The 69,283-nt window shown below is 43.5% G+C and overlaps 1 protein-coding gene across 1 annotated transcript; it reads left to right on the top strand.

Annotated features, from left to right (window-relative positions):
* Nucleotides 1-8,944: 8,944 nt before the first annotated feature.
* LOC308394477 (anosmin-1-like) lies at nucleotides 8,945-41,821 on the top strand (the record flags this gene model as incomplete). The annotated part of the gene is made up of 15 exons (XM_080878834.1): nucleotides 8,945-8,957; nucleotides 18,149-18,351; nucleotides 21,010-21,069; nucleotides 28,615-28,680; nucleotides 29,064-29,286; nucleotides 30,162-30,346; nucleotides 31,021-31,150; nucleotides 32,490-32,695; nucleotides 32,924-33,050; nucleotides 34,614-34,718; nucleotides 36,332-36,420; nucleotides 36,702-36,873; nucleotides 38,158-38,384; nucleotides 40,601-40,742; nucleotides 41,712-41,821. The coding sequence occupies 15 exons, from the start codon at nucleotides 8,945-8,947 to the stop codon at nucleotides 41,759-41,761; spliced, it is 1,998 nt and encodes a 665-aa protein (XP_080734960.1). The 3' UTR covers nucleotides 41,762-41,821.
* Nucleotides 41,822-69,283: the final 27,462 nt, after the last annotated feature.

The following is a 69,283-nucleotide window of genomic DNA, read 5'->3' as shown; positions in this document are numbered from 1 at the left end:
AAACCCGGCTGCTATTTGGTCAACAAGTTTAAATTCATTTGGAACCCCCCTGGGCACTCCAATGGAGTCGATCCAGGTGGGGGAATTCATTCTAGGGTCATAAACATTTATGTCATGTATTCCTCTCTTCCTCAAAATGTGTCTTTTGCGCCTGGCTGCCAAAGTGCGCGTATTGTGTGAGGGAATTGATTTTACCTTATTTCCGATTAGCATAAGTGGCGCTCCTAGTCTCACCATCGCGCATGTCCCCACGCTCCCGAGAGGAACTCTGACCAATAGAGTCCTGTGCCCGCAATAGTAATACAGCCCGCTCCTAGCCCAAGTCCCAATTAGGGTGGCTGCATCACTCACATTGTTGGTGGTCCTCCCAATCTGGGTGACCGAACACCAACTGGGGTCAATTTCCCCCAACCGATATTTAACTTTATCTGTGGTACACTTAAAGCACGTATAATTATCTTTCCGGGGCATAAACGGCCCTACTTGCGTGAGCTTGCCAATAGGGGGAAATAGACTGGACAACACAGTGCAGTTCCCCGTATTCACAGCTCCTCTAGTTATTTGCAACATACAATTATAGCCCCACTGATCCTCTGGATGCAGAGGTGCAGGCTCTATAAATAAACGCGGCCTTGCCGAAGCGCAGGCTACACAATCAGCCACTTTTTGTTCTCTAGCATTTTGGGCTATCCAGTCCAGCCAGATGTTACTGTCACTGAACCCGGTAGCGCGTTCAATCAAATCCTGAGGTTTCAGGGTGGTGTAGTCCACCGACACTACTCGCCTCTCCCTTGGTTCGTGCTCCTCTGGTGTAGCTTCCGACGACCCGCTCCCCTCCTGCCCTGTAAAAGATGCAACAGAGCTGGTGGGGCTGGCAATCACACGAGTTGTCATTTCTTCTCTACCTGACGGTACACGATTAGTTTTTTCTAGGAAATTAACTTTAATTAACCCTTTTGGATCAACCCCCGCTGTTTCCACCCCCAGAACCAAATACATAGATTGTTTGCGATGCCAATTCCCCAATGATAAAGTTAACGTGTTTCCAGAGGGGCTAAAATCCCTCTGTAGTTTAAGCCCGTTTTCTGATCCTGATTCTAACGGTTCCCAATTTTGCCCAGTGTAACCCCTTACCTGGTCCCAATTACGGCACCAGCTGTCATAAGGACGATTTCCCCTCTCGCAGTGCGTACTCACTGAATAATCCCAACAGACCCACACATTGTATCCCCTCCAAGCACTGCCGACGTCCCTGCAATTAACAACATCACACAGATCAAACGTAAAGGAAGTTGTGGCGCCAATAACATAATCTAATTCTAAACCACCATATGTGCTGAGACACTCATCCTTTTTACCAGAGACCTCGCGCTTCACTCTTGCCCGCAACCTTAAATCACTATGGACCACGCGTGATGTACTTGGTGTATCAAACAACGCCGGACTGGCATGGCCTCCGTGCTCAGACTGGTTTCCCGGGTCGGTCTGCAACAAACAAATCAAAAAACAAATAGCCATGATTAGCAACATAGTTAACATCAAACTCATAATAATTTTGAACATTGTGATGGCTTTTGAAACTCTTCTTTCATCACCAGTGTCTAATTGTTGTGATGGCATGGTGGTATGTGAATGTTATGGTGTAGTAAAAAGTTCAAAGCCCTTTATCAGAGCCTCTCTCTTGTTTTAGGTGTTCAGTGTGGTACCGCTCCTTTTCGTTGGCGCGGCAATCTCCTCCTTGACTGCTCTTCTTTCTTCGACCTTCCGGGTAGACCACCGGTCGGCCCGTTGCACAGGTGTGAGGGTTTATTCTGCCGCTCAATTTCACCTGTGTTGGGTGGAGATTGATCCTTCCCCACCAAGCCCTCGTGCGCGGCCGCGCACTGCGTCCAGTGATACCAGGTGTCGCCTTTCCCCTTCAGTTGGACCGCTGTCGCCGTCCGAGCCGATACCTCATATGGACCAGTCCAGCGGGGCTCCTTCCACTTTCGTTTGATGACTCTCAGCCACACTGTTTTCGCGTCGGGGACCTCTCCTTCTCCTGTGGGCCCTTTACAAGCCGCCTGTTTCGTGAAACTGGACACTAGCGCCTTTAGCTCGTTCCAGTAGTCTGCGTGGGACCGGTTCCCCTTTTTGTGCCGTTCAACCGAGCCCACCGTCGAAGGTGCCGGAAACAGCTCGTATGGTGTAAAACCTGTGGATTGATTAACAGAACATCTTATGGTCATCAACGCAACCGGCAGGGCTGCGACCCAATTTAGCCCTGTTTGCGCGCAGATTTTTGCCAATTTGTTTTTCAAATTTAGGTTCATTCTTTCTACTTTCCCCTGAGACTGAGGATGATAGACCGTTCCAAATTTATGCTGGACGCCCAACATTTTTTCTACTTTTTCCAAATCTTGATTTTTAAAATGGGTTCCATTATCTGATCTAATTCTTTTCGGGAACCCATGACGGGGAATGTAATGATTGATTAAACACTTAACGACAGTCTTAGCATCCTCCTTTTTTGTAGCCCAGGCCTCTGGCCAGCCGGTCAGAGCGTCAACACACACCAACAAATATCTTACACCGCCAGGCCCGGAATCAATCATATCAGTGAAATCAATAACAATCTCCTCTCCCGGCCTCTCAGGGGGCCGAAACTTACCCACTTCCGGTTTTACTGCTGGCTTAGGATTGTGTGCCCCACAGATTAAGCACATCCTGGCCTTCTCCCTTATCATTCCTCGCAGCTCAGGATGCCACCAATGACACAAATTTCTTTCCATCTGGGCTCTCCCCACGTGGGCAAGTCCGTGGGCTTCATCCACCTTCTGTTCTGCCATTTTGGCTGTCAGCACGGGGCGCCCGTCTGGCCCCCTCCACAAATGTCCATCCTGCCAGGCTCCTTTGTTTTTCCACACCCCCTTTTCCTCTGGGGATGCCTCCTCCTGGGCCTGTTTGACTTCCTCAATCAAGTCAACAGATCTCTCCTCTTCTGGAGTTACCTGTATCATTTGTCTCCGTCCTTTGTAGCCTGCGGCCTCCTTTGCGGCTTCGTCTGCTCTCTGGTTTCCTTTTTCCACCATGCTGGTTCCTTGGGAGTGAGCTTTGCATTTTATAATGCTCACCTCCTTTTTGTGACGTTATACGGCTCCTCCTTCTGGATCACTCCGCAATGTCTGCCTGTTAGCTTTCAGAATTACTTTCGCTCCTCCAAGGGTCACTGTCTCCTTGTGATCTGCTTGGTAAGACACACAGCCAACGCAGTGTGTCAAAACTTAACCAAGCCTCTTTCAATATTCACTTTTAATGACCACTTTTTACTCTGTAATATAAATGTTATAAACTCATACACACTGCACATTCACTTTGGGGCACAAAACAATAACACAGCTCGAATGCATTCACACAGCCTTAAATTTTTCACAGAAAATTGCTCCAAAGCAATATCATGTTTGCTCACAAACTGACAAATTCACCGTGTTATTTACCGAGCGAGGGAGCAATGGACCAATTAAATCCAAACTCCTCAATAATTAGCTGTATCGCTCGCTCTACTTCAATGTCAAACCATAATACTGTGATTAGCTTTATTCAAATCAAACCAATGTTTCAAAGCCTTTCAAACACACACCCACACACACAATTTCAACCACGCACTTTCAAGCACACATTTGTCTCCTTTAAATCTACTAATCGCTTGGAGACCTAATTGGGAAATAATTACATTATTTCCCAAGCAAGCATATCAAAATCAAAACCGTCTACTACCGACTCTACCATAGCCTGAGCAAAGTGGGCGGCCTCTGTGGGCTCCCAATTTGGATCATTTTCATTCTCAGTTATCTCCTTTAAGCCTCGAAATAGAAATAGGCAACGTTGTATATAGGCATTTAGCTCATACAGCTCAAGCTCGGACCACACTGTCATCTCATAAGGTGAAACACCTTCCTCAGTCACTATGTGACATTTACAGGTCACCTCCAGCCGACCCTCTTCCTCTGCAATTTGTATGTTACAGGTTGCAAAATAGAGCACAGGCATGTTTGCTTGTATTCTATTTAAACACGATTTAACAGTATTAAATGGGACTGTTTAGTGCATGGGACACAATATAATCATTTATTGTTGAAGGGACAAATGTCAAAGGGGTTCTAACAGGTCCACTTTATTGCGTGCTCATAAATTATTGTTATCTGGGTCACTCACCCAATGTGCTTTATTATTTGAAATTATTAATTATGTCACGCTTATTAGTGGCTCATATTTATTTACGGCCTATGTTTGAACTTGACAACAAAGGCAGAGCATCATTTCATCCTTTCAGGGTAAAACACTCCACTTTCTCTGTGTCATGGCAGCTCAGAAAACTTCATGAACTTTACTTATTTAAAGGTATGGCTTAAGATCAGTTGTGTTATCAGTGTAAAATATTTAAGATTTAATTAAATTGTTTTCGATTGACTTACAGCAGCTCACTCTGATCTAGGAACGCTCTCTTATCCTCCTCAAAAACTGAGGTTACTCAGTCTTAAATGCTTTTTACATTACATAAATCAACAAACAAGTGAGTTCATAAAGCACATATTCACAACAATAAATCAAAAGCCATTTATATTGTTATAACATCAAAACCAGCAGCTTATTTACAGGCTTTCAGCAATAAAAAGCCTTCTGCTTCTAAGGCTCACACACACTCTGGGCAGGAAGTGAAAAGCTCCGTTCTCCTCCCAGCCACCCGCTCATTTGCATGTTCACACCGTCTAAAAATAGCTCGCAGCGCTGCAGCTGCGCTCTCATCACACACAGGGTCACACAAAGCTCAGATAGAATTCTATTATTTTATATTACAAAAGACGTCTTATATTTACAATCACTGCAAGGCCAGACAGATTTAGCACCTAACAAATTTCGACAAATTTAAAATAACGGGTCTCACCGAAGAAAGATAACTTTTTTACGACCAATTAAACAGTATCTGTTACTTCTGGAACAGTTTCTGGTCTAATTTTCTAAAATATACCTAGCCAATTCCCTACCAAACTACCTGAGCCTTTAACTCAATATCCAGGGACTCAAACCCAACATTATTACGTTCCTATTTCTTCAACTTCATTAAATACTCTTAAGCAACTTTAACTGCATAACACACGGTGATTCTCATCAAAATCAAAACAGACACCCACCAGCAACGTCAGTGAGTAAACTTTTAATTTAATGCAGCCCAATTTGGCACAATTTGGGAATCAACTCAACAGGCAGTGCCTTACCTTTAGAAGCACCCGCGGAGCTCACTCACATCAGATCCCTGGTCCGTGCCTGTCCGCTCGACCACCTCAGACCGTCCACACCTCGCACGTCCACCCCAATACCACAGGACGAGCCCCCAAAATGTTAAGGTTCAAAAATATTGGGGATGGACACCAGAGGAAAAACCCACAATAACAACACTGGTCCGGTCGGGTTGAGTCAAACGATGATTTAATGATCACACACGTGGGAGATGGACACTGTATGCAGACAGTCTCAGATCTCATCTCAAAAAACACATCACCATAGTTTTATGAAATCAGGGTATTAGAACGCCCCCTCATGCGTAGTGACAGGTGTAATACAATCAATGTTGACAATTTTATTTAACACAAAGAATAACATTGTCTCCTTCCCGAGGGCAGACGCTGACTGCCCCCGTCTCCTGGAACCGTCTGTACCCTGCTAAGACACAACATGGCAGCTACAAGGACTCTTTCATTTGTTAAGACCATCAGTGTGTATTGCTCTAAATCAAGTCTATAATATTAAATGAATATTGCTGGATCAGCTACTTCTACTTAAAACATATTAAAACATGACTAAGCACAAAATCACCAAGAATAACATCTTATAAGTGCTGTGTAAGCGCGTGCGGCCTTCCAAGCTCAAAGCCTTTGCCCTCCATAGATCAGCCAGACTCGCGCTGGCTGTAGCTTTTAACCTTTAATTACCTTGAGCACAACTCTAGAATAAGCAACAAACTGCAATGTGTATGGAATGATCAGGGTTACATCTGCAATGGAAAATCATGTTATTATTCTGGTACCTGTAAGAAAAGATCAAACTAAAGTTATCACCATCACTGTAATGCAAAGAATAATGTAAGGTCAAAAACTTCAATTTATGCTTAATGCAAAGCTGGTTATATACTTCTAATGAACTAATAATGCCATATTAAAATATTAAATGATAATGAGAAAAACATCCCCTCCTTATTCTACAGCATCCACTTTGGCTTGGAGGTGGACAATATCATCCGTGCATGTGGAGAGAGACTGTTCCATCTCCGTAACTGTGCTCCTGAGGCCAGCGAATTCCTGCCGCATGGTAGTTATATCTGAGGAAAGGTCCGTTTTTAGTTGCTGTATGTCGGACCTGATAGACGTGAGATTCTCCGCAAACGCTGTCGTCAGTTCCTTTTTAAACAGTGCTGAAATTTCTTCACGAAGTTCAGAGAGGAGTTCAGCCTTCGTGAATTTTTCCGTATCGACGAGCGGCGTGTCGGGTGACCCAGGCAGTGGCGAAGTTTTACCACGAGGCGGGGATGCAGTGTTAGCAGCAGGCCGCAAGTTCGGCTGAGAGGTGCTTGCGCTCTTATTAACCTTACGCGACATTGTAAACACAAAAAGCAAAAACAGTCTTGTCTCGGAACTAAACAAAAAGAAAAAACCCGTCAAAATGTGCCTGGAAATGCTAGATAATAACTAGACTCTGCAGGAGCTACGCTCGGTGCGACCTACGCCATAGTCACCTAAACCGGAAGTCCGCCATATTATTTTTAATTCTACCAAAGTACTCTATTTAGATTCACAAAAGTTTATATAACTAATTAGCCTTGTTGTGCAAATAAGTTTGCATAACTTAATAAATATAGAATTTGAAAAATAACAAACCTAAAAAGATACACTAGGTACGAGATACATGTTCTGATGTTTTGGCAAACAACCATTTGACTAACATGTCTGTCTCACCTGGTTCTTGTTCCATTTCTCTTCTGTCCTCATTCTCCTCTCCATCTCCCTCTCTCACCCTCTCTCTCCCTCTTTGTGCTGAGAATCAAACCAAACACCAACATCATCAAATATACAGTTGAAACCAGATATTTACATGCTCTTCAGATAAAAACACAAACACTTATTTAAGGTAAAACCTCAAATTAGACTAAATGTTTAATTTATATTTGTTAACTTTAAGAGTAAAGAGAGAAACTGTCTGTATTTCTTAATTGTAAATGGCACCAAATTGTATTCAAACTGAGCCACACTTATGGAGCTCCACAGTTCTGTTCCTGCTGTTTTGTTGACATCTCCTGATGTTCCCATGTCACAGAAACAGGCTCTGTGTTTTGCCTTATATGCATCCACAGCTGTGCCACCAGTTTACTCACATGGACTCTACGAACCAATCAGAAGCTTCTTCAGCTCAGAATGGAATCGTCTGGAGTTTCTTATTATTTAACAATAAACTTAGTGTACATGTACTCCTAAATTTGATGAAAGAGATAATAAATAGACCGATCTCTCTCTCTTTATTCTGACATTTAACTAATTCAAAAGATATTTCAATATTTGTCTAAAATAAAAGTTTACTCTAAATTGATGTTGTACAGTAAAAATGTTTTCTCCCTAAAGTGTAAATATCTGGTTACAAATGTGAATATCCTGCTGTGTACTGAAATCCCTCTTGTTTTGCATAGAAATATACTGAACAACATACAAAGCATAATATATAAAATAACATTTACCTGAGTTTTTTCTTTGAAAGAAGCCTCTAATGTCCATTCTTATATTTCAGTACATAACTGAAACCGATTTAGTCGGGGAGGGTAAGAACTGAAAATATGAAATAAACACACGTAAGCTAAAACTCGCTAAAGAAACAGCATTTGTTCGGCTTTTCATTTCGCCATTTGTTGAGTCACTTGAAGAGCAAGTAAGGTAATATTGGTCAAGTGATCAGTTTGATATCTTTCGTGATGCACCGTCATATTTACATTATTTGTACGGTACGAATGATTTGCTTTGGTACCTGGTCAAACTTAAGCTCTCCTTAGTATGGCTAGCTCTGTCTCTCCAACCTCCAACAGCGCACTCACAGGCAGCAGCTGCCCCGCCCTCTCGCTCAGTCGCTTAGTGCCTGAGCTCGGATCATACCAATATCAGGGGGGATTCACGCACAGTCGTAAATTCCCACAGTGTGCACTATGTGCTTCGAATATTGTGTGTACTTTTTGTTTTATACAGTTGTCAGCCAGACATCTAACTATGAAAAAATTACACTCCAAAAGACCCCGGGCCTCTGACAAAACAACCCGGGCTTAAGCCCAGTAAGCCACCCCCACGCTCCGCCCCTGGTGGACACTCAAAAATGACAGACAGCTGCTGGGGTTTGGAAGAGAACTGAAAAAAATATTTAAAAGAATCTGATCATTTTTGAAGCAGCCTTCAGAATCTCCATGTACTAAGATGCTGTTTTTGTTCCCGGTGAAAATGTTTCCTGAATTAAAATATTTTTAATGTTAGATTTAATCCAGAGTCAGCTAATCTCAGCCAAACCGATTTACTCAGAACAAATAAACACTGAAACTAACCAAACATTAACATTTCGAAGTTATCTAAGTGGCTTATACATCATGTTTAACCTGAGTAGTGAAAGACCGTGGGGGGTTTGAAAACGATGTGCGGGAGTCTGCTGTTCTCGCCGGGCTCCTTGACCTCCCGGTCTGCTATCGAGCTGGTGAACACAATACACATGAGACAAGGGACTGTCAAAATAAAACAGGAAGTGGCTGAAACCCAGACAAGGACATGTACGCTTGACAACTGAACAGAGGAAAGACAGTGTATGACAGACTGAGGAGACAAAGGATGAACCACAGGGAGGAGAACATGGGTACCAGTAAGGGAGACACAGACATGACTAAGGCATGGAGCGAGAGGGTGAGGAACACAGAGAAACATAGAGGAACATGGAGGGAGAGAGAAAGAGGAAGACACGGAAGGAAAGAGACATAAGAGACACAGGCAACACAAGTGCAACCTAAAGGACAAGAAACAAAGGGAACTCAGGAACATGGAAAGAATAAACTCAAGATTAACTAGTGGAAAATGTCATCAGCAACATACAAAACAAACTCAGAACCATGACAGTCACTATACGTTGGATCCGTCAGATCAGTCCAAAAAAGAGTCAGACTTGTGTTGAACTAAGTATTCCTTTAAACTCAACTAGTAATAGAATTTTTACCATTAGAGAAAAAAATAATTCATAATATCCCACAGATATGTCTTTATAAACAGCCACTTTCTTCCTGTTAAAAGGGAGGTTTTCCTTCCCAATGTCGCCAAGCTCTTGAGGGGTCGTATGATTGTTGGGTTTCTCTCTGCATGTATTATTGTAGGGTCTAAAGAAACGGTTTACATAAAAAAGAAATGGCAGCGAACCCCTACAACTTCAAAATACCATGACTACATAGCAACACAAACTAGGTCTCACATATTTCCCACCTTTGGCTTCCAGTAACCAAAGCAAAACAGCGATAGCAGGCAGGCACACACTTCCAAGCGCCAAAAGAAAGAGCAAAGTATTTGTTGCTGGAGCTCTATATGCGGTTCCACAGACGATCTTGATGCTGCTCAGCTGTAGCAATCAGGTGTGGTAATCTGGAACGGGAGAGAGAGCAGCTCTCTTTTAGGACGAGGCCAAAAGGTTAGTGGACAAAGCAAGGCTTAAAACTTTTCTTTTTGATAAAGATTATAGGGATCGCAGTGGTGACCCTGAACCCTCCCTTAGTTGCACTTTAACCCTGTGTAAAAAGCATCTGCAGCAACAAACATATTATATTCCAGAAAAACGCTTTCTGATCTGATGAGCTGTTCATAACACTTCCTACTAAACGTCAGCACAATCTATCTGATGTCCGCCATTACCTGACCAAAACTGGACGTTTTTTTTCCTATAGGGCAATTACAAAGATATATAGCTTATTTAGATGCACATGCTGTTTTTTGGGGGTTTTTTGCAAATATGCATTATAATATTTACTTTTGTTTTTCCTGCAGTATATAAAAATTGGTGTATCTCAAAAATAAAACTATGAAGACACTCAAAATAAATTTATGTGGTTGGAAATTATTTTGTGCAACTTTTTTACCTCTGAAATTTCTCTAACTAGAAATATGTGTAAAAAAAACAAAGATGATTTTCAATTTTTTTGCAATTTATTGCACTTTTTTTTGCAATTTATGTAGTTACTATGGACTTAATGCATGCATATTATTAAAATTGGGGATATAACGATTGTATTGATGTATAGAAACTTGAAATACTCCCAAATTGGCACTACAGCATCTAAAAATATAAAGAAAAGCTGTGGTGGACTTGGTTCTATGGTAGGTCTTAAAGGGTTAATTGACCCTGTGCACGAGAAAATGCTAACTTCCTGGTTTGAGACGGGATGTGGGGTTGTACATTTCCGGTAGCTTTACTTTGCGGTCAATCGCTACTGCGAAGATATCCTCCAAAATCATGTCCAAAACTCGAAAACGGAAAGAAAGGGTATGTTGTGACTTACCTTCAAAATTACAGCGGTCCCTCGCTATAACGCGGTTCACCTTTCACCTCGCTGTTTCGCAGATTTTTTAGTGCAAGCATGCTTATTTTTTTACATCACATTGTGTCCTGCGTCCTGATCGCTGCAGACGATCTCCTCCGTCTCTCCTGTACAGTACAGAATCGCTGCATCGATGCTAGCAGTGTAACTGAAGTGCAGTGCTGTATGTCCACGATGTCCACCAAACGCTTTGCACCGTCAAAAAATAAAATTGGCTCCTTGATTTCACCTCTCGCTGGTTATTTTTAGAACATAACACCCGCGATAAACGAGGGACCGCTGTTTACAGATACTGAGAAACATTTGAATCCCTTTTCTCTTTTGCTCTGAGGTGCAGGGGAAAAATATCGACAAGTCGATGAACATCATTTACAGATATATTGGGTAAATGCCCGAGACATCTATAGAAATGTAAATCGCCGCTTGATTCAATCATTTGCTAAACTTGTTTTGGACCGTAAACCAGGCGTGACTAGGACACTGGAAACAAAGCTCCCCACAGGAGTTTCCGCACCGGAAGTAGCATATGCTAACGTGCACATAGTCTATTGGCCTAGGCTGCCAGGGGGCTTCCCATGATGCACTGAGCATCTTCCTCGCTCACTTGTTCTCTCTGTGTTTATACACCACTCTGCATCTAATCATTAGTTATTATTAATCTCTGGATCTCTTCCACAGTGTGTCTTTTGGCCTGTCTCCCTCCCCTCACCCACACCCATCATGGCAGATGTGTGCGTGATTCTGCTGGAGGTTTCATTCTGTTTTTCCTGCCCACTGTTACCAAGTGCTTATGATTGAGGTTCTTTCTGTATTGTTGTAGGGTGCCTTTTACAATATACAGCTCCAGTAGGTGACTGTTGTTGTGATTTGATACTGCAGCATATAAATAACATTGAAATGAATCTAAGTTTGTATGCAGGCCCTAGTCTATCTGCCTCTGAGGTAGAACTGGAGGAAGTGCAGAATAATAAGCCATTTGGGCTGCAGACGCCTCAGGGTTAATAAGGACCAGCAGGATGGATTGTGTGCTGTTTTACCTTGTTTTTACCGTCTACTCGTGGCTTCGGTCGGAGCCTTCTGCTTTCTCTCTCACGCCCTCTCATCCATATATCTTGTGCACATGGATTCTTGGAGGAACTGATACTGTTTGCATTCAGATACCTGGTTGGCATCAACTAATCACTGACCTTCACTTCCTTTCACTCCAGTAGCAGCTGATATGTTCAGGATTCTCTCAATTTGCTATTTCTTGCGAACTCTACAACTCTAACAATTTGTTTCCCACTTGGTCTGATGTCTGATTGTAATGTGGTAGCCACTCTTCATCTCCAAGCAGCTTTGAAGCCCCCCCATTGTAGACAAACACTATCAGACTTAAGAAATAACGTACTGGTCATGTGTTTATTCAACAAGAAGGAGTAATAACGTTATAGAGCAGGCTTGAAAAAGTGACCATTGAACACTCTTTACTAACAGCTGTTTCCTGTTACAAATCATAAGATGGGGAGAAATTCTGGTAATCCCATAAGGTTTTCTTGAACATGAAATAAAAAGTCACATTTTGCAAAGGTATTTTGCTGCTTCCCCAATACTGGCCTCAAGCATTGTTCAACCATGTGTTCACTGAAGCTACCATTTCAGGTCGGCTTGGGTTCTGTTGACAGTGTCTATGAGAAAAAAACAACACATTTCAAATGCAGCTTACATGGACCACACAGGGATCTTCTGTGGACAAGCCAGCTCTTATCAGAAATCCCAAATAACGACCAGAAAAGGCAAAACTGCCGTGTGTGGGCACACCCACTTGGGACATCCATGGGATTAATGTGGGTTTGCCCAGCCCACACAGCCCCACATCTCACCTACACCTGCCCACTGTGGACTCACTTGCTGGAAAAACCACAAAGTGATACAGTCAGAGAAGTTGTTTGGAGGAAAAACAAAAAATGAGTGATTATAAATTATTAGTGTCATCTCAGTTGTTTTTTCAGTGTTTAATCTAAATCCATTTAGATAAGTTCAATGAATTGGTTGCTTTGTTTACAACCTAAACATCCTGTCACTATGTTCCAAAATGTCAGCCATTAAAAATGAGGTTCTTTAGTTGACAGTAAATCTTCACCATCACCAACACTCATATCATATCGTACCAGAGGGTATCTGCTTTTTTTTCAAGGTTTTCCCAAATGCAGAAACGAATAAATAAATAGAATAAAAAAATACCATACTGTAAGTCTGTTTTAGATTTACAACAGTGTGTGTGTCTTCCTCTCTGTATGTGTCCTGGTGGAATCTCATTTTCCAGTGTGGGGTCCTTCAGGCTCCTTGCAGCTGTGAGGAGAGCTCCACACTGCTTCAGGCACTTGTTACTGAAGGGAAACCCCACTCAATGGGGGTACACCTCATAAAGGAGGTCTACAAGTTTCCTGAGTGTGTAATGGGCAGGGAATGTTGTTCTCTCTAGCAACAGTCATGATGGAAGTTTATATACTGAACAATTACAAGAGTACGTTGCGATGGTTCCACATGAGGAAACAGCTTTGGGTTATTGGAATGTAAGCTTTCCAAACTTCTTCAGCTTAAGTACTTTTTTGCTTTGCTTTGTTGTTCGGCTGCAGTTTTTCCCCCCAAAATGTGAGTGGTGGAGGAAGTGTGCAATCTTTTTAGTTAAGCAAAAATAACATCATTTGTCCAAACTGATGAGGTTCAAGCTGTTAGTGTGAAGAGTGAGTGGTAAGCTGTTCCAAAGCCTTGGAAGGCACAGTGCTTGTATGAATGGGTGCTGGTGAATGAGGCACGTTGTATAAAGCGCTTTGAGTGCTCAGACAGGGTAGAAAACCACCATTTAAGAACCAGTCCATTTACCAACAACACCATGGCCAATTTAGAGTCACCTATTACCCCAATATGTCTTTGGAGGCACACACACAGAACATGCAAACTCCAGACTGAAAGGCCCCAGTCGGTCAGCAGGTTCAAACCCACAATCCCCTTAATGTGAAGCAGTAAGGAGTCTGTTCATTAACCTGTGGAGGAATTTGCTGATCTGAGTCTGGAGTCTTGATCATTATTTGTCCCTGGAGGGGCTTTTGGTAGAGTACGAGTGAACACCTATTGTCATAGAGATTAATGTGCTGCAGTGGTTTGAGTCATATCAGTCAGAATCAACAGTTTCCAGTTTGTTCATGTAAATAGTGAATTATATTCACACACTAAAGGTAATTATGGAGTTCCACAGAGGTCTGTGCCAGGACCAATATCATTTTTTATATTACACGTGCTGGTAGTATTATTAGAAAACATATCATACATTTTCATTGCTATGCAAAGGATACCCAGCTTTATGTATCCATGCCTCCAGATGACACACACCAATTAGTTAAACTGCAGGGATGTATTAGACAGACATAAGGGCCGAGGAAAATATAAATCCCTTCCTGTAACTTCAGATAAAACTGAGCTTTTTGTACTCTGCCCCAAGATTAGGCTTGTTAGGTAGACTGCTTGCAGATTTCTATGATGCACGTCCTGTCTTCCTTCTCTCACCCCAACCGGTCGCAGCAGATGGCCCCGCCCCTCCCTGACCTTTGTTCTGCCGGAGGTTTCTTCCTGTTGAAAGGGAGTTTTTCCTTCCTACTGTCGCCAAAGTGCTCTTTCAGAGAGTGTCATCAGATTTTTACGGGTTGTTCTGATTTCTTTGCATTATTCTACTATTTTTACATTACAGTATAAAGCACCTTGAGGTAATTGTTGTTGTGATTTGGCGCTATATGAATAAAATTGAATTGAACTGAACCATTTCTGCTCTAATATCAACAGAAGGAGGCTACTATTAGTGCTGGAGATCAGAGGCTGCAATCAAACTCCAAAAATGCGTAGCTGTGCCTGTCAGAAGATACATTTACTGAGCAGAAGATGGGGATTGGGACTAATGGGACCAACATTAACACAGCTCCACTTACTATTCCCACTTGGTTATAGATTAAGAATCAGGGACCTCCATAGAAAAGATAGTTGGATGCAAGATCAAGAACCATCAAGGGATGTTAGTTGTGTTTAATGAGAGGCAGGATGCAAGAGAGTTACTGCAATTTGTTCAGAGGTGAGCTGAAGTGAAAACTCGTTCAACATCACAAAAGTGGACATCCAGTGAGTTATGACATGTTTGAGTCCTACTAGCAACACATATGCACGTATGCTTATATTTAGTTGTTACTGTTATGTAGTAATACAGCCAGGGATTGAATCAGGCAGGACTCAGAGAGCAGACTCAGGCCTGAGTTTGCAGTAGGGTTCATCAGAGAAGGAGAAACGGTTATCAAGCAGGGAACTGGGAGTAAAGGAGAGCCTCAATGAGAATTGGATCACAGGAGCTCTGCCACAGAAGAGAGCAGCACTTAGCGAGATCCAACAGGTAAGTGTTGTAGTGGTGAGTTGTGTAAGTGTCTGACTCTGTCTTACTTGTTATGGTGAGCGAGGAGAGCAAGAAGGAGGAACTGAGTAGGCAGGAGAGTTGCAGACCATCAGCAGGTGGAGAGCAGGCAGACACGTTGTGAATAGGCAGGTGGGAGCTGTTGCTGTTATTCTAGCAGGTGGAAAGCATCAATCATAGCACGACAGCTCATGTAGCATTTGCTGGTATACTGTAGAATGCAGTTTGTTATATTCCCAAAGAAGAATGAGTCGCGGAGCAGCAGCAGCACAGATTGTTCACAAAGAAACAAACAGAAACAAATCAATTTGGAAGTTATTTAAAGACAAACCTCCTCGTTCACCCACCGGCCCAATTCAACATTAACCTCTGATTGGAATCCCCAGTTTCACGGTGCTTCGAATGATCGCAGGTAAGGACGTGCTAAAACGCATCCAAAACCTCTCGTTATTGTCTGGGAATGTTTGCAATGTTTCACAATGAAATTGTAATAATTTGATGAAGACTCAGTATTGCATTACTTCTAAATCTCCCATGAATGATGAACTTTGTGAGTAAAGGTCAAAGCACGTAGTTCTTTTTGTTCTCCAAGACTCCACCAGCATTAAGGCCAAAATAATGGCTTTCGTGTGGGGAAATAGAACTGATAAGGCTCTGTCCATATGCACTGGATCACAGGCTCTATCAAAAGTCTGCTTTCATGCTGTTGTTCTTCCCAGTCGAAGTGTAGAGGACATTTTGGGAAAAGAGGGAAAAAAGCCCCAGAACACTGGCAGACACAACACACACATAGTGAGTCTACGCTGTCATAGTATGTTGTTTTTATTTGTGAGTAAGCCAAACCCCTCACCGGGGGGCTCAGAGGGATTTTCTCCATCCTGTAGTGGGTGGGCCACCACAGCAGCAGCAGCTCACCACTTCTTTGGAGACACTCACTTCATTAACAGCCTATTTTAGGACTATCCCTGGCAGATGCAAAACAAATCGGAAAACAATTCAGAGGATTGCTTGTAGGCTTCATGTCATTTTCTCCAGTGAGTACACTGAGGAGCCACTGTTAGTTAAAACACTCGGAGCATTTCATCGCCTTGTGTTTGAATGTATATGTAGAGGCGTAATGAACCTGCTCTGCCTCTCGTTTTGAACCTCTGAGAGGTAAAAAATCTCAGCTGTAAAGGCTCATTAGGTCAAAGACAGTACTATAAAACCTGAGAGGGAGCGGGGAGGCATGAGTGACTGTTTGGAAATCTAGTGCAGCGGAGAAAAAAGCGCCTATTAACACTGCAGGATGCTCTAGCAGTGCAAGGGGGGCCCTTACGCCAGGCATGAGGGAACTGACAATCCAAGGAGGATCTCTTCAGAATTTCCAAAACGTCATTTTTCTCCTTTCCTTGGGCAAGGAAACCAGCAGTGAACCGCTTACTTATGAGAGATATGCTTGTGGTTACTTTAATAGAGGAGTCTATAAAAATGGTGTTTGCAGCTACCACTAAACATACCAGCTAGAATTCCCTGACAAATACATTCCCTGCTATGCCCTGGTCATGTTGAGGAAAAAGCTCTCATCCTCGGAAAAAACGTCTCCAGTGTGTAAAATCACTGATTCAGGAACATAAATGTTTCCTTTCTACTAATGGAGTAGCAACCTGTGCTGGCATCAAGCAGCACATACAAGCACAGAGTAGGTAGACTCCTTTTTCATTCACTCAGAAAACACACCAAGGAAACACAAGCTAGAGTAACAGTAAAATATTTCATTGACTAAAATTCTGTGAAATAAAGGCCCGATTTACATGAAAAAAAATTCAAAATAGGATGGTGTGGTGGTCAGCAAAGCAAGAGGGCCCTGAGTTCAAATCCAGCCTGGGCCGTTTCTGCGTGGGGTTCTCCCCGAGTACCCTGGCTTCCTCCCACAGACGTTAATGGGGTTAGGTTAGCTGGTCATTGTTTATATATGGACAGAAATTTGCCTCAAAAAAGGTCACAATTGCTTATGATATGATCCACGAGCATAAAGTAAGATTTACAATCGTGTACAGTGATTTGTGCGTAACTTTAAAGGGCTCACAAATGCATACTCCAGTCCACACAAAAATACAAAGCAATCTGACTGCATGTAAAACTATTTTACAAATGTGCACATCCAAACCTGAATTAACAGCGCCACACATGCAAAACCTTTTAAGTTCAGCTCCACGAAAGTCTGAAAATAGACGTAAAATCCCCCTGGCTCATAAAACAGGAAGTCTTCACAGGAGTGCAGCCCGTGATTCAGAAGCAGATCAATAAAATACAGAAACAACGAACATCAATGAAGCTGGTATCAGACACACAAACCACGATGGTGTAATTAGATGTTCGAGCTTGACATTTATCACGACCAGTGCTCATGAAAGCAAATTTAAGTTTGTATTTTGGTTCTGTGGCAGGGCGTGGGTCGGTGGCGCGGCTGCGGGAGCGCGGGGGCGGACGCACCGGAGCTGCATCGGCTCAACAAGCCTCTTTAAAGGACTGAAGTGGGCCGTGACTGTTGGTGTTGGTGGTGTGTGTTCGGCTGGGAGCTGGAAGGCTGCAGCCGTGAGAGGGTAAAATAGGAACCGGTAATAAAGAGTGTGAAGAATGTGGTCATTCATTAATACATTCATAGCTAGCCTTCAATTTGCCTGACTACTGTACCTTACTGCAAATCAGCCATTGAACTAGTCACGATCAATTATGACGCCACTGCTCATTTATTCGTCATTGTTCGTCTCCGTGCGTTTTTGTGAGCATCATATTATTCTGGCTACATCTAATGACAAGTAAATAACTGTCTTGTGGCTTTTTATCATTGTTTTGTTTGTTCTTAATGTTGCCCTTGCTGCTAAACTAATCCCCCCTTGTGGGACAATAAAGTATTGAATTGTTGACCCAATACTCCTGGCTGTGCGCACATTGACCGACTGGAATGAAAACACCGGCTCATGAGCATCCCTCAGCCTCATGACCCGAGCTGTGTACGCCTAGATCTCATAGCTCCACCCTTGGCTATATAATAGCTAGTAAAGCTGGGCTTCCATCACATTACTCCGCATCTTTTGTTTCAGCATCCCACCTCGGAACGGAGATGCTGACCACAAACAGCGCTGTCAGGACCAGCCTGTGGATTATTTTCCTCTGCAGCTCAGGTGTCTGTGCCAGGAGGCAGCGCGCCGATGCTGATGAGTCCTGGTCGGAGAGCGTTTCCAGGGCCAGGTGTGCGTCGCGATGCCTCAGCTTGCACAGTGTAGCGGCGCTCTCGATTCTGCAGGTCAGGACACCTTTGACAACGGCTGTTTATACATAACCAGTCCTTAAATTTCACTTATTTAACTTTTTTTAATCAGCAAATGCTTTTTTTATTGGTTTGAAAGAAAATATCCATGACCCTTACATGAGTTCTGAAAAAGAGTTTCAAACAATAGATCTGTGCAATAATGTTTATGTAAAGTTACATTACGTTAATAAAATAACTTTTAATATAAGTAAATATATTTCTTATTATATATACTGCTATAAAATGAAACATATGCAGTCAGATATGGGCACTTTAGGGAAAGCTGAGGGAAACCAGTGCACAAGGTAATGGAAAGTCACGTTTACACTACAAAACAAGGTCTCAGGATGATGGTGAGTATACTCCAGAGACACTGACTCAACAAGAAAAACAAAAAAAACTTTACTTTAGAAATGATATCTAAATATCATAAAATTCTAAGAGTCTGAAACGATCTAAAACAGTGACATCATGGAGTTGACAACATGATAAAAATAAGTTCAGTCATGCTTGATGTTCACTGTTCAACTGAAAGGCCAGAATAGACCATACGGCTCATTATAGGGATTCAAACGGATTCTTCCTCTGCCATTCTCTCTCTCTCTCTCTCACACACACACACACACACACTGACACGTGCACACGCACACTGACACGTGCACACACACACTGACACGTGCACACACACACTGACACGTGCACACACTTGCAGTGTGACTCTTTGGTTCAGGCTTTCGAGTGTGCCTCACTTAGTCCAATGAAACTGCACAGAATGACGGTCCAGCCTGTAATGTGTGCTGTGGTGCTCGTCAAACATGCCAAGAAGCAGACTACTGTACTGTGTCCCTGCTTCAGTTCCAGCTCTCCAAAGCTGCCCCTCAGACATGTATCACTGATACATCATTTGCCATTCCTAGTTTTGCAGTAGCCAGTATTCCCACAGCACTCACGTCAATTCATTAACTATTGAAGTGTGAAACATGCTCACATTGACTTTGTGAATCTGCGTGTCACTTTATTTTAGGGCTATTCTTTGTACCCTGTTTTAGATTTAGACTATAGTTAACGTCCATCCTCAGGTTTTTCACACTAATTATTCTTGGGCTCCATTCCTCACAAAGCTCCTGTGAAAGTCACAATTAGAAGCACGACTTGTCCTGTAGGGCCATAGTATACGTTTTATGTTTCACCACTGTCTAATCCAGCACCTCTGTTATGATTTATTATTATTTCTACTTTCACAAAATTTAGAAATGATTCATTTGTTAACGCTGGTGATGTTTCCAGTTATCGACCTGATGCAGTAGTTCCCCACTGCACTGCAAACAGACTGGTTCTTATATAACGCTTCTCTGCTCTTCTGAGCACTACACAACTTGTGCATTCACCCATTGACACAAGCACATTTTCTAACTAACATTCACACACATCAGAGAACAATTTGGGGTCAGTATCTTGCTCATGGATATTTGGCATGCAGACTAGGGGAAGCCAGGAATCGAACCACCAACCTTCCAATAAGTAGATGACCTGCACTACTGCCTGAGCTACAGCCACCCACATGTGAGGCTCACTGGCCAGCTTAAACTGGTAACGGCCAGAGCTACACTGCAGTGGTGTGGACAGTGCTAGAATTAAAGTCCACACCTAGATCCTGTTGTTCTGTGGCGAGGCTTGAAAATTGGGATTCACAGATGACTAAACTGGAGCTATTTTGCAAAGAAGAATGGGCAAAGATTGCATGGAAAAAGTCAATGAATACTTTTTCATTATCTGATTCCTGTGATTCTGTAGAAGGAGTCTTTTTCAGGAAATTGATGCGAGCTCAGTTTTAAACAGCCAATAACAAAATAAGTAAAACTGTTGATTGACATAATGACCTTGGCTTCAATAAAACCAAACAAGACAGTTTGTCTCTGCTCTCGATCGTTCATATTCCATTTATCTACAGACAGAGCAAACAGCGCTGTAAGACAATCACTGTTCGATATTTCAATCTCACTGTTTGCTGCCAACATTTTCAACGGCTTTGAAATGGAAAAAAAGAAGAAAAAAGGAGAACAGTGAACAATCCCCCAGCTGCTCATAGATTAAAAAGAAACAAACATTTCTTGTTACTGTCATTTTATTCACCAGCCAAGTCAGCAGGTTTAACTCCAGAAGAGCAGGAGACTCTCAGCGTTCATTCAAAAATGGATCTAGCCACCACTACTTACTGGTCAGTGGCATCCTGTCTTGTCTCCAACTGAGCACTTTGGATGTTTGTGTTTTAAAACCAGGTCATAAGGTTTTTTTGGAGGTTGTATTGTATAAAAACATCAGAGTAACAGGCCTGCAACCAGTCTTTGCTGTCTGATCCCAAAGACAGGAGCTGCTCCGACAACAGCAACATGTTTGGAAGTTTGAATATTGCTGGAAAAGATCGTCGTGCATAAAGTATCTGAGCTATGAGGTCTGCATGCTTTATTTAAATGAACAGGGTTGGCACTAGATGTTCCTATTCAATACTTTAACAGTCTGCAAAGTTAGACACCTGTTGGTTTCTCACGTTCCTCTGAAAGTGACATCACTCAGCTTTAAACTGGATTCATTGGTGCTTAACTCAGACAGACCCGTTTGTTTATGCTTGTGTCCTTGTCTTCCTCCTTTTAGTCTCGTCTTCAGAATAACGGATCCTTGGGCTGGTGTCATAATCATAAACAGTGTGCAAAGGTAGGAGACATTTTTAAAAGTACGTCCTTCTGATTTTCCATTCGTCACACAAACCTGAGACAGTGGGTTGTTCCTGAACCTCATTTGCATGAAGTGTTCTGATTGTCCATAGAAAATAACAACACTCTCACCTCCTGGATAAATCTCCTGGTTAACTGGGCCACACTACATGTTCTTCCTCCCTGTGTGGGTTTCCCCACTACATGCAGTTTAAGTTAATTGTTGTAAGTGTGGATGCACGATGGATGAAGTGCACTAAATGATTTAAATGTGGCTTGTAGTCTAAAGTGTTTTACATTGTGCTATTTTCATACAGTATAAGACAGAAGTTTATAAAGTGATGCGCTCATGAATGCATGAATGCATGTAACATGAATGTGCTCCTCATTCAATCTGAAGCACTTTATTGAAGTATTTTTGTACCTTTGTAAGGATGCAAGTATTTCCATTAACATGCAGTTTTGAATCCAAAACAACTTCCCTCGTTTCTCAACTCTGTATTTATTTCCAATAGATTTTCTTATTTCCCACGGGCCCCTCTGACTTGCTCTCCCTTAGTACATTTTTAAAAATCCTGGAATTGCCTGGAAAAAAATCTATAAATGTATATCATGTAAATTCCCCCTTGTTTTGCAGCATGAATGAAAAGATGCAGATTAAAACGTAAATGATAGAATTATTGGCACACACTGTTCTCATATACACGTTTACATCACGGACAAGAACCGAAGAGTTTCAGTTAGCTGTGAGTGTAAAAATAGGAAGTCATGTGGGACTGCTGGAGCCTTTCAGAGTAATAAATCACTCTTTCTCGCTCTCCTCATGTGTGTGTAGTTTTATGCTCCTTGCTTTTGCAGCAATAAATCAGGCCACATGCAACCTGACAGCATGCTCTGTGCACAGGTGTACATCTGTATGTACTGGGACGTGCTGGTGGATTATAGTGGTTATTACCCATTTCTTAAGTCTGCCATTCATCACCAGTTGTGGCTCTTTATTCTGTGACATCCTATATGTCAAAGCAGTTTCCCTGTTAATACATCAGGAGTCATGAAAGAGGCAGACAGTAAAAGATGGATGGCTATCTTTTTGATAATCTGAACATTGTTTGTGAAATGATGCTCAGGTAGTCCTGGTGTTTTTAAATCCACTCATGTGAAAAACAAAGTAGCTTATCCATGATTCAGCAGCGTGAACAACCATCTTTAGCAGCAATAATTAGAAACAATCCTTTTCTATATGACTTATTAGTATCTGACACTCATGTGGGGAATGTTGGCCAGCCGCTTTTTAGTGTTACGTCAGTTCATTGACGTTTGTGGGCTTTTCTCTGTCCTTTCAGCCAGGCGGAGTTCTGCTCTGTGATGGGCCACTGCAGCACTTTGAGTCTTTTCTTTTTCAGCCTTTGTGCTGTAGATTTGCTGCTGAGATCATCGTCCTGTGCAAGGTGCCCATGTCCCATTGCTGCAAAATAAACCCAAATCAGAGCTTATCAATGTGAGATACTCTAACACGCAACATCAAGCAATCATTTTGATAAGATAATGTAATAATGTGATAATGTAACTTATACAAAATAAAATGGTTATTTATCTAAATAATTAAACATTAATGAAAACATCCTTTGTATGAACTGACTGTATATCAGATTCCATTAAATGTAACATTTATACATGGAAAATTTACATGTAATGAATTTACTTAAAGTCACCATTTTGGGCATAAATATTTTTTTAATTTTAATGTAACAGGACACAACAAGGAACAGAGAAGACAAACATGACACGATGCAGTGGTCTATAAACATGTGGGGGTGAAAAGAGATGAATGAAGAAGAAGAGCCGCTCATCACACAAAGTACTGCAATAGTCTGAGCTTATAATTGTATAACAGATGGTTCAACTCCACCTGGTCCAGCCCTAACTATATGCTTCAGCAAAAAGGAAAGTTTGAAGCCTAATCTTGAAAGTAGAGATAGTGTCTGTCTCCTGAATCCAAACTGGAAGCTGGTTCCACAGAAGAGGGGCCTGAAAACTGAAGGCTCTGCCTCCCATTCTACTTTTAAATACTCTAGGAACAACAAGTAGGCCTGCAGAGCGAGAGCGAAGTGCTCTGATAGGGTGATATGGTACTACAAGGTCATTAAGATAAGATGGGGCCTGATTATTTAAGACCTTGTATGTGAGGAGCAGGATTTTGAATTCTGGATTTAACAGGAAGCCAAAACAGGAGAAATCTGCTCTCTTTCTAGTCCCTGTCAGGACTCTTGCTGCAGCATTTTGGATCAGCTGAAGGCTTTTCAGGGAGTTTTTAGGACTTCCTGATAATAATGAATTACAGTCGTCCAGCCTGGAAATATGTTAATGAAGGTAATGCCCCAAGAATCCGGTCAGACACCATCTTTCTGAGATTTTTAGCCGTAAATATAAACCTTTTTTTGTCTGAGTTTAGAAGGAAATTGGAGGTCGTCCACAGCGTTATGTCTTTAATATAAGCCTGTAGTTTCATTGATTGATTTATGCCACCAGGCTTTATGGATCATAAAAACTGATTCTAATGATTCCACTGTGTCCACATGCTTGCTCTCAGGGGTCATCTGATCGTTGGGCTTTCTCTGTATTATTGTTCAGTCTTACAATATAAAGCACCTTGAGGTGATTGTAGTTGTGATTTGGTGCTGTGTAAATTAATCTGAATTGAACTGTATGCACATTTATCAGGGGAAGGCATGTCACTATAGACAGTTGTTCCCCACAAGATTTCAGACAGTGGAGTGAAAAAAGTTATCAGAAGAGTTGTCCCAGAGCCAACTTGAGCTGCAGAAAGACCTGGAATCAGCAGGTACAGTCGTTACCGCGCTGCGAGAGTTGACCTGTCAGCTGTCTGACATCACGGATGCCATCTAACCTCAGCAGTAATAACACAGAGGCTGGATGTGGAGAGGGAGTTGAGGCTTTTCACACTTTCAGCTGTGAAATTTATGATTTTCAGGGTTTTCATCGTTAACTCGGTTTCCTGGGTCTTTTCCCGTGTTGTAGTCGTGCGTCTTATTTTGAAAGAAATATTTAAGAGTTACCATAGCGACCAGAGAGCATTAAGGGGCAGAGAGGAGGATGTTACTCTCAATGTTGTTGGTGCATTTCAGGAGGACGCTGCTAACAACGTTACACAGTTACACAGTGAATTCACGTCTATTATTATATTTACAAAATACCAGTTTCTGTCTCGGTCGTGTCTTTAATTTTGTCGTATTTATCTGCGACACCTTAAAGCCGTGAAAACATCGTCTGACGTTAAACTGCTCCGTGGCACAAAGAAGGTTGGGGGCCGCTGTGATAGGCTGATTAACAGCTTAAATATATAATACCTACTTACATTTATAACAAACATGCACATTTAAAATATCAGACTGATTTAAGAACTTCAACGAACGTCTGAAACTTAAATGACGATGCAGATCTTTATTAAAGTACGAAATCCTCCACTCATGTCTGCCCACATTCACCTGTCAGCTGTCTGACATCACGGATGCCATCGAACCTCAGCAGTAATAACACCGAGGCTGGATGTGGGCCTCACTCCAGCACTTTAAATATGAACCACAGTAAAAGATAAAACATCTCCGTAGTGACAACTTTAGAGATTTAATATTCCTCCGTGTTATAAAATATTACTCATGTCAGACTTGTGAGTGTGGCTAACATGACAGTCCCAGTTCCAACATACCCCTGCCCAGCTCTTAATCTTAGAGAGGTCTGATGATAAGCTTGCTGATCCTTGTTGCTGTGAGACAGCCTATCACTTTGGCCTCATGTCATCCTCATGGGCTCTGGTGGTAATGAGAGCTTGTTAATCCTTCTGTCACTATTTCCTGCAGGCATACAGCCATTTGCAAATGCCAGAGTTGATTAACAAGACACTCCCACACAGTCTAGTTCGATTCAGCTCTTAAAAAAGGCTTAAGATGGCACTGTGGCACTGGAACAATGAGCGAGCATCATAGTCACGTGCTGACACCAGTGTCCTGAGCGAAACATACACAAACTGGCATCGAGCGCAGTGTAATGACCTTCTTCCTCTCAGCAGTAATTAGTGTCCTTCAATACACAACAGCCTTGATGTGATGTTTGATTAAGAGCCAGAAAACCTTTTCTTTCATTCCTTCAACTCATATTTTCAAGTACCTGCGAAATAATTTTCTAGGAAAAGTTAAAGTTCGCCTGTGGATGTTCAAAAATCTGGAACATTTTCAGAGACAATGTCAAACAGGAAACAAGACACAAACACGGCCTGTTTGGTCTCTGTGGGGTTCGTCTGGGCAGAGAATCAAACCGTGTCAGGAACCAAAGGAACGGCATTTTACACGGTCAGCAGAGAAGATGCTGCTCCATTATCTCCGTTTGGTCATGGAGGAATAAGGAACATCCACTGCCAAAATAACCCAACAGCACAATAATGTCTCCATTAGTTTAGAAGGCATCATGCTGACATATGGACCATAGCTGAAACTCACCCCAACACCAACCAGCCCAAACCTGCACCTGGCCTCACTTTAACCCCAACATTAAACCAAGACACACAACATGACCACATAAACAGAATTACTGCACTACAATAATAATAGTGTAATGACACACACACTGCTGTGCGTTGTAGGTAAATAAGAACAGCACGGCTCAGGTTTTAGTAAGAAATACATTTCATGGGCTGCTTTATCTTCAGAGTAGTGAAACAAAAATGATTTAAGCTTGAAATGGGGCAGAAAACTCAGTGATGCTGAGCTACAAAGGGAATGACACGAGAGTGGGAATGTCAGTGTGCGTTAGTGGAAGCGTCCTGTTGTGGAGAGCGTGGACAGGAGATGGGAGATGACAGGCCTGGAACAGGGCAATCAGACACTCCACTGCGGAGCAGCACAGTGTGGGCCACACTCTACTTTGCAGCAACTTCTTCTTCCCTGTATCTTCCCTTATCTTAGTGCACATCACTGACTGTGAGTTTTGCCCTTTTTTAACTTTCACAACCCTTTTGTTGATTAAAAGATGTGGTTGCCTCAGCACGGGGCTCTAAAACAGTACATCATGTCACACAATTGTGCAGCTCTCCCTTGTCAGCCCTGCAGGGCGACCTGACCAGGGTGTAACTGCCTCTCACGCTGTGACAGCAAACTCAGAGTTGTACATAATCATTAAGGGTTGATCTGTGATGCTGGAAGAACAAACAGATAAAGCCGCCGACTGAGTGGCTGGAATTTGTTGTCGCTCGTTGTTGTTCTGTGCACAGATATTTCCGTCAGGTTGCAAATGACCCAAACTAGTTGGAACATCAGGCACAAAGCGAGTCTGTCATCGGTGTTGTTGCTTGGCTCTGCAGCAGCTCCGACGCTCACACACAACATGCTGCTTCTCCTGTCTTGTGGACTCGTGTACAATCTTTAACGTATTCTTCATCTTGCTTGTGCTGCTGAACTCTTCCTCGTGGAGCACTAAGAGCACCGACACCTGCTTCATTCAGCACGTCTACAACCCGGCATGTGTGGCTTGTTTTCATCGGAGGGCGTTTGTGGCTTCATATTAACCCAAAAGCTTATTGTCCCCCCTGTAAGCAGCGATGACAAATCTGTAAGCTTTACAGAAAATACACAGAAGTAAACATGTGTGACTGTAAACCACAGTTACACTGTGAGGATCGAGCCACTGACGTTTGGTTGGTAAATGACCCCGCTGTGTCTCCTGAGCCGCAGCCTGGACTATGAGCTTAACCAAGAAAGATGTTTAAAGCCCAATTTGTGTCGTTTCATTTCTTCTTCCTCTGCAGCGGTCTATTGTGCTGCATACCTGAATCAAAGGAATCGGTGTCATTACTTGAAGCAACTGCATCTCCCAGTGTTGCAAAGTGGATCGAACCATTTGTCTGAGCGGGAGACCAGGGTGATGCTCATGATTATGCACAACTCATGTTATTGTATGAAATAATGCAGAAACAATTAATGGAACCTTGTCTTGCAGCTTTATGTCCATTTAATACAACGTTAGACTGAGTTTAGTTTGTGCACATGAGAACTGGGAAGCAGCCTGAGGCCAGCTGAGCCGGATCTTTACTCAGGGTGCTCTGTCCTACCAAATCAGAGCGACACCAGGCTTCAGCATGGCGAGAAAGATCATTCATGGGTAGATCTTTTACGACTTGCTTGTTGCAAACATATTATTGACATTAAAGATCTACAGCTTGGATTAGGAGGGTATGAGTGATAGAGTCATCTAATATCCAGTGAAACACAAGCAAGCCCACAGTCTGAGACACAATGAGAGACTATGAGTGTAAGATGGGCCCGAAGTATTTGTGGAGAAAGATTTTAAATGTGATTCTGGATGTAACAGTACAGCAGACATGCTCGCTCTTTCTGTGAAAGCAAACAAATGCATGAGCTCGTTTTCACTCTGAGACAGGACATTTCTAATTTTAGAGATGTTGCACAAAAGGAAGAAATCAGTCCTAGATGTTTGTTTATATGTGGATCGATGTACACATCCTGATTCCCAGCAGTGTTACTGGAGGTCAACGTAATGCCAGAGTAAGTATGGCAGTAGATACCATATTTGGAAGATTTGAGTACAATAACTTTGTGTTTTGTCTGAATTTACAGTGCAACAAACGGTTTTTCCAGGTCAGACAAAAGTGTTGTGAGTTAGTGAAGCGTCACTTCCTGTGCAGCATGTGCCTTATCTGCTGAGCATTTGGAGCACTCCTCCAACTTTCAGATGACTTGCTATGCCCTCGTGAGGCTGTCGTGCTTTTCACTTTCCCCCACTGCTTCTCGCTACAGCATGAAATTAGAACCAGTGCACACTTGCTCCCCTGGGCTGCCTCTGCTTACTGGTGCAGGATTGGGCTTTGTGGTGCAGAGCACTACACTGTTAACGCTTGACATGCTCCAGAAACCCCCCGAGTGTAACATAAATCCCCTCACACAGGTGTGCACCTACACAGAGTTGTGTCACCTTGTGTGTTTGCTTACAGACATGACAGAGAAATATGATCATATTTAAAAAGGACGAGACAGAAGGAGGCACTGATGTCCTCACTGTGCAGCTAGTCTGATGTCACCACACTTTCATGTCCACTTCCCCTGGAAACAACAGCATCATTATGAATTAATAACATTCATGAAAAAAGCACCAATTATTCTTCATTTTATTGAAGTTAATATTATGGGTACAATCAGTTGAATGCCCACACACACACACACACACACACACACACACACACACACACACACACACACACACACACACACACACACACACACACACACCATCCCTGTACATGTTTGTATAATTTTTACAATTATTTATACTTAACTAAAGCGAGATGTGACAGGCTGTAATCTGTGGTTACCTGCAGTTTCACAGAGACATTAAACTGTCTCACACTCTTGTGTTCAGCAATAAAACATGAACACTTCACTGTGCATAACCTCCAAATGTATTTCTTCATCTCTGACCATAAACCTTAAACGTGCTCACATTGCTTTGACTTCCACAGTGCCTGGAGCCCTGCAGAGACTCCTGGGAGATGAAGGGGAAAGGCAACTGCAGAGAGTTATGTGAGGTATGGTGCAGCATAGAGTCAGTCGTACTGTATGCTTTCTGAGTACAGTACAAAAACAGCCGAGGGTTGTTTGTGCAATCACAGTTTGAAATAAAGGTGGAGAGTCTGTTAAACTCTCAGTCCCAGTAAAGACCTGGAGAATCCGCCTGTTCCTGGAAATATTATTCATATTCAGTGCTGTTCTTTTTGTCTCGCTTTTCTTAATCTTCTTGTCTAGATGCTACTTATTGATGCAAACCTGACATTATCATATTTCACAGTTTATTCATTGTTTCACTGTCGTATGTCAAGTGTGAGAATTACACCATGTTCTAAGCAGAGAGCAGGAAGTAGCTGTAACAGTAGTTAACCTGTGCTAACTACTTTGCCTTTGATTCATCCAGCGGGTGTTTCCCAGAAAGCACTGGGAGTGTGTGACCAGCTGTGAGTTCCTGCACTCTGTGCTGATGGTGAAGCAGGGCAGCTGTCCACCTCCACAGAGAGCCAGTGGTTTTGCTGCTGCCTGTGTGGAAAGCTGTGACCACGACAAAGAATGCTCTGCTCAGAAGAAATGCTGCTCTAACAGCTGTGGCCACACCTGCCAGACTCCCAGTGACATCTACAAGGGTATGTTGAGCCAGAATCACATCACTACAACCAGGGCTGCACATAAGCAGGTGAGCATTCGCTGTCAAAATAAAAGACGCGCACCAGATAAGAAGTTGCAACGCGCGTTTGCGTCCATTAGATTTTGTGGAGGAGGACAGACGTTTGTTTAGAACTCTTAAAGATGTCGAAGAAGCTCCTTTAAGCAGGTGTTCCTCCACCTCCGAAGAAATGTCAGGAGGAGTCCGAACCACAAAAGAAGCGCGTATTCTCGGACAAGTGGCTGCAGGAGGTGAGCTGGCTTCAAACAAATGATGAACGCACAGAGATGTGGTGCAGAATGTGCCGTGAAAATCCCACTCTAGTGGACAGAAACACTGCCTTTTATATGTGCGCAAACGCGCGCTGCAACTTCTTATCTGGTGCGGTCTTTTATTTTGACATTCGCACCTGCGGACCACTTATGTGCAGCCCTGACTATAAATGTGTTTAACGATTTGACTGTAGGAAATAATAAAGAAGCTTCATGCGTCCATTTCTCCCACTTATCCAGTTCAGCTAGAGCTCATCCCGGCTGTCGCAGGGTGAGAGGCTACAGCCTGGACTGGTCACAAATGAGTCACACTTGATGACATAGAGGAAGCCGGAGTATCCAGAGAGAACCCATGCAGGCACACGCACTCTAATGTTATCAGTCCTGATAACCTAAAAACTGCCCCCCTGGGCCTTTACTCAAACAAATGAAGTGGAAATTCTCCCTGAGTAAATCTGCAAATCCCTGCAGCATTGGTGGGTGCTGACTAGGAGCCCCACTGCGGAGCTACAGCAGATGATGGACAGCACTGTCCCTTCAGTTGTACTCTGTTTCACCTTTGGTGGATGTTTTGTCTGTCCAGGTGCTCCTCTGAAGCCAAGGAAGGAGCTAGCCTTTGAAGAAGTGTCTTCTGGCCAGCTGGAGGTGCACTGGTCATCGCGCTTCAACATCTCGGCCGAGCCTGTCGTCTACGTTCTGCAGAGGAGATGGAACTTTGGCATCCAGCCGAGCGAGGACACGGCCACGTCGTGGCAGGTGGCTGCACAGGTTAGTTAACTGCCTCCAATATAGACTGTTACTGAGACGTGACAAATTAAAGGAAAGAAAGCCCAAATAAAATCTCTTTGTAAGGTGCTGGGTCTCCAAGTGCTGACAGAACAGCTCTGCTGTTTCTGTTTTTGCTTTGTTGATGGCGGCAGCACTGCAACACAGGCGTCACATGATGCACTGGGACTGTTGTGCAGGCGAATAATAAGCTGAACTCAGCTCGGCATGAACTTCATAAAGTGCTGCTGGTAAAAGTAGATGTTACAGTTTCCACATGTACGGCGGGCACAGCAACAACACATTTTATCACATTTATTTCAAATTTTCAGACTTTTAACTTTGTTAGACATGAGATTATTATTTTGCTTGTAGTTTAATAACTTCATCTACAGTTTCTTGCAGCTGTGCATTAATGTGAGGTTAAGTGTCCGAGGTGGAAATCTGAAAGACAAGCCTGCATCTGGATCTGGATCTGCTAAAATTCATCACTGCATGTTCAAATATTCTGCAAACGTTTTACGGGTCATAAGACATTTTGGTAAATTCCTCTTAACTCAACAATGAATTGTGACATGCTTAAAAATCTATCAACTTATTTTCTTAGACGTTAAAAATCGTCATCGCCAAGACAGAAACCTAAACACTGACCAAACACGCTGTTTTCTCCCAAACAGACGACGGAGCAGAGAGCGAGGCTGTCAGACATCCGGCCCGGTCGCTGGTACCAGTTTAGAGTGGCAGCCGTTAACCTTCACGGGACCAGAGGTTTCACCACGCCCAGCAGACACTTCCACTCAAGCACAGGTCAGACACACATTGCATGTCTGTGTGTGTGTGTGTGTTCGTAGAGTCCGCTCCTCCCATTCGCCAAACAGCAGCATTAACCACAATGAGTCACCGTCAGGGGGCTGGAGCCAGGTGACAGTCAGACTTTGGACAAGCTGCCAGCTGCAGACACACAAAAGCAAAGTCTGGCAACAGAGAGTGACTGCGCTGATGTAGCCGTGCTGATGTGGTGATCCTCAGAGTGGCTGTAGGCCAGTGAAGAAAGTAGGCGATGCAGCAACGTTCAAACAGGCAGAGGTGGTGACAGAAGAGGAGTTCAGACCGACCAGCTACAGTGACATCAGCTGAAAGCAAAATATATTTTAACAGCTTAGAAAATACAAAGTGACAGAGCACAGCACCAGGCCCACCCCTGCCTCTACTACCCGAAGTAGAAGAGATAGAGAAGAGAGATGTTTTTAATGAGCTTAAAGTCAAGAAGCCAAAAGTTCTTAATATCAACACTGGCACAGTTAGAAGCTATGCAAGGGAAAATAGACTGTTTAGCAAATGGTTGTACTGTGGTATATATGCAGAGGTTATGGAGAGAGTCCTCAGAGGATTCATTGTTTTGCTCTGTGTGGTTTCTGTAGCTGCCACAGTCTCAGAGGAGCTGCCTCGGCAAGTCGCAAAGATGTGAACCTTAATCAGTTCAGACGTGTTCATGGCGTTCTCCCACTGTTGCTGCACGGTGCTGAGGTACTGAGGGACGCAGTGTAGGTGGTGCCCTCATGTGCTGGAATGTATTATTAGAACAGTTTTACCATCTGATTGATCACTGATCGTGATCAGGCTGAGGAAGCACCGGATATAAATACCAGCATCCAGCCAGTTCATGCTAATGGCAGGCAGCAGTCCTCACTATTAATGAATGCAATGGTAGTGTGTGATAGTGAAGGACCCACGCACACAGCGTTACACGCCGAGTGTTCGTTTTTATCCGTAATCTGTTTCTGCAGCAGCCTTCCAGCTGCCCTCCTCCGCTTCACGCCGCACAGACCGCTGCTCTGGTCCTGCTGATATACTCAAATACATGATCAGATGATGGCAGTCAGCCCCCCTGACACCATGCCCTGAACCCACTGCTCCTCCCTTGCAGCCAAGCCACAAACCACAGCCTGCCACACAGTACTACCTGTAAATACGGCAGATGTCTTCCGGAATCGATTTTTTGGTTCTTTTGAGAGTAACGTGTGAATGAATCGGCCTTTTGTGAACTTTGCAGGATGGGTTAAAAACTAAGCACATGTCAGTGCACTAAAGGTCATTGTTTCTGCATGCAAACAGATATTAATAACATCCAACATGTGCCCCTCAGATCCCTCCAATCCTCCTGCTCCCACTGAGCTGAGAGTAGCAAATATGAGCTTTGGTCCTGGGAGCACAGTGGGAGCCAGGATTGAGTGGAGCATGCCTCCTGACCTGGATGTTCCCATCCACCACTACAAGGTCAGTTGGAGCTGGACTGCAGTTGGACATTCTTCCGCCTCATCCCTGACCAAGAGGAGGAAGACGGTCAGAAAGGTGAGAATGCCACAGCTGCAGATGGAGCACGTCAAAAACATGACTTCTCTTTAAGACCCAAGAAAGATATAATGCATGTAATGCTCTCCGAAACCCTCGTGGAGTGGAGTGTGTGTAGCATGTTTACATCTGTGATCACAACTGGAAGCAAATATGACTTGAATATAACATGGAATCAGTGGTGTGGTGTGTGCCTAATTGTGTGTCTGTGTGTGTCTGTGTGCACAGAGCCAGGTGGAGCTGGACAGCATGAGGACCAACAGGAGCTACAGTGTGGAGGTTCAGGCTGTGTCTTACTGGGGACAAACTCAGTTCAAAGGACCGCGCGCTGTCCTCCACTTCACCACGCAGCAAAGTACGGAAACACGCACACGACACCGAGGCTTTTTCAGCTCGAGCTCGAAATTTTGTCGTGAAGAAAAGAAAACGTCTTCATGTCAGCTTAAAATTTCCCCAAAGTGTAAAAGCGTGTTCAGATGTTTAGGCTCGCACTGAAAGCTTCCTCCGTTTGTATAGTCGATAGGTCTGCTTTTACACTCTTATGGTGACACTTTTTATTTTTAAAAAAAGCACGTTGGGGTTTAATATTTCAAAGGTTTTCTCCTGCTGGGATGTTCAATCTTTGATCTCCTGTATCTCAGAGCTTCACTCCAGATGCAACCTTAACATTCCACACCTACAAACTTATCAGTGTGACGGGGCTGAAAACTCTTAGCTTTGAAATTCAAAATGTCAAGGCGTTCCTTTCAAAGAGGTGGTTGACAGTATATATCGAATTGGCAAAATTAAATGTACAGATTTGTCTTTAATGTAAAGGAGAAACTGCTTTTTTATTCTAAGTCTTGCAGTGATGAAATGATAAAAACTTGAAAGTGAAGCATTAAAATCACAGGCAACAGGCTGAAAACAGCGACTGGAGATGCATCAGCACGTGCACAGCCCCCCGTGTGACACGGGTGGGAATAACTGTTGCATGCAGATACAGAATAATCCACGAGGATGGGAAAATAAAGTCATAGTTAATACTAACGAAGAAACTGTCATCAAACCTACACGTTCTGATGTGCAATGGAGGCCCTCAGTCAGTTTCTGTTTACTTTGGGTTTTACTGTACATCTAGTTGATGATAAGTTAATATTCATTTTCAACTTTATCTTCTAAAAAACCCTGAATGAGATCGACCTATCAGCTTTCCACAGTGATGCTCTGTATTCACTGAGATTAGGTAACATAAAGGTAGTCATGTGAAAAACAAAGGTTTTACAGGGTTATGCTGTTGTGCAGCGCAGCCTTACTGCTTCCATCCGAATTAGGAGGAAAAGTAAGTAGTGTCCAGCTTCTTCCAGTCAGATGCACTTTATTAAGAGGTTATCAGTAGATGAGAGTCAAAGTCTGCAGCATTCAGGTGTGTACTAACACACTGAGGAGGAACGACATCAGCAGTGATGTAATCATCAGTCTGGGAAGGGTTATAACGAAGTACACCACAGGAAAAAATATTATTCATGTGTGGAAAGATGGTTACCCATCCCAGGAGCCCGAGCAAATTCATCCAGAGTCAGACTGCAAAGGCCTCAGTTAGCATATTTAGTATTGAGTTCATGCTAGTGCACCGAGTGCAAAACAGCAACTCTTCAACAGGACAAAATCTATAACAGAAAGCTGTGGCCCAAAGTCCCGACCTCCACATGAAATACTGTGATGGGACCTTAGAAGAGCTGTTCACAGGCCACCAGCATCAAGAGGGGGCCCAAATTCCTCCACAGCAGCTTGAGACACCAACAAGTCATACAGAAAATAATTACCTCCAATGATTGATACCAAAGGTTTTTGTACCTGCGGCTGTGTCATGGCATGTGTTTGGATATCACTGTATGTGATGCAGTTCATGTTTAATTGTATTCTGTCTGTATTGAAGGCACGAGTGCTCCCAGAAGCCCTGCAGGTGACGTCCTGGATGTGGGGACACCGTTCTACCAGGACGGACAGCTCAGGGTTCATGTTTACTGGCAGAGAAGCGTGGGTATGTACAAATCATATCACACGTAACATCTGAGCTATCCTGCAGCTGCTCTGCAAACGTTCAAACAATTGCTGTTAAAAGACAAATACCCCGTTTGAAACAGCGTGCAGAGATAAATGTGCCAAGGTTTACTCAGCAAAAATTGCAATACACGTCATTCTGAAAAAGAAACGTATTTTCTGTGCAGAAGGTGTAAATATGATGAGTAATTCATGTTATGGAAGGAGGCTGGTCTGCTGCCATGAGACACAATGTTAACCACCAGTTTCACAACATCAGCAAGAGGCTGAAGCGAATCTTGAAACACGAGCTTAGGTTAGAGCTGCTAAATGTCTCTAGGAAACTACTGCATCACAGCAGTCAGTGCCAAACTGCATAAAAGGCAAGAAAACAAGCACAAAACTAAAGTATACAGAGCAAAAACACAATTTTATGAACACAGACTCAAAGTTAAAAACTAAATAAATGCTCTGTACCACACTCACAGTTAACACAGGGGAAGAAAGAGTTATGTTGACCTGCCAAACAGTGGACTGTGCAAAAATGTCCTGTGGAGTGAGGGATTTAGTCGCTCCCGTAATCTTTCCCTGATGTGACTGACAATCCGTCTTTCAATGATGCAAACTGTGAGCTCTTACCTCTCGCTTCTAGAAACAGCTCTATTTCTCTGCAGCCCGAAGGCTGTGCAGGATATGGAAACGCAGGAATACGCTAAGCTGTTGTTGGGCTTTAACCCACATACAGGTCAGAAATAAGATGTAATGATTAAAAGTTCAGCAGTTTAGTAAAGGTTTATTGGTGTACATGGGGCAGTAAGCTCACTAGTTAGCTGACATTTAAAAATAATGGCTCAGGTATCTGGAAAAAAGGAAGACACAGCGCAGCACTGCTAAAACCTCTACCCTAAGAACAAGGATGAAGAACGAAATAGCAGAAAGGATTGGGAGGACTGGTGACAGGTGGTGACAGAATCATCCAGCACAGTGGAAGCTGCAGAGATTTGGGTGAATATAAATTCATGTATTTGAAGTTTTAGGGCTGTGGTTGGAAGCACACACGTTCACCGAGCGAGTGCTTGGTGACTGGAGACAAGTGTCATCACATGACAAGAAGACACCACAAATGGCCCCAATCACAACAGGGCTGGTGGTTTAATGTTTCTGCAAGGTTGGAATCAAAAACCTAAATCTCTGCAGTAAAATCCTAGATCTCCACCATGGACCTGAAAACAGGGTTATAGGTCATGAAATAAAAAGTGAATATGTAATCTGATAAAGCAGAAATGGGAGTGAGACACCATATTGGATCTCATGAATGAGTATTCAAATCTCGTCACCTTGTCAGGTATTATAGTGAATAACAGCTGGTGGATCCTTACAGTATAAACTCTCATCCTAACAACCTCCATAAAAGCACTCAGAGGAAGCGTGAGGGAAAAAGCGACAGAGCAAAACAATTCTGATCTGTGTCATGACATAACTAGGTTTCAAAAAGCAGGTTCAAAGAAGAAAAACACTTTAAAGGTTGCGTGGACATAGCAGTATAATACAGCTAATGAACAAAGTGCAAGACTCAACATAAACATTGCTTCTTCTCTGGCTTGTTGTGTGCAGATCCTTTGGTTGAATTCTACAGAATCCAGTGGGGACCTGAATACTGTGGACACGACCAGACCAGCCCTGTGGAGGAGACCAGTACAAAGGTAACCCTATTCAAATAAATGAGTATCATTCTGATCATGGAGGTGAAATTATTTCATTTCCATAGCCAAAATAAAACAGAGTTGAAAGGCATCACATGGGTGGTACAGATAAAAAGGACTGCTTTTATTAATCTTGTTATTGATAAGACGAGACAACGTATGCATTGTGAACAGGTGATTTTAGTCTTTGCCTTGCCTGCTGTGAAATGAGAGTTGCAGTAATCTGAAATTGGGAATCAGTCTCCAGTCAGCCATGCTCACACCCTGTCTGTCTAATCTAGGAGAGCTTTATCAGCCTGCAGGGCTTACTCTTCTCCTGTAAGTACAAAGTCCTTCTGCAGCCAGTCAGCAAAATGAGTCATCCTCTGGCAGAAAGCACCAGCTTTCATACGCCTCCCTGCACCACCATCCAGGCCAAGAGTCCAACACCTGTCAACTGTCCCAGAGAAACCGGTGAGGCAAACGCATAATGGCTTGTTTATTTCATTTTACTTATCAGTGTCTGCACACCTCAACACTTTCTAAGTGCAGCACGAGTCAGCGAGGTCAACTCTGTTAGCTTCTAATCAAGCCTTTTTTTCTTTAGACACAAAACAATCCTGACTCACAGCACACATATGTATAAAAACATTACTGACGCTGAACTGACCAATCAAATCTCTCGATGCAACCAGCCCCTCCCCTACCTTCCGTACATCGTTTGAGGAATTTGAAACTTTACACCCATGATCAGGGTTAAACTTGGAAATGGGAAGTGAGACAACTTTAAGACTGGGTGTAGTAGTGCAACGCTGAGAAAAGAATTATGATGATAACATGGTGCAAAATAGTGCAGCAAATGCAACTGTAAATAGCAACACTGCAAACCAGTCAGTGTAGCCTGTATTAAACTGCCCCGTTTTTCACACAATCCTCGAATGGCACAAAGATTTGTGCGCTTCAGTTAGTTTTGAAAGTTAACAAAAACATAATGCAACAGTACATATAGGTGTTTACATTAAAAGCCTAAAATTAAATTGAACTTTTCCAGATTATCAAATCTCACTTGTTGAGCAATCCTTACCTTTCAAAATAAAATCTTAACTTCCTCTCATGTCCTCTCTTTCTTACACCTCTCCATCGAGTGTCCATCACATTACCATGACATTAACATATTTTTTTCCTTCTGGTAAAAATAGCACTTTTACATTAGTTACAATGATGCAGTAACAAAGTACACATATTAAAATCTTTTGTTTGATGTTATTTGTTGAGCTGTTTGAAAAGATGTGCTTCAAATGACCTTAAAATGTAAATGCATGTATGCTTTTTTCAGTAGCTTCTGAGGTAGCACAACATCGACACCTTTTCTTATTACTGAGCAAATATCGGGATGTCGTCGGCTGGAGCACAACATGAAAACCTAACTCAGTATTGTGTATTTATCTGTCAGATTTAACTACTCATTTCCTGAAGGTGCCAGAAAGCGTTCCAGATTGTTTTTCCCATTTTAAGCCTTCACATTTCAAAAGCAGTATAAATGCACAACACAATGATGTAAACATGAAATGTAATTTCAGAGGAATCATATGCACAAATATTCAAAACTGCCTGAGGAGACATAATCATGTTCCAGTCTGTCTGTTTTTATACTTCTTCTGGTGAGCGATTGGAAGTTTATGCCACTTGCTTCCTCATGGAGAGGAAAACCTTTCCAGTATCTGACTTCATTGGACTGTCCGGTTGTGTATTTTTCAGCTATGAATCTTCAGAAAGTCCTGGTGAAAGCAACCAACCTGATCGCATCTTTTGAGGTCCTGGGTGGCAATGTGACAGCTATCTTTAGCTGGGATATATCTATGACTTCATCCCACCAGCAGCTAACTGGTTACCAGGTTACCTGGGCAGAAGTCATCTCAACTAACCGCAACTACAATGTCAAGCTGCCTCGCACCCTGATCTCCCAGTCCCAGATCCTACCGCCGGTCAGTGAAGTGACTTTACTAAACTATACAATGTGGAAAATTAAATCTGAAAAGTGATGTTTTTAAAATACATGCATTGCTTGGTATGGCAAAATCCACCTTATTGCAAAACATCAAAGCCCTGAGCATGACTGAGAGATGCTCCAGATGAGAGAGTTCCAGTGTGCCTCGACTGCTGGTTATATGTACAAATGTACAAATAAAGAACCACGATGAGCATCTAAGTTTTTAACCTGTAAAAGTGACTCAACTCATACTGGGCCTAAAGGTCGTCACCAGCTTTTCTAAAGTCTGTGAGAGATGCATAACGACATCTGTCTTTACTCACTATTAAACCAGCAATAGAGAAAAGGCACAGTGAAGGGAACTCATCACTGCTGGAACTGAAGCAGGAAAAGGCAAAAAAAGTCCCTCAGTCACCTTCCATTTGCTTACGGTCGCCCTCTTGTCCGTCACCACGTCAGACGAAGAACTACAGAGCTCTGCTTCATCGGTTTGCCTCCAGGCAATCCAAGAAACCCAAACACTCTCAACGTCATGGCGAATGCCGAATACCCTCAGTTATGAAGTAACTCTGGCCACTCGCCACCTCCGTGAAATTCAACAAGATCACCCACCAGCAAAGCTCACAGCTCCACTCACGTTGCTCTGAAACAGGCCCACAGACCGGGCAAGTTAGTCGAAAAGCCGCCCGACTCAGAAGCCGTGCCATTCCAGCGCTTCCGAAAGGTCTCCCAAATATCCTTCCATTACGGATTCAAACTGGACCGTAGCCTGGTGTCAGCTGCTTCTACCACCAGCATTCGAAGCTAACTTTTGTAACCTCACACATCCAAATGTCTGTCCGAAGTCTTCTTCCATGCTGAAGCAAAACTGTACCTCCAACAGCAAAAGCTACTGTGTATCTTGTAGCTCCTCCCACCCATCAGTGCCAGGTAGCAGGGGCAAGCTCAGTTCTGTGCACCTGCCTCCATTTGTCTGTGTTAGACAAGGGATGCCAGCTTTGATGTTTTCTATGCCTCCTTCAGGAGCAATTAAAGAAGCAAGTTTGTCACTGGGATGCCAGGTTCTTCTCTATCCGTCATTCACAAAAACCAGTAGGCTTTTCTACCACCAGTTCTCTGCATCTATCTATCATTTGCAAAAAAAAAAAAAAAAAAGAGGGGGCACTGGTTTGCCAGTTTCCCTTCTCTCTATCCCACTGGGATGCTGGTTTTTCCGCATTGATCCTTCATATACAAAGCAGCAGTGGACCCTTCAGCAGTGAACTGGGATGCCAGATTCTTTCTCTATCCCTCAGTCGCAGAATGCAGCAACAAGCTTCTCTGCAGGAAACCCTTCTGCCTTCTGGAGATCAGCTCTGTGCATCTTTCTATCGTTTCCAAAAAACAAGTTTTCATTCGCAAAATGCAGAAGCAATGTTCTGTAGAACTGGCCAGTCTCCCTGCATCCGGCCTTCAGATGCTAATCAGCAGCGATTCCTTTCTGTACGACGGCAGGTTCCCTGTGTCTATCCCTTACGTACTAATGCAGCAGAAAGTTAGCCAGGTTCTCTCTTCCCTAACATTCTTTCCCAAAATGCAGCAGCTCACTTCTCCAGCACTAGATTGGCAGCTTCTGCCATCTATCATTTGAGCTACAGTTCAGAGTCGAGCCACATCACTACCTGACTGAGGTTTCCCCTCATTCATCTATCAGGTTCTTACATTGTTCTTACAATTTCCTTTGATCTCTTCTCCTCCAATTCCTAATTTTCTGAGCTCATCCGCCCCACTCTTTGGCATCCTCAGCCACCGTATTGAGGCCATGGGCTACTTATCTCCGCTAGCCTGTCTACCAGTTCTATTACTGGTCTCTGACCTTTGTAACGCGCAGTTATTACTGGTTCTAGAGGATGCCTCCTTTGGGGATCTGCCAGGCTGGGAGCTGCTTTCACACGTGAAATGAGAAATTGATCACATTAAATGTAAAAAAGCAACAAAAATCACCGTCTGCTGATATCGATTTCTTTGTGTATTAGTTTTGTGATAGTACAGTGAAATACTTGGCTTTCTCTTTTCTAGTTTAAATGCAAGTTCAAAATTATTTTCTTCTGTGGGCAAATCTCAGGGGCCCTGAGCTGAAAGCTGGTTCAGTCGTCCTGCACTTTCACACAACATGAGTGTTTCACACTTTGTCCCGTACGTTTCCTTGACTTGTTGTCTCCTCTCTTTCAGGATGGTAATGTTCTAGTGGTGTCAGGCCTACGCCCTGCTAGTTTGTACAGGCTGGAGGTACAGGCCATCACAACGGAGGGTGAAGGTCCTACAACCAGGAGAACCTTCCAGACCCCTGGATACCAAAGCACCTTACTGCACAGTAAGAGGTTAAAACAATCAAAAGGAAAACACTCATAGAAAAATCTTTTGTTTGGACATTTTGGTAAAAGCACAATTACATTTTAAAATCAGTGTATTCTGAGCCTGCATCACACAGTGCAAATGTCTGATATTGGCCAAAAAGTCACACCATACTTTATCATATTTTTAGCTTGACTGGTGATGCACAACATATTTCCTTTTAAGTGTCCTACATGGTCAGTAAGTGAAGACAAATGTAAAAAGGCAAAAATACTTGAAATAAAAAAATGGTGTTGAAAATAAAAGCAAAGCCAAGGTTCCTGATATATCTGGAAGTCCAACCATGTGTATATGTTGTCACTGGGAAGTAGCAAAGCCTGATTGAATAACGTCATGGCTAAAGTGCCAAACACACCCTCATTATGCTGTATTTTCATCCTCTGTAGTCACCAGCTGTAGGTGTTTGCCTCACTCCTACTGATAGGCTCTGGAGTTTGAATAAAAATGCCCAAAGCTGCAGGAAGGTGTCTTATAAATGAATATAACAGAGAAACAGAGATATAATGAGTGTGCCTGCCATCGGGGTTTAAGCTTTAGTAGCAGCATCCAGTCACAAAGCACAACAGTGGAGCTTCAGTTAATAGTTAGCCTGAGCCAAGCTAGCTGTCTGACACTTCCTGTGCTCATACAGGACAGTAATAACTCACCACTGTTATAAACTCGACCCTCACTTTGATGTTGATCAGCAGCCTGCACAAGACTAGAAAAAGCTCGCTTTAATTTGCCTTACAAGTTAAATATTTGTATCCACGAACGCCTGAAACTGTATTTTCTATGAGCAGACTAGTCTTTGGGAGTCTTCGCTGCAGGGGAGAAACAACACCTTGTTCTGTATTGGCAACGTTGTGCTATTATAAGTTACGTGTCCTTTTTTGAAACCAGAACCAAAACTTTATGTTAACATTAAAATATATATGCTTGCATTCAGGATCAAGGCTGAGGAAGCATCCTGAGCAGCCAATCACTGACAGACACTGAGACCAGACGGCCTCATGACCCGAGCTCCCAAAACAATAAAGAAGAAGCCACAGAGCAGCGGTGCTAACTGACAAATGGCAGCTTGTCAGTTACAACAAGACAACAAGTGACAGCTGACAGACATGTGAATCCCTCCCTGCAGTGTCCCATAATGGACCGAAGCTTTACCAAACTTGACCCTCAAGTAAGCATGTATACAACATATTTCAGTAAAAGTATGGACACAACTTTCACCAACAGGAAGATAAACAAAAAGCTCTCTTTGTGTTTTCAGTTCTTTTTACTTCTGTTTGCTACAGTTATATGTAAAAAATAAATACAATAAAAGCATGAAATGGATTTAGTCGACAACGACATCAGAGATGCAAAAGATATATTAACACCACGAACGAGCACTGATAGTAAACTGGATCCTAAAAACTGGATCTTAAGGATTCGAGTTCAGGATTAGTTTACTGATGTGTACTAAGGTCTGATCAACAGTTTTGATACAATTGCATGTAATGATAGAAATTAATGTCAGTGTCACTGAGTGGTGCCATTAAGAGCTCTTGCAACTTATTTTCTAAAAAGATTTGTTGTTTTATAAATGACATGTAGCTCCTCCCACTCTCTCTTCAAATGCTGTATATACTTTGTGTCTCTATTTATTGGTTGTGGTATATTTGTGCCTGGACTGTTACATCTGCGTTGCATGTGTGTGCGCACATTTGTTCACCTCTCTGTGCAAAGATGGTTTTAACTACAGATACGTGTCAAATACAGCGCGCTGCACCCATGTACAGGTTTCTTGTTTCCTGTACTCCTGGTTCAGTATTTAGCCATGAGAAGTGTAACCAAGACTTATTCATGTGGACAGAAACTAAACCAAGACGGTTGTACTCCAGATGTGGTTCTATTGTTCTTGAAGTGTAAAACGTCTCATTGCCAGTATGAGCTGCTGTATGTTAACAAACCTCGAATAGAGTTTATTTCCATGATGAAGTTGTGCTACAGATGGCTGCATACAGACACTGAGTCTGTTTGGATAAGAGCATGTTTCCTTTACGTTTACCACAGTGAACAGAGCCGCAGAGACAAAGACTGAACACAGGAGGTTGGTTTAAGTTTAAGGCTATGAAGAATATTTATCATAGTTCAGACCAAAAACAATAAAAAAGATGCAACTCGTCACCATCATGTCACCCTTTGGAGAACCTGGTACACATGTATGTATTTGCTGTTGTGTTAATCCATCCATTTTCTTCCGCTTATCCGGGGCCGGGTCACGGGGGCAGCAGCCCAAGCAGCAAAGCCCAGACCTCTCTCTCCACAGCCACCTCCTCCAGCTTATCCGGGGGAACACCGAGGCGTTCCCAGGCCAGCCGAGAGATATAATCTCTCCAGCGTGTCCTGGGTTTGTCCCGGGGCCTCCTCCCAGTGGGACATGCCCAAAACACCTCGCCCGGGAGGTGCCCAGGAGGCATCCTTGTCAGATGCCCGAACCACCTCAATGGGCTCCTTTCGATCCATATACATGTTTATCGTTAATCTATATACATGAACTTTAATCTGAGTGATTGGAGCAGCCACATGCAGAACAACAAACAACAGTGGACACTGTGTACAACTATAATGCAGAAAGGACAGAAATGATCTGACATGCGATTCTTTTTCCCTAGTTTGTTACAATTTTACATGATAAAACTAACTACCAGGTAAAAGATAACAGACATGAATCAAATGTGTTTATGTGAAAAACAAAAACGTGTTAAACATATTCATGAAAAGCACTGAAGTGTCTTATGATGCTCGTTAAAAACATGCCTGGTTACACATGCATATATGTTTTGTCAATACAACCTGAAACCTGTTAATGTGTAAAATAAATACATAATAAATGAATTAAATTAAATGCATTTATCGTCAGCTCTGGACATTGTTTCTTAGTTCAGCTAGCAGCTTGTGTGGCGTGTGCACAGCTACAGTTTCAGGGGTGACACAGTGGCTCACCCGGTGGTAAATTAGTGATTTATTTTCTTCCATCGTTAATTAATTCCAACCATTCAGCTGTTGTAAACGGACTTGGATTCCTGTTGACACCCCACCGTGCCGGACCAGGCCGTAACTCCGTCGGATTCATTCTTTGTGCTCCGCGCGGACAGAACGGCAGAGTCGAACAAAACCAAAGGTGGGGGAGTGTGTTTCATGATAAACAGAAAGTGGTGTGATGCCAGGAGCATTTCTACTCTCTCCAGCGGCTGCTCGCCACATCTGGAGTTCCTGAGCATTAAGTGCCGCCCTTTCTATCTGCCCCGTGAGTTCACCTCGGTCATCGCCACAGCGGTCTACATCCCACCCCAAGCGGACACAGGTATGGCTTTGTCCGAATTACATGATGTGCTGAGCTCGCTTCAAAACAAGGACCCGGGCGCAGCCCTCATTGTAGCAGGAGACTTTAACAAAGCGAACCTCAGACAAGTCATGCCAAACTTTTACCAGCATGTCTCGTGTCCAACGAGAGGGGATAGGATTTTGGATCACTGCTACACGCCATACAAGCAGGGCTACAAAGCTGTCTCACACCCGGCTTTTGGGAAGTCTGACCACAACGCCATCTTCCTCATCCCCCAGTATAAGATAAGATAAGATAAGATAAGATAGAACTTTATTAATCCCTCGGGTGGGTTCCTCTGGGAAATTCGACTTCCAAAAAAAGCACAGCAACGACCGAAGTTACAGTTACAGAATTGTTTTATATATACATATATATATACACACACACACACACACACACACACACACACACACACACACACACACACACACACACACACACACACACACACACACACATATATAAATACAGAGACAAATATAAATAAAATATACGAAGGGGATAAATAGAATAAATAGGAATAAAAAATAAAAATACAAGTGAATTGCACATTTCAAGTATTGAGTCTATTGCACCGTTGACTATTTACAAAAAGTATTGCACAAGGTATTGTACAGTGAGGTGAAGAGGCACTACAGCTTAGTTGTTCCCCCCTCCTTTGTCCTCCTGTTTCCTGTTTCCCCTCCCTCTCCCCTCCAGAGAGGAGTTAAACAGTTTGATGGCGTGTGGGACAAAGGAGTTTTTAAGTCTGTTAGTTCTTGTGGGAGAAGCAACCTGTCACTGAACAGACTCACTGAACAGTATAAACAAAGCATACGGAGGGAAGACGTGACCAAGAGGGAAGTAAAACGGTGGACTGCCCAATCAGAAGCTACGCTACAGGACGCACTCAACGACGTAGACTGGGACATGTTCAGAGCATGCGCAGTCGACATCAACGAGTTTACGGAAGTAGCAGTATGCTTCGTCAATATGCTAGCGGAGGAGATTATCCCCACTGCGAGAGTCACCACATTCCCAAACCAGAAACCGTGGATGGACAGATCGATCCGCACTGCAGTAAACGCCAGGACCGCCTCCTACAACGCGGGTCTCGCCACTGGCGATATGAGCGCCTACAAAGCGGCCTCATACGGCGTGCGGCGCGCGGTGAGAGATGCCAAACGCCGGTACCGGGAACGTGTGGAGTCCCGCTTCCACCAGGGTGACACACGGAGTATGTGGCACGGACTACGCACCATTACGGACTACAAAGCCAGGGACACTGCGCCGATCAACGCCGACTCTGCATTCACCAACGAGCTGAATCGGTTCTACGCCCGTTTCGAGGTTAGCCAGGCGGCTAATGTTATCTACCACCTGACTACCGAGGACAGTGACGTCATCAGCGAGAGACCGGTGACCAGCATCGCGGAGCATGACGTCCGAGCGGCACTGAGGAGAGTGAACACAAGGAAAGCGGCGGGGCCAGACGGCATCACCGGCCGTCTGCTGCGCTGCTGTGCTGACCAGCTAGCAGGTGTGTTCACTTACATCTTCAACGAGTCCCTGGCGAAGTCTGTGGTCCCCACATGCTTCAAAAGATCCACCATCATCCCTGTGCCCAAGAACAGCAACCCCTCATCCCTGAACGATTACCGGCCAGTTGCACTGACCTCGGTAGTAATGAAGGTGTTTGAGAGGCTGCTGAAGAACATCATCTCCTCCTCCATCCCAGACACCACAGATCCGCTGCAGTTCGCCTACAGATCCAACAGATCCACAGAGGATGCCATCGCCCACGTCCTACACACCACTCTCAGCCACGTGGACAAGAAACAGGGTAACTATGTGCGAATGCTGTTTGTTGATTACAGTTCAGCGTTTAACACAATAGTGCCCTGCAGACTGTTCACAAAGCTGAGGGATCTGGGACTTAACAGTCTGTGTGCATGGGTGTTGGACTTCCTCACTGGCAGAACTCAGGTGGTGAGGGTGGGCAGGTGCTTCTCCAACAGCATCACCATCAACACAGGAGCACCTCAGGGATGTGTCCTCTCGCCACTGCTCTACTCCCTCTACGCTTCAGACTGTGTGGCCACCCACGGCTCCAACACCATTGTGAAGTTTGCTGACGACACAGTGGTGTTGGGTGCCATCTCCAACAACGATGAGGCGGCCTACATGGATGAAGTGAAGAATCTGGCATCGTGGTGCCAGGACAACCACCTCCAGCTGAACGTCAGCAAGACCAAGGAGCTGGTGGTGGACTTCAGAAGGGGTCAGCACAGAGACTACAAGCCCATTATCATCAATGGAGCTCCAGTGGAGAGGGTGCAGTCCTTCAAGTATCTTGGTGTCCACATCTCCTCAGACCTGACATGGGCTGCCCACATTCAGGTCCAGACCAAAAAGGCTAGGCAGCGCCTGTATCACCTACGACAACTGAGGAAGTTCAGGGTCTCTCCAGAGATCCTCAGGATTTTCTATACAGGCGCTGTGGAGAGCATCCTCACACAGAACATGACATCGTGGTTTGGGAACAGCTGTGTGAAGGACCAAAAAGCTCTCCAGAGAGTGATCCGTACAGCAGAACGCTGCTGCAGGATTGCTCTCCCCCCGCTTCAGGACACCTACACCAGGAGATGCCGGACTAGAGCAGCGCAGATACTGAAGGACCCGTCCCATCCTGGCAACAAACTGTTCCAACTTCTGCAATCTGGTAGAAGGTTCCGCATCTTCCGGGCAAGGACAGAGAGACTCAAGAGGAGCTTCTATCCCCAAGCCATCCGTGCCCTAAACACACACACCCGCCCTCTCACATCATCTATAATTGACTGAGTCAGGACTCTTCCAGACACTCTAAACCAAGGCACAATGTACATTTCAATTCCTTTAATTTTAAATATGTTTATATTGTCTATCCTGTAAAATAGTCAGATGTCTATTCATATTAATGTACAGAATTCACCTGCTTGCTGCTACTACTGCACATTCACCCAATGTATATACTATATGTGTATATATATATATATATATAAAAAAAAAGAACACCCAGCACGCCCCTGCGGGCGGTTTATCCTTCAAGCTCGGGTCCTCTACCAGAGGCCTGGGAGCTTGAGGGTCCTGCGCAGCATCTTAGCTGTTCCCAGGACTGCGCTCTTCTGGACAGAGATCTCCGATGTTATTCCCGGGATCTGCTGGAGCCACTCGCCTAGCTTGGGAGTCACTGCACCTAGTGCTCCGATTACCACGGGGACCACCGTTACCTTCACCCTCCACATCCTCTCGAGCTCTTCTCTGAGCCCTTGGTATTTCTCCAGCTTCTCGTGTTCCTTCTTCCTGATATTGCTGTCATTTGAACCGCTACATCGATCACTACGGCCATCTTCTTCTGTTTGTCTACCACCACTATGTCCGGTTGGTTAGCCACCACCATTTTGTCCGTCTGTATCTGGAAGTCCCACAGGATCTTAGCTCGGTCATTCTCCACCACCCTTGGGGGCATCTCCCATTTTGACCTCGGGACTTCCAGGTTATACTCGGCACAGATGTTCCTGTACACTATGCCGGCCACTTGGTTATGGCGTTCCATGTATGCCTTGCCTGCTAGCATCTTGCACCCTGCTGTTATGTGCTGGATTGTCTCTGGGGCATCTTTACACAGCCTGCACCTGGGGTCTTGCCTGGTGTGATAGACCCCAGCCTCTATGGATCTTGTGCTCAGAGCTTGTTCTTGTGCTGCCATGATTAGTGCCTCTGTGCTGTCTTTCAGTCCAGCTTTGTCCAGCCACTGGTAGGATTTCTGGATATCAGCCACCTCCTCTATCTGCCGGTGGTACATACCGTGCAGGGGCCTGTCCTTCCATGATGGTTCCTCGTCTCCCTCCTCTTTCTTGGGTTTCTGCTGCCTGAGGTATTCACTGAGCACTCGGTCAGTTGGGGCCATCTTCCCAATGTATTCTTGGATGTTCGTTGTCTCATCCTGGACTGTGGTGCTGACACTCACCAGTCCCCGGCCCCCTTCCTTCCGCTTAGCGTACAGCCTCAGGGTGCTGGACTTGGGGTGAAACCCTCCATGCATGGTAAGGAGCTTTCTTGTCTTTATGTCAGTGGCTTCTATCTCCTCCTTTGGCCAGCCTATTACCCCAGCAGGGTACCTGATCACGGGCAGGGCGTACGTGTTGATGGCCCGGATCTTGTTCTTACCATTCAGCTGACTCCTCAGGACTTGCCTGACCCTCTGCAGGTACTTGGTGGTTGCAGCCTTTCTAGCGGCCTCGTCATGGTTCCCATTTGCCTGCGGGATCCCCAGGTACTTGTAACTGTCCTCTATGTCTGCAATGTTGCCTTCTGGTAGTTCAATCCCCTCAGTTCTGACTACCTTCCCTCTCTTTGTTACCATCTGACTACACTTCTCCAGTCCGAACGACATCCCGATGTCATTGCTGTATAGCCTGGTAGTGTGGATCAGTGAATCGATGTCTCGTTCACTCTTGGCATACAGCTTGATGTCATCCATGTACAGGAGGTGGCTGACAACTTCTCCGTTCCGTAGTCGGTATCCGTAGCCAGTCTTGTTAATGATCTCACTGAGGGGGTTCAGGCCTATGCAGAACAGCAGTGGGGACAGAGCATCTCCTTGGTAGATCCCGCACTTGATGGTGACTTGTGCTATGGGCTTGGAGTTGGCCTCTAGTGTTGTACGCCACATCCCCATTGAGTTCCTGATGAAGGCTCTTAGGGTCCCATTGATCTTGTACAATTCTAGGCATTCCAGTATCCAGCTGTGGGGCATTGAGTCATAGGCCTTCTTGTAATCAATCCAGGCAGTGCACAGGTTGGCCAGTCTGGTCTTGCAGTCTCGACTGACTGTTCTGTCTACCAGTAGCTGGTGTTTTGCGCCTCTGGTATTCTTGCCAATTCCTTTCTGTGTCCCGCTCATGTATTGACCCATGTGCCTGTTCATCTTAGCCGATATGATGCCTGACAGGAGGCATATATATATATGTATATATATATATATATATATATATATATATATATATATATATATATATATATATATATATATATATATATATAATGTTCTTCCTCTACACCCCCCCCCCCCCCCCCCCCCCAATTTTTGCACATGTCGAGGAGCGTGTCAGGCTACATTTCACTGTGTGTTATACTTGTATAACTATGCATGTGACAAATAAAGAACCTTGAACCTTGAACCTGACAGAAAATGTTTTTGGGAATAAAATTTGATTCTTATTGGCCTGAGCACTTATAAACTGGCCTACTCTACAACAATGGATCACACAACAGTGCTGAATACTTTTCACTACAGCAGATGTCTTTGGAAAGTGCTGTAACTACATTTAAGGACATAATTCCTCCACTGCTAATTTCATCAATACCATGTGCAACACAGCCCAGAGCAGCTACTGTGTACACTCAGTTATCTTAGTAATTGTATAACATCCTCACACTGTATGACTCTGGATACTGTGGCTCCTCTGAAAAAGAAAGCATCAAATCGAAGTACTTGACTCCCTGGTATAACTCTCACGTGTGCACCTTAAAGCACATAACCTATAAGCTTGGACGGAAATGCCATCTCACTAATTTAGAAGATCTTTATTTAGTCTGGAAAATGACTTTTCCCCCCTCTAGAATAGAATAGAATAGAATAGAATAGAATAGAGGACAGAGGCTATAAAAAGTTCTATAAAAGCTAGCTAGCTTACTATTGATCAGTGATTGAAGACACTAAGAACAATCACAGGTCTTTCTTCAGCGCTGTAGGCAGGTGAACAAAGAGTCAGAGTTTTGTTGAGGCAATTATTCCTTTAACCTTAACTAATGATCTGTAACGAACTGATTCCTAACAGCTCAGTTCCTTGAACTTGTCAGCTTGCCATCACGTTTATCAACTCCACTTGAGCTCCAATCAGCTGATTTCAGTTCAAGTGTCAAGGGAGGAAATTGATGTGCAGTCTACAGTGTGAATATGGGCGATCGTGGCTCCAGAGTTGGGAGTTCGTCTTGTAACCAGAAGGTTGCCGGTTCGAGCCCTGGCTCGGACAGTCTCGGTCGTTGTGTGCTTGGGCAAGACACTTCACCTGCTGCCTACTGGTGTTGGCCAGAGGGGCCGATGGTGCGATATGGCAGCCTCGCCTCTGTCAGTCTGCTCCAGGGCAGCTGTGGCTACAACCGTAGCTGCCTCCACCAGTGTGTGAATGTGAGAGTGAATGAATAGTGGAATTGTAAAGCGCTTTGGGTGCCTTGAAAAGCGCTATATAAATCCAATCCATTATTATTATTATTATTATTATTATATGGCATCTAAGACAGAAACTACTGCAATATGCTGCTCTCTGCAAGCAGCTGCACAGATAGCATGCTAACGCTAAGCTAGCCAGGAACCCAAAGTGACCTTCGAGCAGTGATAATATAAAGCGCTATATAAATGCAATCCATTATTATTATTATTATTATTATTATTATTATTATAAGCAGTCAGGCTGCACCTCAGTTTGCACCTGTTGATGATTTTAAAGCAGAATCACTGTGGCGATCACTTTAAAGTCTCTTTGTGCAGCTGGCTTTGTGTTCATGTTTCCAATATCTAATGTTAACACTTACACAAGTGTAGTTCATTGCTTTCTTTATACTATATTTGACCATTTTTATGACCCTGACCTCCTTTGAGCCTAAATGCACTAGTAGAAAGGTCATTCAAACCATAAAATAATAGGAAACCTTCCTATTGGGACCAGCAGTTGTGGCATCACCTGATGTAGGAGGTCAGTGACACACATTAAGTCACATGAAGTGACGACCACGACCCTAGTCCCGCCTCTAATCAATTCTATCAGAATATGTAATATTGTTTGTATTTCTTTCCAAAAATGTCAGTTTCTCCAAAACAGATTAGGACTGGAATGATCACCTATGATGACTTTGACGTCAGCAGGTCGGTTACATGCTACACTATGTCTCCTCTCTTCTCTCTTTCCTGCAGTTTGCTTTGTGACTTCAGGGCGTCGTAACACCTGATCTGCTCTGTGGTTGTTTTTCAATGTTTTTCTTGTTTGCTGCTACTGTTCCCAACAAAGCGTTATGGAAGATGTTCATTGCTTTCTGTCTGCTTATCCTTAAAGGTAGCAGAAGTATGAGATCAGCATTCTCATTTCTGTTTGTCAGTCTCGTTGTCATTTGTATGTATCTTGTGATCCTGTTTGGATGCTTAAACATTCTCCGTTCTTTTCACTGATTTCCTCTTTTTCGCCCCACCTCCCCGTCTTAGCCTCTTAAGGTTTCTTTCCTTCCTGTCAAACAAAGAGATTGTCCTTGAAAACATAATCTTAGTCCTTATTTTAGGAGTCATTGTGGATTATTTTTGGATTATTGTGTGGATCAGATTAGACAATCTCCATGACACCAAATTTGTACTGTGGGACATTAAAACGTTTCACTGTATCACTGAATGAAGTTATAGCAGTTTGACTTCATTAAACGATGTGATACACATAGTGCACTTTGTGCGTTTCATATTGTTTGTGGAAACTTTACACGGAAAATGTGTATTTCACTTGAAGCAACCGTAAGTGATTGTGCATGAGAGAGAGTGGAGATGGCAGTGGGCGTTTTTGAATTTGCACAACATCTCTTGCACAGTGTGAGAGTTCAGAAGAGCCCCCCCTCCCTCTCAAACACAGAGATTGGCTTTGGTTAACAGAACTTGTTCAGGAAGAATAAATTGAAACTTTTGATGTGTTAAACATGAAAGGCAACACGTTATTTTTGCCCTGAAATGGACCGTGTGGAGCGTGTTTTTAAAGGAACTGGAATGAGATGATAACCTGCTGTGTGGGGAGCATCAGAAATGTTTTATGCTTATATGTTTGTTACAAATGCGTCCTTTTGATTGCACACATCTGTTGGAGACATTTATTCCGTCTTTTCATTCAGTTCATTTAGTGTTTTATGATGGTGTAGACAACCATAATTAATGATAATATCTAGCTCTAGCTCGTAATGTGGGAAAGCAATAGTTCAGCCCTCCACTCACCGTGCTTTTACTGATGATATGACAGGCGGCGCTGCTTTGGTGCTAACACCGTGTCTGTATTTACTGAACTGTGCACAAGGACACACCAACACAAAGAGATTTGATAATGAATTCTTGGCTCTTAATGAGTGGGAAGACCTTGAAATAGAAATATAATTTGACGGCGTGTGCGCTGCCTACTGACGTCCTCTGCCATCCTGTTTATCTGTTTATCTGTTCCAGCGTCTGTTATGTTATACAAAACACGAAATAAGCAAAACTGGAGTCTTATGACTGATCCCAGAGAGAGACCTCAGAGGCAGGCGAGGGGATAAACAATCACTGCGTTACCTCATAATATGACATAAAAACAGTCATTTATTAAGAGAATAATTACATCTGATTCACTGAGCTTACGACAGTCCTGCATTATAAAGACTCCTTATAAAGTACACATGTACATTTCTAGGACAGCAGTCACATTGCCAGCATGTAGATAGTTCTCAACGCTTCTTATTAAAGGTTTTAAAGAAACATTTACTGTGAATGTAATAATAACCTGTTATAATAATGTTATAATAATAACCCTAATCAGATGTGTCACATCACATCGGGAAATGTGAAGGAATCCATCAGGAAGCTAGCTCCTCTGCCTTCTAATATTCTGAAAAATATTCAGTTTTCGTGGGATAAGAAGCGCTCACAGCACACTGGAGAGATATACCGTAATTGTCGGGCTATAAGCCGCTACTTTTTCCACAAGCTTTGAACCCTGCGGCTTTTAGTCAGGTGCGGCTTTTCTATGGATTGTCCATGATTTTTGTCATATCGTAAGACGATTTGTTTTGTTTGTTCCGCTGTTGTACGGCACTACGTTGCCTGGCGGAAGGATCGGGGTTCAAGAGTGGTGTGTTGGTCACGTGTCCATCCGCCAGACAACATAGTGCCGTACAAGTAGCGCGAAAAACAATGCGAAAAGCAAGTTATGCTCAACTCCACCGGTGGAATCTGACAGCGTGGAAAAGTGTGAAAACATCCACGATCACCAACGGATTTTGAAGGGCTGGACTGCTGCATGATGGAGAGGAGGACACCGCCACGGCCCTTCTGAGGGTGTTCGACACTGACAACGAAGATTTCTTTGGTTTTGAAAGTGACAACGAAGGAAAGAAGCGGAGAGTGGATGACGAAGCCATCCTGAGCCTGTTTGTATCCGACACTGGAGAAGAGGACTTTGGTGGTTTTAGTGGCAGGAAGATGGTGAATGACTGACTTTTCTTCTTGTTAAAGCCGTGTCACTGCACCTGAGCCTAAAAGGTAGTCCGAATCTATTTTTCTGGTGTGCTGTAGGTTATTGTTATGTACTACATTTGTTACTCATTTATGAAGCACAGTACATGTTTCCTACTTGTAATTACCGCTACTTGTACATGTAACCCACCCAGTGCAGGGGCCTCCCTACACCCCGGACTCTGCGTTGTGTTAAATTGTGTTGGATTGGGGTGCACCGCAGAGAGACCAGTCGGACACAGGTGTTCAATTTGTGGCTCGGACCGCGCCGTTTATTCGGAAGCAGGGGCAAACACCACTCCAACTCTGCTGCTGGCCCTTCGCAAATCACAGCAAACACTCCGTGACTATCAACATTGCAAAATACAACAACACATATACACAGAATACACATTAAGTAACAATAACCGTGCCTTCTACAACATTCCACGGTCTCGGCGATGAATACAACACAAAACTGATGCAGTTCGCCACTGGCAGTGCTTACCTTCGCAAATCACAGCAAACACTGACCCAAGATGGCGCCCGCGCGAACAAGAAATCTAAAGTACGGTGTCCTGCAGAGGACGAATGGCCAAAATTGCTAACATTTACACCATATATGCAGCTCAACAGCGACACCTTGTGACTTATTCCAGTCACTACCTTACATACATATACCTAAAAGGTTATGCAAATATGTACCCATAACTTGTTTTTCAAAATATTAATAAAAGGGGTGTGTCTCCAAACAGCCATCTCTTTCCTGACAATTCCCTTTGTGCATATTCTCTTACATATGATAAGTCAACATTGAAACACCTGCGGCCTTTAGTCAGGTGCGGCTAATGTATGTACAAAACAGGATTTTCCCCTGATTTTAGCTTGTGCGGCTAATATTCGGGTGCGCTTTGTAGTCCGGGAAATACGGTAATCACAAATTAATGATGTGTTTTTGCAGCAGGTTTGTCAGTTGGTGCATCACTGTAACAACTATACAAGCTGTGTTACTCTGTGTTTGTTGGGGTGAGCCTCTGACTTTCCCTTCAATAAATGGAAAGAGACTGGTATCAGTTTTGATTTTAGTTGTACTGATCACACAAAGACTACGAGTTCTGTTTTGAATCTTGTTAACTCATTATTGTTTTTATCTATAGTTTCTATTGGTGCAGCTTTGCTTCCTTCTGCTTATGACTTTTTCTGATTCCCGTATTGTTGTTACCTCGTAATATGTTAGATGACTTTAGGTTGCTTAAGGTTCCCTTTAGCGTTTCCCTCCAGTCTCCTTGAACTTGAACATGTGCTTATTGCATCAAGTTTGTGTGTCTTGAGTTTGGGTTTCTGTCTCTTTGTTTGTCGTGTTTCCTGTCTTATTTTGATAGTCCTCGTGCCTTGTGTAAGCTTTCCTTCCCCTGTCTCATTATCTCTGATTTTGTTATGCAGTCATCAAAGCAAAGGACGCAGACAAACTCATCAGGAAGGCCCAGTCTGTTGTTGGCACAGAGCTCGAAACCCTGGAGGAGGCGATCAGTGACAGAACGTGGACAAGACTGCTGGTAATCATGGACAATGAGTCCCACCCCCTCCATAACACACGGGACATCTGAAGAGCAGCTTCAGGTTCCTTCAACCTCGCTGTCTAAGGGAACCTTTGACCTAAGCAGGAACTAATCCTCTAGATTGAGGTTGAGTTTATGGAGAAAAGGAGCTGGTCCAAAGTCCTCTTTTCAAATCAAAGTAAATTTTACTTTTCATTTAGAAATCTAGAGTGTGGAGGAGGAGTGACCCTCTGCTGGTGTCTGCCTCTTCATGCTTCTATCTGCTCACTAGCTTTGTGAAGACGCTGATTTCCTTTTCCAGCAGGACCTACGTAGAGCCTCCCCACAGCGCCACGACTGGTACCGAATGCTTTGCTTGACTGTCTAGTCAACTTGCCTGACTTGGACCCCACAGAGAGTCTGTGAAGAGGAGAACAAGAACCAGCGGACCCAGAAACCCCCACAGACTAAAGACAGCTATCAGAGCAGATTTTATTCATATTGAACATTTCATTACATGAAAACTCAATGTGTTTAACACAGAAAAAAGTTTGTCTGAAGCCAATGAAAACAGCAATAACACCTACTGAGTGCAGGCCTGTGTGAATGCAGATGTAACTGATGTCAGGTCAGCAGGCAGCTTGTTGTAAAGAACAGCAGCACAATAAGTGAAAGCAGCCTCCGCTGACTGAGATCCGGTTCTGGGAACAGATCTGAACCTGATGAGCTGAGGGGTCTGACTGGGTTGTAGACAGCGAGCATGTCCGAGGTGTACTGGGGGCCAAACCACTGAGAGCTTTGCTAACTAAAAGAAGAATTTTCAGGGTTATTCTGTATTACATTCAGTGCTTCAGTGTGGTCAAATGTACCTGTAAAGATTCTGGTTGTGGTATTGTGATTTGGAGACCCTTGCAAATAGAGCGTGGCAATAATCTCACCTACTTGATACGAATGTGTGGATCAATTTCTCAGAGTCAATTTGAGATGGGTCACTAATCGTGCCAAGGCTTTCAGAGAAATGTATGATGAACTGTGTTTGTTTGTGTCTTGTTTCTTTGCCGTCCTAAAAGTTTCGGAGACATCCAACAGTTAATGGCATCATTAGTTTTGACCCCATGATGATCCTCAGGTCATGACGTTAGTAAGAGCTTTTTCTGTGCTCTGATTGGTTCTGAACCCTGATTGATACTTATCATAAGGACTGTGAGTCTTAACGAGTCCAAGTTTTTTTTCTTCACCGGTGGTGTCATTACAAAAGACTGTAGAGAGCTGTTTTCTAAATATTTTCTAAATGGTTTGTGAGACAGTGAGATACAGATTTGAATACTTTGGTGGGAATGAGGTGAAGCAAAGAGATCCAAGACTTTAGAAATGACAGGCGAGAATTGTGATTTCATCAGGATGTGAGGCAGTGCTCGATAAATTACTAGGATATAACATCTAATATTGGAAACTTTGTTTTGGTAGAAAAATGCAAATTCATTATACTTATCTGCTGAAACCAGTTCAGTTAAATAAATCATTTATCAATCGATGAAATAAAAAAGCCGAATTAGGCTTGTTATTGTTGATCAGTTGGGAGGTGCAGAATGGTTTGATTTCATGGTTGTATCAGTAAAGTGCATCTTTTCAAAACTAATTTCTATTTAATTTTTTCTATATTTTCCCTCTCCTGCAGGTTCTTTTTGCCATCTCAGACCTGCACTTATGCAGCAATTCGTGGTTAAGGAGGCCCAGCCATGATCATCAAAATGTACTGGCAGTGCCGCTGTTGGATTAAAGCAATGCACCGTGAATGAGCGCTGACCTCTGTCAGTCTGCATTCAACCCCAATCAATATATCAGTGCTCTGGAAAACCTGAACTGAGTGACCGGAGGACAAACTCATTATTATTTGCATGTAGCCCAGGTGATGGTGTTGGGGTAGGGCATCTGCTTTTGTGCAGAGCTTGAACAACAATGACAGAGAACTGTGCATAGCTTTAGCTTTGCAGCCTTTGGCCATCAGTTTGAACCACAGCAACCCTGGATGAACTGATCCTTATATACATTCACATTGTTTAAGTAGTGGATATCGACACCACTGCAGTATTTCATTTCTTTAATCCAGTTTCAAACACTTGAATGAATAAGTACAGAATTAGAAACTGAAGTAGAAAAGTAGAAATCCAAACATCTAACAAAGCTCTTAGTTAAGTACAATAAATTCCATCATGAGCTGTTTCCTCCACACTAAGTGTTGAGCAGATGGACTGTGAAAAATAGCTGAGAGAGTGTTGAGAACATGTGACGAGGAGGGAAACCAAATGTGCTTTACAATAATACACTACTGAAAAAAGTAGTTGCTTCCTGTAATCCTGTCAAGATGCATATGACGGGGACTTGAAGAAATGCTGTTCAGCACGTTTCCTGATTCTGAGTGTGACATGTTTGATCCAACACAGATCAGGTCCTGTGGGATCAACACAATTATCCAGCACTGAGAAAGAGAGCAGACCTCTGCATGTAGACCCAACACCAGATTAAGTCTTCTAAGGCTGATTTAGACTGCTATGTGAAAATCCCAAACACTGTGGTGTTGGAGGAAGACCGGTTGGACTGGTGCCTTTTGTTGTTGTCACACAGTGAGCGATGAGTCCAGAATCTTATTTCAAAGCTGTAGGTCATGAATTAGACCAGACACTTTGAAAAAAGTGTTTGTTTGAATGGATGAATGAGGCAAGTTGTGTAAAGTGCTTTGAGTGCTCAGCCATATAAGAACCAGTCCATTTACCATTTACCAAAAAGGAAGGCTGGTATTTCTTCAGTCTTCACTCTTCCGAAAGGTTGGAAAGACGATTGGCTGCTGACACATTTATAGGATGTGGGCTGCAGAGTGCTGCTAGCTCCTTGCCTGCTAACACTGAGTGGTAGAGCCAGGAGCTAGTGACTGACACCTACATGCATGATCAAGTGTCTGTAATTTTAGTTTTGAACAAAAAGGCGAGTGAGCGCAGGATTTCATATATTTCCTTTTGCTCAACAGAGCAGTTAGGCTTTTATTCTTTCTTTATTCTTTGTGTTGATCCACATTAGTTGTTACCACAGCAACAACTATTCTGCCTGTTGTCCAGAGATAGGCTTTGGTGGGTCAACTAGTTTTCACCTTGGCTTTGTTTTTTGTTTGTTTGAATAACCACCATCCACCCTAGAGTCCTATTTTTGTTTTTGTTTTTTTACGTGGAATCCATTTTTTCTTGGTGGCCAGGCCTTAGTCCATGAAGCCCGGCTGGGCACAGCCCGAAAAAGGGACAGGAGCCCATCTCCCTGCATGCCCACCACCCACAGGAGGCACCGTAGGGGTCGGGTGCAATGTGAGTCGGGCGGCGGCCAGGAGCAGAGGCCCTGGCAGACCGATCCCTGGCTACCAAGACTGGCAATTGGGACATGGAATGTCACCTCTCTGGTGAGGAAGGAGCCTGTGCTACTGCGTGAGGTTGAGAGGTACCGGCTAGATATAGTCGGGCTCATCTCAACGCATGGCTTGGGCTCTGGAACCAGTCTCCTGAAGAGGAGCTGGACTCTGTCTCAATCTGGAGTTGCCCCTGGTGAGAGGCGTCGGGCTGGGGTGGGTATCTTGGTATCCGCTCGGCTTGCTGCTGGTATGTTGGGGTTTCTCCCAGTGGAGGGTTTGTTCCCTTCGCCTTCGGGTCAGGGAACGGGTCCTGACTGTTGTCTATGCTTATGCGCCGAGGGGCAGTTCAGAGTACTCGGCCTTCTTGGAGTCCCTGGGTGGAGCACTTGAGGGTGCTCCTCCTGGGGACTCTGTTGTCCTACTGGGAGACTTCAACGCTCACGTGGGCAATGACAGTGAGACCTGGAAGGGCATGATTGGGAGGAACGGCCTCCCGGATCTGATCCCGAGCTGTGTTTTGTTATTGGACTTCTGTGCAAACCACAGTTTGGCCATAACGAACACCTTGTTCGAACATAAGAGTGAATATAAGTGCACGTGGCACCAGGACACTCTAGGCCGCAGGTCGATGATCAATTTTGTAATCGTATCACCAGACCTGCGACCATTTGTTCTGGACACTCGGGTAAAGAGAGGGGCTGAGCTGTCAACTGATCACCACCTGGTGGACCTGACAGACCTGGTGCACCTAAACACGTAGTGAGGGGGTGCTGGAAACGTCTAGCAGAGGCCTCAGTCCGCGAGATCTTCAACTCACACCTCCGGCAGGGCTTCAACAGCATTCCAAAGGAAACTGGGGACATTGAGGCCGAATGGACCATGTTCAGCACCGTTGTCGAATTTGCTGCACGGAGCTGCGGCCGCAAGTCAGCTGGTGCCTGTTGTGGTGGTAACCCCCTTACCAAATGGTGGTCACCTGAGTTGAGGGGAGCCACCAAGCTGAAGGAGGAGTCCTACCGGGCTTGGTTAGCCTGTGGGACTTTAGAGGCAGCTGACAGGTACCGACAGGCCAAGCGGAATGCAGCTTCTTATAGAGCTATCTGCAATCCAAAAGTGACCAGTCAAAAGAAGAAGCAGGACGAGGGCAGAGGAACGGGAGGAGGAGAGGAGCTTTTAAGCTCTTAAGTCTAAGAATGTGGACACACAACACAGTGAGACACACAACATAAAAGGACCCCTGATGATCCTCTAATCGCCTGAGCCAAGGTGTGAAACTGGGTGTGGGTCCCAATCAGCCAGGGTTTCAGGTGAGCTCATTGTGAAACCTGGCCCCACCTTATCATGCGAATTCCTGAGGTCAGATTTTCCAGGATGTGAGTGGGCGTTAAGGCGTCTGGGGAGGGATCTCAAAACTGGATTATAGATGGCAGAGAGTTGGTGTCGTAAGCCCCGCCTCTGTTCAAAGATGGTCGCTCACAGTGGACGTAGATGCTTCTTTCACTCCTCTTTCAAACCTCTGTCCAAATCACAACAAAAGTCGCCTCAAGGCGCTTTATATGAATGAATCTCAGTGCTCCATGATAAACAGCGCCCAGCATCTGTAAAGGACTAACAGGAGTCTTGATGCATCTCAATCATCCAGGAAAGTAAATCTCCAAAAAGTTCATTCTGTTCATTTTTACGTAGCGTTTTGTGGGAGAAACGTTTCGTCACTCATGCAAGTGACGTCTTCAGTCTCAGCTCACTGCAGGTTTCCACAAATCTTATAAACAGGACATTTGCATAATGACTGAAACCAGCCCACTGAAGGGACAATGGGCTGGGAGGTCAGCTCCTTAATCTTAATTATGCAAATTCTCATGACCATTGATCAACAACCACTGACAAGAAGGCCCTGAGTAAATGTGGTTATCCCAGCTGGACTTTTGTCAAAGCTGGGAAGGCGCCTAAAGAAAGCTCCAGCCGATCCAGGAGAGAAGGACAATCGCCGCCCAAGTGTAAACCTGCAGTGATCCCGTACGTGTCAGGAGTATCGGAGCAGCTGAGACACATTTTCTCTAAACACCGGGTCTCTGTGGCTTTTAAACCCCAAAACACGCTGTGCCAAAAACTGGTCCAGCCCAAGGATCGGGTCCCCGACACAAACAGAGTAACATAGTGTACGCTGTTAAGTGCAGGAGGAGTGCCAGGATTTATACATCGAGGAAACCAAACAAGCTCTGGCTGAGAGGATGGACCAACACAGCAGAGCCACCTCGTCAGGCCTGGACTCTGCAGTCTATCTACACCTACAGGCCAGTGGACTCTTTCAATGATGAGGATGTAACATCCTGGACAGGGAGGAACGCTGGTTTGAAGGCGGAGTCAAGGAGGCCATTTACGTGAAAAGGAAAAGACCATCTCTGAATGGAGGAGGGGCCTAAGGGTACATCTGTCACCATCTTACAATGCTGTGATTGCAGCCATTCCCCAACTCTCTGTGAATCAGAATCAGAATCAGAATACTTTATTCATCCCGAGGGAAATTAGGGACTCATGGTTATTGATCAGTGGTTGTTGATCAATGGTCATGAGAATTTGCATATTAATGATGAAGGAGCTGACCTCCCAGCCCATTGTTGCTTCAGTGGGCTGGTTTCAGTCATTATGCAAATGTCCTGTTTATAAGATTGGAACCTGCAGTCAGCTGAGACTGAAGACGTCACCTGATGAGTGACGAAACGTTTCTCCCACTGAAAACATCCAGATGAACAGAATCAGTTTTTGGAGACTAACAGGAGTGTTCATATAAATCAGTGGTTCCCAAACTTTTTTTGCTAGGCCCCCCCTTTGTTTCACAAGAAAAATGTTCACGCACCCCACCACCTAAACCCCCCCCCCCCCCCCCCAAGAAAAACAAAAAACAAAAAAACAAAAACAAAAACAAAAAACCCATCCTCCAACCACCGATATGTTTTCATGTTTTCAAACTCCACTGTGGTTTATTTCACACCTCAAACATTTAGTAAACAATTAAGCAAATACAAGTAACCTGCAATAAATGACAGGCAGTATTAAAATAAACCACTAACTCTTTTACGCTGCGTCCGCACCTACACGGGTGTTTTTGACAACGCAGCTGTTTCGTCCACACGGAAACAGCGTTTCGAATCACCGAGAACGGAGATTTTTAAAACTACTTTTTTGCGGACGAGGAATGCAGAGTTCATCACACAACGTCAAAGGTATGTGCCTTTTTTCACGTCACGCTGTGGCCACGTTATTGTTTACAGGAGATGAACTGCAGAATGATAGAGACAAAATACTGTTAATCTGACTGTCTGCAGGTTTTACACGCAGGTACTGTCCCTCCATTTACAAAGGCAGAGGCGTCACGGTGGGATTATTTTACTGTAGTTGTTTTTTTCCTTTGTAATAATATTCAACATTGCATCAATACATTTGTCAAAAAATGCCTCTCTGTGCAAAATAGGTTCAAAAACATAAACAGCTGTGAGATCCTGTTTGTCTGTGATTTGAACCGAGGGAACAAATCGTGGCAGGATCAGCCTGATGTTATTTGTATCCCGCTGTAACTTTACTGTATAAAGAGCAAACATCTCCAACATGTCAGGAGCAGTTAGTCATTACAACAAGTGTTTGACTAAGAAGAACAGTCATGGAGTGTAACAAACTGCTTACGATCAGAAAGATTATTTGAAAACCAGTGAATAGCTTGGTCTGTAGGGAAAGGTCTGTGATATAACAGGTTATGATCTACAGTGTCAAATACTTTTGACAAATGTACAAAATGTGTCACACAGCAGTCCTTGGCATCTAAAGTGCCACGGCACGCTCCCTCTGTTTCTCTCTCTATCTTCCTCTCTCCCTCCCCTCTTCTCTCTCGCCGGGGCGGAGCTCACTGCGGGTTCACGCCCTCGGTCCACGCCCTCGGGAGATGAGACACCTGGGTCTCATTAAGACGATCAGCATTTAAGCCAGGAGGTGTCTGCTGTTCGTCGCTGGATCGTTGAAACTCAAAATCTTCCAACACAGTTAGAACCAGTTCCTGGTTGTCTCTTCCTGAACTGCTTTATTTTTGCCTTATTGTGAAATACAAGTATGTACCATCCAGAAATTGCCCCTTTTTAATAGATTAGCAAGCTAATACTCAGATATTTTCGACATGTAGGTCCCAAATTACAGATCTGGATCAATTCTGATGGTAAGAAAGGCAAGTGAAAATTTCAGGCTTTAAGAGTTTTTGAGATATTCATGGTCAAACATCAGACTTCATTTCACTTCATTACTTAAATCACGCTGCTGTTATTGTGTATATATTTATTTATATTTCTTCATACATTCTTATATAGTTCTATATTGTGTATTTTGTTGTACAGTTATTTTATTTTCAACTTTAATTTATATATTTTATCTTATTCTTCCCAGTTAAATTTACCCTTCATTCTAATTTGTGTTGTACAGTTATTTCATTTTTAACCTTAATTTATATTTTATTCCTTCCTAGTTAAATTTACCCTTTTTAATTTTTCATATTTATTTCCTATCTTATTCCTAGCCTTTTCCTTTTTTGTTCTCTTTAGGTCACGAGCAGTTGTCCAAGCATTTCACTACATATCGTACTGTGTATGACTGTGTACGTGACAAATAAAATTTGAATTTGAATTTGAATTTGACTTCAGTGTGTGAAGCAAAGGCCTAGAACTGGGTCAGGGGACCAGTTTTAAATATTTGATTTATAAAGCTAAAATTTCAGAGCAATATTTTGAAGCTTTGACAAAGTTTCATTTTGGATAATCAGAAATGTTCGAGCAGGAGGCCTGTGGTGACCCACCTGTGTTTCCTCTAAAGCGTGTTCGGACCGAAAGAGTCCCCAAGCATCCTGGGTACTTTTTAAAGGTTCCAGGCAGCAAACACCAAGTAAGCATCAGTTTCAGAGTATAAGCTGTAAGGCATTGATTTAATGTTAATACAGATGATCAGATAAGCTGTGTATTTAGTTCATTAATCTATAATCCCAGACAAAAGGCTGCCAAATAATCATCAGGCTCCTGCTTGAACCGTGTCTCACCACTGGGCTACACTGTTTTGTTTTGTGTTCATCAGTGTTGGACTGCTCCTCATCTCTGCTGCAAGCCTCCTATTTTAATCCAGCCTCCCGAGGCCAGGTCTGTCCAACGAAACCAGCTTTCTGTGATGTTCTTCAGGAACTTCTCCAGAAACTGGAATGTTATATTCTTAGAATTCCAAAGTAAAGATCCAAAGATCTACTTTGGCTCACAAGGGCTGCATCCTGATATTGTACCTTCAAATCTTGAAGAAATACTACAATTATGCAGCGATTACTGCTCGGACACATACATACCTGCCCTTAAAAAGCCACACATAGTTACTAAAGGTCAGCTCTAAGTTTAATTCAGTTTTATTTATATAGCACAAAGTCACAATGTCAGTTGCCTCAAGGTCCCTAATTTCCTTCGGGATTAATAAAGTATTCTGATTTATATTGTATAAGGCGCGTAAAACCATTAAAAGCAGAGAAACTCGACTGCAAAGACTGAAGTCTGTGTGTGCAGACTGAGAGAGCCGGGCCTCTGAATGAACACTTTCAACCTTTGCATCTTCAGCCAAATGAAATCATGAAGAGCCGGTCCAAATGCCAGCACACAGCATCCATCTAACTAGTCTGAATGTGTCTCCCGTCATCTCTGAAGTCAGCAACTGCATGCAGATAGAAACGGGATGAAATCCAAAGAAGCATTGGCATGTTCAGAGAAAACAAACTATTGTGAAGGTTTGCTTTATTTCTGAATCAAAAGAAAGCTGTTTCATGTTTATTAGAATCTTGCCTTTCTGTGTAACAGAAAACCCCGAGGGCCAAGAGTTTTGATCAAGTCTCTTTCATGTTTTTTGTTTTTGTGTTACTGCACTGCTGTATTGACTCGTGTGCACATACATCTGCATCTCCCTGTTGCCACATTCACGCTCTGACCTAATTCTGCTGTCAGTATATGGGAGCGCTTCCAAACTGCTGCAGGCTGCGGATGCCTTTCATGGTTCTGACCTGGAGAGCGAGTGTGTGTGTGGATGTGTGTAGAGACGGAGGTGAACATTCAGCAATGAAGAGGACAAAAACAGTATGACAGTATTACCCTGGAAATACACACATGCCCTCATGAAATACACATATACATACAGTGGGGCAAAAAAGTATTTGGTCAGCCACCGATTGTGCAAGTTCCCCCACTTAAAATGATGACAGAGGTCAGTAATTTGCACCAGAGGTACACTTCAACTGTGAGAGACAGAATGTGAAAAAAAAATCCATGAATCCACATGGTAGGATTTGTAAAGAATTTATTCGTAAATGAAACACACGTGAGCCTTCTGCCGATATGCAGTGTTTCACATGGTTACAGCTGCTGCTGAAATTCTTCATCGCTCACTAGCTTCTCTGTAAAATGGTGTGTTTAGACACTAGAGCCAAAATCTGGATAATCGCCCATATTATGCTGATTGTGTTATTTTTCTGACACCACATTCTGCTTGTGTGACTCTTTCATGTTGTAATGAATCACATTTAACTGGGGAAATACTAGATTTCTCTAAACCCTGACACAATCTCTGGACCAAGCCAGCTAATAAAACCCCAAGGGAGGCTGGCAGAGCATCCCTGTATCCTATTCACGTCTTTGTATTTGTTCTCATGCTTTCCTCTTTCAGACATTCAGTTTGGGAGCTTCTTTTTCATTGTATTCTTGTTGTTTTCATGTTTCATGATGATTTTTCTTTTTAATTTTGCTTCTTCCTTGGTTTGCTTAAAGCTTGCTTGGTATCATATCTGATATTCTTGTTGACTTTGTACGGCTATAAAATTCCAAATGAAATTGGGAGTATTTAAAGTAAAATTTTCTATGCTCGGCGTCTTTTATGAAATGAAGGTGTAAATGATGTATTTCACATTTTCTGTCACAGCCCTCTGTGTCTTTGGTCCATCCTGAGGTCTCTGCCATCAAACAGATGAATTCTCTGCACCGTTCAACATGGATTGTTTAACTGGTATTCAAATAGCTAGCGAGTAGTGTCAACAAAGGGACACTGTGGATCAGTGTGAGTCTTACAAACTCTCCTGATCTCTGCCTGGTGACAGTGGCATGAGGTGAGGTCCGGAACAAGAAGTAGTCAGGTAAATGGAGAGCTTTGCCTCGAGCCCCCAAAGCCATGTGATCATGTGTTATGATAAATAATTAGGGTAGTATTGTGCTTACATTTTTTTGCATATGTAGTTTTCTTTCCAGACCTATTACAAGTCAGATGCTTGAACAGAAAAACATTTACCAACTGAAGGAAACGGTTTCCAGGGCCTAATCCGTGGATCGACTTCCTCTGAGGCGTGGACGTCTATCAGCAGAGAATGTCCCTTAGTCTGTAACACAGTCAAATATATTCTCAAGTAATATTCAAGCATGCCATTCAGCGTGTTAGTACGAGCTCGGGAGCAGCTTGGGAGAACAAGAAAACAGAGACTGCTTCAGGTTGTCTTCCCAAATTGACTCAACTTTATTCTCAAGTACAACAGTTTATATAGAGGGAAAAATTCATGAGTCAGCAGATTCTCAGTTTAAACCAGTACAGACCAAGATAAGGGAGCGTCTTCCTGCCCTTGGGTGAAGAAGCATCCTTTGTATAGTGTATCAGTTCAGCTACAATTGTGATTATCTCAGCGACATATTTTCAAGGCACGAAATAAAGAGTTCTTTCATTAGTGAATTCTGAAACAAACCATCTGGCCTTCAACAGGCGTCTAAAAGATTAAGAAACTAATGTAGCTGAGGGAGTGATCTCTGTGGTATTTCAACCTTGTACCAGCCTGTGATTCTCACACATCAATTCTTGGGTCAAAGAGAAAAATAACTAAAACAAAGGGGCCTTATTGAATGACAGAGTTTTCCTGCATAATGTCACTATAAAACAATATCCAGTAAATGCTCCCATGGTACTAAAATACCTAACACCAACCATCTGAGCGGTGCTTTGTAAAAACAGTTTATACATCACATTAGATGCAGAGATCTATTATTATCTTTTGGATAATCAGATTTCTTCTATGTGAAATTATTAGTTTGTTATAAGCATTCAAAGATGAACTGAAGGTTGCAGAGCCATGTCCTGCTTCAGCTTTGCATTCATTTAGTTAAAGATGTTCATTTGTTTGGACCTTGCCAATATGCTTTCTATTCATGTTCATACTCTGTATTATATATTGTGGTACTTTATGTCCTAATGCCAGTGACGCAGTATTAGTTCAAAGGGCTTTGCCATAACTGGATCGTATCAGCATGCATTTGATGCCTCTCAGTTCCTTAGGTGTTTAGTAGACAGCCTGCAGGAGGATGGTGCGCTGTGTTCTCCACCCTTTGTGTAGGAGGCTGACAATGAAACAGTCTTTGAAGAGAATAAAAATTCTTTAATGCATCAGATAGCACAGACAAGAGGGGAGTGTTTTTAAGAGCTTTGCACAGTGGGGGCTGCAGAAACCTGCAGGGATGTGAATTGACTGTTCATGACGATGCTTAATAGCTGGGTTTTGAGGCAGATCAATAGTGGTGTAGTCAAGTGCTGATGGTTTATTATCTTCACTGCAAGCTACAAGATGGTCCACCTGGCCACAAAGCACTGCTTCAAGAAAGAGATGTACATGTGCACAGGCAACAGTGAACAAAACTATCCGCACGCACACTTTCTGCATATGCAGAAACGTTACTATTCCTCGTGTTAGATAAAATTCAAGATACTTTAAAACACAAACAAGTTAAATGTGTGGAGGTTGTTTAACTTAGTGAATCCTCAGAATATTAAGTGAATGTTATTTTACTAGCTTTTTGCACAATGGCAAGGTATGCCACATGGGTCAGAGATCTTAGTCTTTGAATTCAGATGTTTTCAGTCCTAATGCCACAGTTGTATAAAATCAGGCACTTAGCCACGCCTCCTCCCTTTACGGACATTCGTTTGAATGGGTCAGTATTTCCCAAATGTTTGAATGCGGGAGTGTAATGAGATGCCATTATTGCAACTAGTCAGGTTATGAATTTGCACACCTAAATATCCCACGATCAACAGTAAATGGTTTCACTGCATATTGGGAGAGTTAAAGAATCAAAGAAACTCAGACAGCCTGAGTTGGGGGGTGGCTGTGGCTCAGGTGGTAACCCCAAGTTGCCCTTCGATGCATCTATCAGACTGTGTTTATTAGTTTGCACTTGAGAAGAAGTGCATGTGTGAATGAGTCACGTTGTATAGAGCGCTTTGAAGTACTCCAGGAGAGTAGAAAAGTGCTATATAAGAATCAGTCCATTTACACAGTGGCAGACCAAGTAACGTTACAGAATTAGGTCACTGATTTGTGCACGTGTTAAGGTGCACAGTGCGTAAATGTTGCCAACTGCAGAGCTCCAAACCTACTGTGGCACTGACATCTGTGTGCCAGCAGCTGCAGGGTTTCCATGTCCACATAGTGTAGATGCAGTGATCAGAGTTTTTGTAGGCTGAGTTTCTTGTGGGCTGTACAGGTGTCGTACTGGTAAATAGGATAGTGATTATTTGGAGGGATCAGACTTGACTCATAGCTCCCCCTCTTCAGTTAGTCGTGCTGTGACAGAGCTTTGGCCGGCACTGTTTGGCTCCTCTTAGACGTAAGGTTCAAAACAAAGTTGTTGGCTAACTTTAATCTTGTAATGAAAAATAATTCTATCCTGGTTGATCTTCCCACATCCATAGAGCACAAAGGCTCACTGAACAGGGCCATCTCACCCACAGGCAAATAGGAATAATGAAGAGGTGGCCAGGAAAGCTGCAGCCACTAAATAGCTCCAGGCAGTCAGGCAAGTCTGGACAACTCAGCTGAATGGGAAGAACAAGATCCAGGCAGTTAACACCTATGCCCTGCCTGCGATCAGATCCCATGCAGGGATAATAACCTGGCCAAAGGAGGAGATAGAAGAACATCAGATATCTCTGTCCAGAAGAGCGCAGTCGTAGGAACAGCTAAGATACTGCGCAGGAAGCTCAAACTCCCACACCTCTGGTAGAGGACCTCAGCTTGAAGGTTAAAGACTGCCTGCAGGGGCCAGAGGGTAATTTTACATATACCAATCAAAAGTTTTAGAACACCAAAATTTTTCCAGTTTTTATTGAAAATTATTCAGTTTAATGTCTCATTGAACTCTGAAAGGAAAGCATAGTACAAATAAGAAAGCAGAATTCATGGAATCCGTTTATAGACCAGAATGTATTCTAACCTTTGACTCATCAGGAGCCCCCTTTGACAGATATAACAGCTGAACACAGCCGTGGCTTCTTTCTACAATAGAAATCAAATATTGTCCCATATCTGTTGCAGAAGTTCCCATAAATGTGGACCTTGTAGGTTGCTTTGCTCTTCTGTCCAGTTGAAACCAGCTCGATGGGGTTTCAGTCTGGAGGCTGTGCTGGACTCCATGTTTTCAAGTTCACCATCTTGTTCTTTTTCCTGAGGTAGTTCTGGCACAGCTTGGACTGATGTTTTGGGTCATCGTGCTGTAGGATGAACCCCTGACCAACTAGCCTCATACCAGAGGGTCCTGCACGGTGCTGCATGAATGCTGTGGTAGCTGTTTTGGTTCAAGGAGCCTCTCACTCTGTACAAGTACCCCTGAGCAAGGTACCGTCCCTACACACTGCTCCCCGGGCGCTGCATTGGTGGCTGCCCACTGCTTCACTGGGTGAATGGGTTAAATGCAGAGGAACTATTTCCCTATGGGGACTAACACATACACACCCAGCTGTATAGAAACTCCGTCATGCTAGCTAGCACGCAGTACGAAAAAGTCAGCACAACGAAAATAAACTCCACCTAAACTTGGTTCATATCTGACCCAGA

This window comes from Rhamphochromis sp. 'chilingali' (genome assembly GCF_963969265.1).
Source record: "Rhamphochromis sp. 'chilingali' genome assembly, chromosome: 3".
NCBI lineage: Eukaryota > Metazoa > Chordata > Actinopteri > Cichliformes > Cichlidae > Rhamphochromis > Rhamphochromis sp. 'chilingali'.
This window is presented reverse-complemented; position numbering and strand designations above follow the sequence as displayed.